This window comes from Astyanax mexicanus, chromosome 11 (genome assembly GCF_023375975.1).
Source record: "Astyanax mexicanus isolate ESR-SI-001 chromosome 11, AstMex3_surface, whole genome shotgun sequence".
NCBI lineage: Eukaryota > Metazoa > Chordata > Actinopteri > Characiformes > Acestrorhamphidae > Astyanax > Astyanax mexicanus.
The window spans coordinates 16307796-16379884 of record NC_064418.1 but is presented as its reverse complement, the minus strand read 5'-3'; the positions used below and the strand labels follow the sequence as shown (position 1 = coordinate 16379884).

Sequence of the window (72089 nt, the reverse complement as noted above, 5' to 3'; positions counted from 1 at the left end):
AATTCCTGGTACACATGTGACTTTGTGGTAAAAAATAATGTTATAATCCAAAACAACTTCAGAAATAGTTCCACATATCGGCACTATTAAGCCTCACTTCAACTCCTCCCATAATTCACCTCACCTTGCCATTAGCAGCTGGCCAGTGTTCAACCTCACTGGAACACCTTACTTTTTATATACAGGTTAGTGTGATTTCAAGCTAAGGACTTCTGGCTTGGCTAGCATAGATTTAATCATGTTTAGCTTCTCTTTCTTTTATTAATATCGTTTTAGTGGGTTGGGTGTAGGCAGATGTTGGTGTAAATAAAATAAGCTAAGTCTGTGATGTATCAATTTGGAGGTTTTGGAATTGGCTCATTTTTCAGCTGTTTTTATTAGACCATGACAGCCGTATTTACCTTTTGTGTTGGACACAGATGGACACTGCCTTTAAACTAGAAGTGTCAAACATAAAGCTGTTAGGCCAGAACCCACCTGATACAGATCTGGCACATAGATAAATATTACAATAACTACATATTCTCTCTCTTGACTTAGTTGTATTAACTTAAAACAGATTAACAGCCCACAAATACAGCTACCAACTACAAAAATATACAATAAACCCAACAATAAATGCTTAATTTGCCTACAAGAACAGCCTTTCAACAAAGATCACTCATTTGTATGTCTACAGTACAGCAGGGCAGCCAAAACATTAGGTACACACAAAAACTCACCAGTCAGGCGGCCTATTATTGTGAATTAGTTTCACATTAAAGGACAGCCTTTAAAAAGGCTTTTTAATATTGTCAGGTGGGGTGCAGGAAGGAAAAGGAGGCGGACGCAAACGCAAACTATACAAACATTTATTAACAAAAATGAACATAAAATAAACATGGAATAAACTTAACAAGGAAACCAGGACTGAGCATAACAGAAAAACATTCTACCACCACTAACAGACGTAAAAACGTACAAGGATCGACACGAGAGAAAGGAACACGGACTTTAAATAGTGGTGGACACACACGGGAAACAGGAAACACCTGGGACTAAGGGGCGGAGCTACAAATGAACACAGGTGAGTGGAAAACTACTAAGACAGGAGACACAGAGGAGCACAGGTCACGTGGGGATATAACACAGACATGATACAGGGCCAGAAAAGGTAAATAAACACAGAAACATGAGAACAGACAGGGACCACGTGAAAAATATGATGTGACACAATATTTGTCTCATTTCCAGTCGCAATTTCATTATAGTTAGCTAACTATATCCAGCATGAGCGCCGTTTATGACTAAGCAACGCGTAACACCTTCACCAGAGTGCTGAGAAGGGGTTAGACAATCATGGCCCCGCCCTCGTAGTGAAAATCATGAATCTGATTGGTTAGACTTGCTTCAGTTTTGCTAATAGATTCATTACTACACCCTTCTCAAAATCAGGAGAAGGGTCACGCAGTCACGCGGGGACAGAAGCCACTTTAAAAAGCTTTGATTAGTTAAAACCGCTGTCAGTCAGATAAGAGTCCTGTAGCAACTGAAAAACACAGACTAATGCTTTAAATTTGTTGCTGTTTTTTTATTTTAGTTAATTTATAAAATAAATTCTTACACTTACAATAGCTATGATATATATTTCCTGCATAAAAATTATGAATTTATTTATATGCATTTATTGTCACCCCTTCTCTCAAGGGTTAGAAGGGCCTCATTGCACACCACTGAACACCACTGTTCAATGTGTTTCTTTGTTTATTAGGTTCTTTGTTTGCTTATTTATGTTTTCTTTGATAAAAGTACTACTTCTTGGTAAAAGTCCACATCCTCTCCCTGCTCCTGCACTACCTGACATCAATACAATCCCAACAGTGAAACATGGTGGTGGCAGCATCATGCTATGGGGGTGTTTTTGTAGCTGCAGGGACAGAAAGACTGTGTTCTTAATTTTATCTTCTTCTCTGCTAAAAAAAGATGTTTGAAATGAAAGTTACACACCTCACAGCCCTGGGAAATCACCTCAATTTCATTTACATTTTTTTTATTTTTTTAAAGACGGTGGTATGGTAATGGAGACTTGAATGACCTGAGGTATCTGGGCCATGCAAAATGAAACTTAACGCCTCCTAAAGCTCATACGTATTTCAGAAAGCCACAAAATGATAGTCTTATTTTCCACAGTGTTTGACTGACTACAGATGATCCACCCACAGTGGACCATGCAGTAAGTGGTAGTGATGGTGACCAGCAGTGTCTGGCTAGAACTGTTCATTTGAATAGACAAGCGATTTTGACAGAAATGTCATCTATATTCAATGGAGGAAACCCCACAAACACACTCCACAGATGCAGTGCAGCGTTCTTTAGCTTGTATGGGACATGGCAAAAGTCATGGGACATCATACAATAATGTACTAAACTCTTATGTATTATGTGTTATGTACATAACGCTCATTTTACAGCTCACCTGAAGTAACGAACAGCTGCATGGCGATGGAAACATGCCGGCTAATTCTTTCTATAGCACACCAGTACCATCCGTTATCTCCTGGCTTGGCATTCTTCATGCGAACGGTGAAATAACCTTCATTTTTATAGTCCACTATGTCCAGCGCTCCGTCAGCGCGTGTTGGTTTATCTGTTCTTATGAGGGTGGAGCAGGAATAAAAGCTGTAGCCCCTGCACCAGTATTTCACATAGTCCCGATAAAACGAGTGATACCGACAGCTCACTTGGATGGTTTGTCCAGAGCACTGCTTCACCACTTTGGGGCCAGTGAGAACCTGACCTCCTGCAACTGAACACAAACACACAAACAAACAATTGTTCAGCACCTCTAGGAACTCCTTTAAGGTGCTAAGAAAACTATTCCAAGTGACTCTCCCTCATAAAGACACTGAGATTAAAATAAGTGTGCAGATATGCCATCTAAGCTAATTGTGGCTAATTAGAAGAATCTAAAGTATAAAACACATTCTAGTTTGTTTAACACTTTCTTTTTGTTTACTAAAACATGTGTTCCTGTATAGCTTTAATATAGTCTTCAATATTAAATTCACAATGTAAAAAATCATAAAAAAGAAAGAAACCCCCAATGAAAAACACGTATTTTTGTAGATTTTTAGATTCTGTGTATTTTTTTATAAATTTTCTTCTCAAAATGACCAGAAATAAACCGTTTTTACATTGACTTCCACTAAAAGTTAAGAAGCTTTTATCTTTCTCCCGTAAAGTTGGAGATACTTGTTTTTTTTTTATTGGACATCAAACACATGAGAAGAGGTTTCTCCAAACGTTTGTCTAGTAATGTGTGTTATTTTGATAAATTAAGCATTTCTATTATTCATTTAACTATTTTAATCTAAAAATATCAAGTTTTTTCAATGTGTCCTAGAATTCCCTGTCTACCCTGTCATCTTGGAGTAACTCCGCCCCTTTAAAATAAACCAAAAATGTTATTTACCCACAAGATTTATTTTTAATTTAACCAGGCAGCACTGCAGAAATTGGCAAAAAAAAAAGAAAAATACTATAAAGTGAAAGTTAACGTTCCTCTATATGTGTAATACAATATGAAATTCAAACAACTTTGCCTATTGACAAATAAGGTCTGGCTTACCTCTGTCAAACAGTAACAAAAAGAATATGAGTGTCATCTTTTTAATCACCTGCTCATCTCCACCTGCGATGCAGATGAATAAGATAAAGAACTGAAGCTTTTGCTGACTTCCTGTCATCCACCAGTGAGGTCATCAACAGCATCCTGTGGCTAGAGGCCTTAAATTCACACAGGAAACACGCTATGTCTCACTGCACGCCAGCATACAGCTTACAGGGCATATATGATCTAACACAGACCACTCAAAAGATACCTTTCTATTTGTGGCCTTCTTACTGTAACAAGTTAATGAGTTACTAAAAAAAAAAATGCGGATTAATCTGTGAGTCATTATTTTTATTATTATTAAAAATGTTCTGAATTGTAGATTAATATAAAGTCATCCAAACTATGAACAAAAACATATGGAATTATTTAATAGAGAAAGTGAAAAGTGTTAAACAATACAGATATAAAGTGGTAGAGTTGGTATACAGTGAATAGCCCTATACCTCTATATCTCACTTGAGCGGGGCGTGGCAAACCCCCTCTTTCACACTTTCTCTGTTTGCGGACCTCGGGGGCGTTACTCACGGCTTTAAAAGACAGTCTGGTGGCGCTGATTTCCTAAATAAGACAAGGGCACACTAGCAGGGCTAGCAGGAACTTCAAGCTACACCAGACTGCTCTTTTACTTTTTTTACTTTACTTTCACTTCTGAAACGCTGTAGCAGCAACAGCAAACGCGCTTTTCAGCGCGCTTTTTCGGACAAGGTTGGGCGATTCTCACTTGAGCGGGGCGTGGCAAACCCCCTCTTTCACACTTTCTCTGTTTGCGAACCTCGGGGGCGTTACTCACGGCTTTAAAAGACAGTCTGGTGGCGCGGATTTCCTATATCGCCCGCAGCTGTGCGCAATCTAGAATCCTATTTCGTCACTCACACTCGCCGAGGCGTCAGCTGTTGTGTGAAGACCCTCTCGTGTGAAGACCAACGCGGGTAAAGACCTGCGAGTCTACCTGCGCGAGTCCACCGAGCAAGGACACTGACAAGGCAGCCCGTCCTACTGCCTCCTAAAATGTGCTCCCAACACATCTCAGTTATCTCCGGCACGCACAGAAGGCGTAAAAACACAAACAGGCGCCAGGATCATACTAACCTGCGTCCACTAAAACAAACCACGCCCACTACTACCTCATTCTCTGTTGGGCTATGGAACTGCCAGTCGGCTGTTAATAAAGCAGACTTTATCGCCTCTTATGCGAATCATCAGTCATTACAACTGCTGGCACTGACTGAAACTTGGATCAAACCTGAAAATACTGCTACACCGGCGGCTCTTTCCAATTATTATTCCTTCTCCCACACTTCTCGTCTCTCTGGACGAGGAGGTGGAACGGGCCTATTAATCGCTAATGGCTTAAAACATACTCCACTATTACCGGCAAACACATTCAATACATTTGAGTATCATGCCACACTGGTTAATACTCCAGCAAAACTTGCCATTATTGTTCTCTATCGTCCTCCTGGACAAATGGGCGAATTCACGCATGAACTTGACATGCTACTGTCTTCTATCCCTGAGCAAGATTGTCCCATGCTCATTCTAGGGGATATGAACATCCACCATGACAGTACCAGCTTCACAGACTTCCTATCCCTCATGCAGTCTTTCGAACTGGAGCAGGTCCCCAGCCCTCCAACACATAAAGCTGGCAAACATCTAGACCTGATCTTCACTCGTAACTGTGACACCGACTCTTTAACTGTCACTCCTTTGCACGTCTCAGATCACTACTTTATGAAACTCAATGTTCATATTTCAAATAAACCCACAGCTACTCCTACTATGGTCTTGTTCCGCCGAAATCTTCGAGATCTCTCAGCAGACCAGTACTCCTCGCTGGTGACTGACAATATGCCTCCACCAGGCTCATTTTCATCACTCAATGTAAATTATGCCACTGACACTCTCTGCTCCACACTAAGCTCCTGTTTGGACAACCTCTGTCCTCTTACATTTCGAGCCATTAGCTCAAACAAACCGCAGCCATGGCTTAAAAATGACACACTCAGGGAACTATGCTCCAAACTCCGAGCTCCCGAAAGAAAATGGCAAAAAAACAAAAAACAAGCAGACCTGCTTCAGATCTGCTTCCTGGCTTCTTTTTCAGCCAACCTTGCTTTCTCCTCGTTCACTCCTCTCACTGAGAACGAGACACTGGCTCTCCTAACACGTAGCCGTCCTACTACGTGTCCGCTTGACCCAATTCCTTCAAACCTACTGCAAACTATCGCACCTGCAATCATTCCGGCTATCACTCACACGATCAATGCCTCTTTAACTTCTGGTGTATTCCCGACTGCTTTCAAACAAGCACATGTGACACCACTGCTTAAAAAGCCTTCTCTCAACCCCGCCCAGGTTGACAACTACAGACCGGTCTCACTGCTACCCTTTCTCTCTAAAACACTAGAAAGAGCAGTTCTAAATCAGGTCTCTGGCTTCCTCTCCCAGAATGACCTTCTGGACCAGAACCAATCTGGGTTCAAAAAAGGACACTCTACCGAGACGGCTCTGTTATCTGTGACTGAAGCATTGAAAACTGCCAGAGCTGCAGGTCAGTCCTCAGTGCTCATTCTGCTGGACCTCTCGGCCGCATTTGACACAGTCAACCATGACTTTCTCCTAACTATACTCTCAAACATGGGGATCGCAGACAATGTGCTGTCATGGTTCAGATCGTACCTCACTGGGCGCTCGTTCAAGGTGTCGTGGCAAGGACAGCTGTCCTCAGCCCGCTCCTTATCCACTGGGGTTCCCCAAGGTTTGGTACTGGGACCCCTTCTCTTCTCCATATACACCACCTCTCTTGGTCAGGTTGTCCGCTCACACAGATTTTCCTACCATTGCTTTGCTGATGACACCCAGCTATACCTGTCGTTCTCACCTGAAGATCACTCAATCTCTGCATGGATTTCGCAGTGTCTCTCTGACATATCCTCATGGATGAAGGAGCATCACCTTCAATTAAATCTCTCAAAGACTGAACTTCTGGTTATACCAGCAAAACCATCTTTTCAACACAACTTCTCTATAAGTATCGACTCTCTCTCTCTCACCGACAAAGGTTGCTAGGAACCTGGGTGTTCTGGTTGATGACCAACTCTCCTTCACGCACCATGTGGCCTCAGTTGCTCGGTCCTGCCGCTTTGCGCTCTATAACATCCAAAAAATTAGACCGTTCTTGACGCAACAGGCCACCCAACTCCTGGTGCAAGCGGTCGTCATCTCACGCCTCGACTACTGCAATGCCCTGCTAACTGGCCTCCCGGCCTGTGTAGTAAGACCACTCCAGATGATCCAGAACGCAGCAGCACGTCTGGTTTTCAACCAGCCAAAACGGGCACATGTCACCCCGCTGCTCATTGAGCTCCATTGGCTACCAGTTGATGCTCGCATCAAATTCAAAGCTCTTACTATCGCCTACAAGGTGATGACAGAACAGGCTCCTTCCTACCTGCACTCACTCCTGAAGGCTTACGCTACCTCCCGGCTACTCCAATGAACGTCGCCTCGCTTTGCCAAACATTCACACAAAGCAATCCAGACTGTTCTCATACAGAGTTCCCCAATGGTGGAACAAACTACCTTCCACTACCAGATCAGGAGAATCTCTCGCTATCTTTAAGAAACTCCTGAAGACAGAGCTCTTCAAAGAGCACTTACTCTCTTAACACCTCTAACACACTAACTACTTCTAACCTCATTTCCTCCTTCCCCTCCTTCACTCCTCTATCCTATTATTCCCCTTTGACCTCCTTTTATCCCTATCCAAAGATGTTTTACCTTTAAACTTATTTTACATTGTACTTGACTATTGTAAGTCGCTTTGGACAAAAGCGTCTGCCAAATGTAATGTAATGTAATGTAATGTAATATTTAAGTATTCTTAAGTATGTTCTAATCCACATATAGAAAAATAAATACTTTAAGAAATGAAGGTCAGTCAATCTGAAACATTTCAAGAACTTTCCTCAAGTGCAGTTGCAAAGACCATCAAAACATTATGATGAAACTGGCTCTCATCAGGACCGAACCAGGAAAGGAAGAGCAAGAATTACCTCTGTTGCCCAGGATAAGTTCCTCAGAGTTACCAGCCTCAGAAACCACAAGTTAACAGCATCCAAGATAAGATCCACCTAAATTCTATTTTGGTATTTTGGTTTGTCTAACGCAATTTTAAATTACTACATGATTCCTTATGTGTTCCTTGATAGTCTGGATGACTAAAAACATTGAAGCATTGGATGAGAAGGTGACTGGTACCATATACAGGCCAAGCTGCTGATTTGTTCAGCTGATAAATGTGAAGTCAATAATGTTTAAGACAACATGTATAAAGAACACACACAATAGAGACAATAGAAAACGCATGAAGTCCATTTTAATGAGAGCTAAGGGGTTAAAAATGAGGCGGTGTAACCTAGCTAAACGAAACTATTGAACATAAAACAGCGTGTGTTATGTTGTTAGGGCAGGTATTGTGGTCACCAGCAGTGGAAAGTAACCCAGTGGAAAAAACCCACCTGAATGCATGACTGCATGGCTAGACTAGGCGAGCAGCTAAACCAGCACCGAACTAGTATAATCCAGTTTAGATATGGTGAGCACACTGGTGAGATGTTGTGGCTGTGAAGCTTTAAATAGGCCAAATTTCTAATGTGTGTGTGTGTGTGTGTATATATATATATATATATATATATATATATATATATATATATATATATATACAGATCTGGAAAAACGTAAAAATTTCTTTGATTTTATCAAATTGAAAACCTCTGGAATATAATCAAGAACAACTTTTTAGGAGGCAAGAAATTCAAGTAATTTACTCTTGATAAGTTCAGCACAGCTGTTAACTGAAAGCCTGAATTCCAGGTGACTCTACCTCATAAAACTGACTGAGAAAATCCAGTCAAGATGTGTAAAACTGTCATCCAAACATAAGGTTGCTACTTTATTTGTTTTTTGAATATTTCCATGTTTTTTTTTTTGGTTTTTTTTTTTTGGATGACTTTAGTATTAATCTGCAATGCAGAAAACATACATTTTAATGTAATGAAATTTGAGGTGTGTCCAAACGTTTGAGTGCTACTGTATATAGTCTATCCCTAGGCTATCCTAGTGTATCCCTGTATATATAGCCCTGGAAAAAAATAATAGACCACTTTAAAATGATGAGAAAACCTCTGTAATATAATCAGGAAGAAGATGGATGATCACAAGCCATCAATCCAAGCTGAACTGCTTGAATTTTTGCACCAGGTGCTGCATAAAGTTATCCAAAAGCAGTGTGTAAGACTGGTGGAGGAGAATATGCCAAGATGCATGAAAACCACTTTAGGAATATGAACTTGTTTTCTTTGCATTATTTGAGGTCTGAAAGCTCTGCATCTTTTTTGTTATTTCAGCCATTTCACATTTTCTGCAAATAAATGCTCTAAAAGACAATATATTTAATATTTGAAATCTGGAAGAAATGTTGTCCATAGTTTATAGAATAAAACAGCAATGTTCATTTTACTCAAACATATATCTATAAATAACAAAATCAGAGAAACTGATTTCAAAAACGAAGTGGTCTCTTAATTTTTTTCCAGAGCTGTAAATGCGGTGTAGAAACAGACTCCAGTCAGCTCATGCTGTGAAGCTAATTCTGAAAGAGGAGGACCACCGTCATTTCCAGGTGATAATGATGGACATGTCCAGACTTTACCTGTTGTTGTTCCTCATTCCTGTCTATCAGCTTCACACCTCACCATGTGTCACATCCTGAATATCACTATTACACAGCTCAGCGTGTCTGTACCAGTGCTGTACCTGCAGGACGGCACCAGTCAGTTTCACAGAGAATCATTTCAGAGCTATTTCTCACCTGAAGCTGTAATATATTCCTCATCTTAAAGAGTAAAATGTAACAGCTCACAGCTCAGATAGTAAATTGATGTGTTTTCTTGATCACAGTCACACATGAAAAGTGAACTGGCTATGGTAAATTGCCCATAGGTACAGTGTCTTGCGAAAGAATTCATGCCCCTTAAACCATTTTTACATTTTGTCACCTTATAACCACAAACTCAAATGTATTTTATAGAGATTTTAAGTGATAAACCAACACAAATTAGCACATAATTGTGAAGGGGTACGAAAATGATACATGGTTGTAAACATTTTAATCAAATAAAAATCTGAAAAGTGTGAAGTGTAAAAGCATTCACCCCCCTTTACTCTAAAACCCCTTAAATAAAATATAGTGCAATCAGCTGCCTTCAGAAGTCTCTTAATTGGTTAATAGAGAGACACACTGTTCTGTAAAGACCTCAGTGGGTTGTTAGAGAACACTAGTGAACAAACAGCATCACAAAGACCAAGGAACTCACCAGACAGGTCAGAGATAAAGTTGAGGAAAAGTTTTTAAAGCAGGATTAGGTTATAAAAACATATCCCAAGCTTTGAGCATCCCAATGATCACTGTCAAATCCATCATCCAAAAATAGGAAAGTATTCTACACCTGCAAACCTACTAAGACATGGCCATCCACCCAAACTGACAGATCAAGCAAGGAGAGCACTGCTCAGAGAAGCAGCCAAGAGGTCCATGGTCACTCTGAAGGAGCTGAAGGAGCTGCAGAAATCCACAGCTCAGGTGGGGGAATCTGTCGACAGGACAAATATAAGTTGTGCACTCCACAAATCTGGCCTTTATGGAAGAGTGGCAAGAAGAAAACCATTGTTGAAAGAAAGGCATATGAAGTGTTGTTTGCAGTTTGTGGAACGCGCGGAACAAAGTGCTGTCGTCAGATGAGACCAAAATTTATCTTTATGGCCCAAATGCAAATCGCTATGCGTGTCTCCACTGTGAAACATGGTGGGGGCAGCCTCATGCTGTGTGGATGCTTCTCTGTAGCAGGGACAGGAAAGCTGGTCGGAGTTGATGGGAAGATGGATGGGGCTAAATACAGGACAATCCTGGAAGAAGACCTGTTAGAGGCTGCAAAAGATATGATACTGGGAAGGAGATTCACCTTCCAGCAAGACAATGACCCTAAACATACAGCCAGAGCTTCAGTAGAATGATTTAAATTAAAGAATATTCATGTGTTTGAATGACCCAGTTCAAGTCCTGACCTAAATCTCATTGAACATCTGTGGCAAGACTTGAAAATTGCTGTTCACAGATGCTCACCTTCCAACCTGACTGAGCTTAAGCTGTTTTATAAATAATATTGGGGGAAAAAATCTCTAAAATGTATCTAGAGGTGCAAAGTTGGCAGAGACATACCCCAAAAGTGAAAGATGGCTTGATTGATATAAGGGGGATGAAAACTTATGCAAATCACACAATTTTCAGATTTTTACTTTATTACATTTTTTAAAACAATGGATCATTTTCCACTTTCACTTCACAATTATGTGCTACTTGTCTATCACTTAAAATCTCAATACAATATTTAAAATTTTTTGCTTGTAAGGTGAAAAAATGTGAAAAAGGGGCATTAATAATTTTGCGAGACACTGTATACATATAAATAGTGAAATTATCATTTTTAAACAGGTCTTAATTATTTCTGGAGCTGTAAAGTACTGAATAAAGAGGGCTTTCACGTGTAATGACATATATTTATAATCATCAAAAAATTATGAATACAATTTATACCAGGGGTCTCAAACGACGATAGTTTGTGGCCCTGCCTTAATATGAAAGTTTAATGTTAGCGCGGCCCGCGAGTTTGAATTTGTCATTATATGCACGCGGCGCATGCGCAATTCCCGCGGCTGCTCCCGCTTCACGCGCTGTCTGAACCCGGAAGTTGCTGTTCCACAGGACAGAAAAAGAAGCAGAAAAGACTCATCGGCTCAACTTCAACGCAACAGCGACACCAAGTGGAATTATATATATTATACAGCCCCAAACATGTCTTTTTCAAAGCCTGCAGTGAAGAGAAAGATTTGTGATGAGCACAGACAATTTCAGGAATCAATTTCATTTGAATCTGAATAATAATAATTACATTTCTCTAGTCAGCAACTATATGTGGTTTCTTCAGTGTTATTCTTATTATTCTTCTTATTATTATTATAATTATTATTATAATTATTATTTTCATTTAATTTATTTTTTACTGATTTTTATTTTTTTCTTATGAATTGTTAATTAATTTATTTTTTCATCTTATTTTGTGTTAAAAAATAAAGACATTTGATAACACTGGAATGTTTTTGTAAGAGCTTTTCTTGTGGAAAACCTGATGCGGCCCAGCCTCACCCAGACTCTACCTCCAGCGGCCCCCGGGTAAATTGAGTTTGAGACCCCTGATTTATACCAATACAGAGATCTCTTTTACCAGACAAAGGACCATTTAAGCATTAACTATTTATGTATTTATTTATTGGATTATTTATTTAACGATCAATTTATTTGTTTGTGTTTAAATGGTTCTATGGAGGTTCTATCTTTTTAAAGAACCCTTTAAGATCATGATATAAAAGAAAAGTGATTTTTAAGGGATTGCTGTTATTTTGTATAACATCCAGCAGAGGGCAGCACATACCAACCAGTGATTAAACAAGCACGTGAGATTTCACCAGTTAAGCATGAAATGCTGGAATTAGACAGGAATGAGAAAAAAACGTCCCTCAGTGAAAAAGAACAATTCCTTCAATCAATCAATCAATCAACCTTTAGTTTGTTTTAGTGCAGCCGAGCATTTACAATAACATGGATTGATGAAAAATTTAAAAACAAAATGTAATCGTCTTCCGTAAAAAAAAAAAAAACAGAGGAAAAGCAGCTAATTAACATTAAAAGAAAATACACAAAAAATGCAAAAAATAAATAAATGCATCACACTTTTTCTTTATCTTAAGACTAAGCTTTGACTAATAGATATTTAAATGTAAATATAAGAATCAGTGTTACATTGACAAAATTAAATTATTAGTCAACAACAATACAACAATTAAAATCACAATAGATCTTTTTTTATTGTATTAAAATATCCCACGGTAGTTTTGATGCTTTTTAAACTAGAATATGTAAATGTACTGAGTTTAACAGAGCGCTTTAATTGAGGAAATGAATGCTAGTGTAGCTCCATATTCCACACTCAACCTGGAAAGAGGAAACATCAGCTGTGTGTATGTGTAAGTGTTGCTGTGTTATTTAAGCAATAGAACACGAGAGGGAGTGTGTTATTGCAGAAGGCGAGTGCCGTAGATCATCACGGCTGTGATGTTTTTTGCGATAACACACGACCTCGAGTGTTCTATTGCTTTTATACAACAGTTTCTTTTTTTTACTAAATAAATCAAGAAAATAAATGAAAGAACTTTAAGAAATTCAGTTTGAATATGCTTTAATATGGACTGAGCCTTCCGCCAAAAAGTAATTCCACCACACTTAACAACATACAGTGTATGGTTCAGGCAAACTAACACCACGAAAGTTAGCTTGCAAGCAAAATTGGGAATAGTGAAGATGGTAACGTTAGGAGCATGAAATAACGCTAATACTCTCCTCTCTTGCTCCGTGGAGTCGTCTTCAGGTGAAAGCTGCGCATTTTAGCATTTCTGCTTATTTTCCTGGGTGGTGTTGGTTTTAGCTAGCTGGCTGGACTGTGTTTAGGTTAGCATAGCTTGCTTTAGCTCAGCATTAACTTAGCTTAGCCTAGCCTGGCTGGTTAGCGTTCTGGCTGTAAGACGATTTTCGTTTCCTTTTTTCCACGAAAGACGAGCGTGCGCTGCGGGCGAGCGTGCTGCGGCTGAGCGCTAGTCTGTGCTAAGCTAACGCTGCTGCGGGTGTCCTGTGTGTATAGGCCGTTACTCGGCAACGCGTCGGCGGAGTGATACAAGTTTAGTGTGAGAAGGCCGTGATGTTATCACGAAATATCATCACGGCTAGATCACTTCTCAACCAATCAGATTGTGAGGTCGGAACTAACTGTTGTATAAATTGCTATAACACTGCTAATGCATCACCAGGCTCTGTAATCTTTATCACTTGATGAAATTGCTTTAAAAAATACATGTTAAAGTTTCTAGATTGATCGCATGTGTTGACAGCCCTAATTTAATTTTTTTGTCATGCATGACAATATTTGTGAAAATGATGTAAATGTGGTTGCCCTGAAGGTTTTGGATAGCTCAGCTAAGTATGGAGACAATATGATAAATATTAGGTAAAAATATTATCACTAATCGCTGAAGATGCAGCAGCTAGTGTCTTCAGTCACTTGAAAATAACACAATATGAAGGTTGTGATTTCACTGATGTTAAATGTTACTTTCTTAAAGGAGCACAGTTACCCCACAGTTACAGTTATGATCACAAGGTGGACAGGAAATTATTTGACACATTAAAATAGATTAATATATTTATTTTTTTTATAAAAATACCAAAATGTATAATTGAAATGCCAAAATAAAAAATAAAAAACCTTCAAAGCCTTAACCCTTTCAGATCTGATTTATCTCCAGTGATGGGAAAAATGTAAAAAGAAGACTCTAATATTCTACTATAAAATCTGTAAAGCAAATAAATCAAATAAAAAAAAAATTATATAAATATTTTCATTGCATTGGACGCCTGTGTGTAATATTTTATATTTCAAATTTACCTTTTTTTATTTTATAAACCATTAGCAAAAAAAGTGTTCTAAATTACATTAAATTAGTTTAAAATTGGCTGTTACTTTCCCTCAATAGCTCTAATACTACTATTTTTCCTGTGAAGTGGGCAGGGCCAAGTTACTGTTCCACTGGTTTATAAACTTGTTCATTGGCTGGTTCATAGTTCATGGTTTATTCTGATGAACAACAGCTCTCAAATAGTGTTTATATTCAACAAAACATTTAAGATAAAGAAAATACATGATGTCCATAAGTAATAGATGCAGGGTCTGAAAGGATTAATCTTTTAAGTTATTATTATTTAACCACTTAAAAAAAATTATTCAACCAGTTAACAATGTGGACACGGCAACTAACACTGTATTTTTCAGTTCTGCTTAGATGTTTGCTGCATTTCATTGGCTTTGTACCTGTACTCTGCACTGTGACAATAAGGCTGAATCTAATCTAACGTCTGATCTGATGTGTGTGTTCAGTGCACCGATGGGTTAAAGACAGAGGCCACATTCCATCTGTGTGTTCAAGCACAAGTGTGGTGAATATGGTTGTTTTGTCTTGTCTGTTGTACTTCAAATAAACTTTTTAACAAAGAAACTTTTAATAGACTAAAATCTGACACCCTCTTACATCTGAAGACAAGTCACAGACTTTTTTAGTCACAGATTTTTTAGTCACAGTCTAAATTTTGCAAAGACTGTGGATCTTGCAGGGTCACTATATGAAAGACTTTACCTAGATTCTTTCTGATATTGTTTATAAATAAAATTTTATTTATTTCATTTATTTATAAAAGATTAATATCTTTTCTACTCTGTCGTGGAATAAATGGGTAGACAGGTTCCACCAATTTCTCCTCCTTTTGTAGACTCCAGGAGGACTAAACCAAGTTTTTTTTAAAGGTTTGAAAAAAGTTCCCAAACAGAAAAAAAACAGAAAATGTCAGAAAATGTCCTTGTAATGTAACTTCCTTGGGGCCAGTAGACAAATATTTTAACTCTTTCTCTGCCAGGTAAAATTCCTTATAGTAACAGGGTAACTGTAACATGCAATAACATGTAGACCAAAGAAGTTGTTTTCATAAGTAAAAGAGATGCATATCAACAATATACAAGAGGAAGTAATTTATTTAGAGCTTATTTTAACTGTTAAATTTGCCAAAGGAGTAGGTCACCCAATGTGTGGAACAAGAGAAAATGGCCATTTTTTGAGGTGGTCCAAAGGTATTCAGTCTTTTGAATAATATCTAAGGAGCTTATTTTTCCACCATATTTTACAGTTTGTCTTTTAACAAGTACATTTTTCACAAAAAAAATAGTCATTTAGATATTTTGGATATGTACATTTGAAATTTAAGTGGTGGGACAGAAAATGTACCAAAATCCTGGAATGTACCTCAAAGCTAAAGAATCTACAATATAAAATATATTCTGCTTTGTTTAACATTTTTTGTTTGTTAAATAATTGTAAATGTGTTTCTTTATAGTTTAGATGAGTTTAGTATTGATCTACAATGGAGAACGTTGTAAAATAATGAAAAAACACTGTGTTTAAGGTGTGTATTAAAGTGTGTGTGTGTTGAGCTCGTGCGGGTAAACCCCGCCCCCAGGCGTGTCGTCACCGCTGTGCTCTCGGTCAGTGTGTGTCTCTGTGCTGCTGCTGTTTCTCTCTGTGTTTCAGTAGCGGCGCTCTGTGCTCTCTGCACTTCTCTCAGGTTTACGGGGATTCCTCTGTGTTAAAGTGAGTATAATAATCTTTCTGAGGTTTTTATATCTTTATTCTCAGTATTTAACTCTGAGTATGCTGTGTTCGCTCGGCTCTGTGGGGTTTTGTAGAACTTGGTAAACTGTTGATGCTGTAACGGGCTGTTTAACACAGGCTGCGGGTTTTAACTGCGCTTAACTGCACTGTAAATCTGTGTTAAAATGTGTTTAAAAGGCTGTAAAAAGCGATTTCTGAAGGTAAAATCTACCAAATGTTTCTTTCAGTTGGTCTGCTGCTGTGTGGTGGAGTATCTCCACCTGTATCTGCTTTATTACTGTAGATTATTAACATTATTCAGGTGATAGTTTCTATAAACAAACCATATTTTGGATATTACACCACACCATACCTTACCTTACTTTACAGTGTATTTATTTATTTTATTTTATTTTTAATATGCAGCTCCGGATAAAAAAATAAGAGGTCACTTCAGTTTCTGAATCAGTTTCTCTGATTTTGCTATTCATAGGTATAACTTATGTTTGTGTAAAATGAACATTGTTGTTTTATTCTATAAACTACAGACAACATTTCTCCCAAATTCCAAATAAAAATATTGTCATTACAGCAAACAAGAGAAATGGCTGAAAAAAAAACAAAAAGATGCAGAGCTTTCAGACCTTTAATAATGCAAAGAATACAAGTTTATATTCATAAAGTTTTAAGAGTTCAGAAATCAATATTTGCTGGAATAACCCTGATTTTTAATCACAGTTTCCATGCATCTTGGCATGTTCTCCTCCACCAGTCTTTCACACTGTTTTTAAATATCTTTATGCCACTAATGCCACTGGGGCTAATATTCAAGCAGTTCAGCTTGGTTTGTTGGCTTGTGATCATCCATCTTCCTCTTGATTATATTCCAGAGGTTTTCAGTTTGGTAAAACCAAAGGAAATCATCATTTTTAAGTGGTCTCTTATGTTTTTTCCAGAGCTGTAATATTACAAGGCATATCTACTTCCATTACAATGAAGCTTACAAGTGGATCATAAATAGTAAAACTATGTAGTTATATGTGCAAGAATGTGTACATTTATATATTTGGCTGTTTATATTCATACTGTATTCTTGCGTTCCTGTTGTAAATCTACTAAACCAAGTTTTTTTTAAAGGTTTGAAAAATTCCTTTTGTTTGTTATATATAGTTAAACACTGACATTAAATAGACATTCATTTTTATAAAACAAAAATGTCATTATATGTCAAAATGTCAGTATATAAACCAATGCTGGGCAGGCATTAAAGTTTTGATTTGAAACAAAAACACCTCACAACTAAATGTCCATTTTCATAATTTATAAAGGATCACACAGATATTTTTGGAACAGTATTATTTGTCACAAAATGGCAAAAAAAGTGAGAAAAACAGTTTTGGTGTGTGACTGAAGAAGTGAAAAGACCAAACAAAAACAAATAGTAACCCTTATTCTCTACAAGCAAGAGAAAAATACATTTAATACTATTTTATTTAGCTGGTGAAAAAAGTGGTACAGTTAATGAAAACCTGCAAAATTGTCACTTTCAGTGTTCATAATTTGCCTTGATTGCCCCGATAGCAAAGAATATGAAATAGACTTTAATGTTTGCAATGCAAAAAAAAAAAAAATCAATGGTTGGACGTCAGAGTTGCTTAAAACCAATCTTGTACAAATGTTGAATTTTGGTAAAAAAACAAAAATGGGTTAACTCACATTGAAACACAACAGATGAATTTGGGACCAAAATCATTTATTTGTCAAAACACATTATTAAACATTAAACTCCAATGTTTGAGAGAAAATATTGTTGTATTATTTTAGGGACATATCGCCTATCCCTAGTTCAGTAATCCTCTTTGACCAAAAGTTGTTTTTTTTTTGGTTTTGGCCACAAATATTAATTTTGGTGTATTCCTAACATCAATATAATGTTGGCATTAGTCAAAATGGTGTTCAGAAGTTATTATGATGAACCTGATAAAATCGACATTGGCGTGAAGACCTGAACGTTTATGCCGTGTGATGCAACAACTAAGCAAGTAAGTGAGTTATGCCTGTTCTGTACGCTGTGGTAAAATAGTAAATATATATACACAGATGAAACCTAACATTATGACCACCTTCATTCTCAGCACTGCAGTGATTAGCACAGATTAGCATGGTGGTGGTGTATAAGATGTTAGTGTGTGTTGTGCTGATGGTATAAGTGGATCAGGTACAGCAGTGCTGCTGGCGTTTTTAAACACCTCAGTGTCACTGATGGACCATGCCAGTACAGTCACTGTAGTGCTGAGAATAATGACCCACCACCCAAATAATAATATCTGCTCTGTGGTGGTTTTCTTTCTTGTGGGGTCCTGATCAGTGAAGAACAGGGTGAAAAGAGGATTATAATAAAATATGCAGAGAAACAGATACAAAACTACAGTCTGTAATTATTATAGAACTACAAAGTGTCATATATGATCAGTAGATCTAAAGTAATGGATAATTGGTGCAAAAACAAGAAGGTGGTCATAATGATATTCTTGATTGGTGTATCTTAGATGTATCTTTTTCACACTGTGGCAATACTTTAACACTATGCATGCATTGTATTTAAATTACCATTTGATGTAAACAGCTCATGAACGGCTCTAACAACCTCAACCTCAAATGCCACTCAAAGACTGTGTTTAAATGCAGAACCTGACACTGAAACCATCAGCCATTAATACCCATCACTGTGTATTGCCCTCTGGAGGGGTTAAACTGTTTCATGGGTCAAAGCTGTTCACCCTGAGTTACTGGACAGTGTTAAGAGAGGACAGTTTCAGGAACTCCTGGCAGCTCCTCATCACAAAGGCATTTCCTCCTGGGTTTCCTGCCGGGCATTTAGATGCCACTGTCCAAGTCCTTGTTTCCTTTCGCAGCAAGAATGTCTGTAGCAGATTCAGTTAGATTCTTCTGTTGTAAAATAAACTTTTAACAACCAAAACGGCATGAGAAATAGTCTTTGCTATCGTAACCACAGGAAAAGTACACCTTCTATGTCTTGAAATGCTCGAAAGTCACTGACTAATTCTCTTAAATAATCATGGGTGGTTTCAGCATGTCACTTGTTATTTCCTTTAAGAGCCATGTGAGCTTTGACTTTGGCGTTCATTCTGTGTATCGTTGATGTAAAAATCTGAATGGGCATGCACCTGTGTTGACAATTCAATGCCAAGATAGCAATGTACATCTGAGTTTTTACATCTGTCTAGGATGTTTTCAGTCAGTGGTGTACCTGAGTTTACCATTACTGGCAATACGCCAGAAATTTACCTGAACACCATGCCCCCATCGGTGTAGATATATTCACAAGCGCCTTTTTTGTTATTTAAATGATGCTGGGGGAAGGAAGGCATAAAAAAAAGACTGTTGTCGGGGTGTAACATAGCAATGAGCATCGGGGCGCACCTTATGCAGGGTGTAAGATAGGGCCCTGTATCTCCAATATGGTAAACATCTTAACTTCCACTATAATTCAATATAGAAGGATCTATTCAAAGCCATTTTCAGCATTTTTATTGCCCCATTTAAGATTAATTTTGCATTAAAAAGTACATAATAATGCAAAAATGAAGATATAGCAATGATTTGCAAGCTACACTTCTTTCATTTCATGGATGTATGCTAATATTTACCCTTTGATAAGGCAGTTTTACACATAAAAGTATGAACAGAGGTTGACGTGTTTGTTACACTGTATGTGTTTAGTTCAGTTAGTTTTAGTTTCACACTGCAGTTTAGTTAACACCCTTGCCCTGTCTTGTCCTGTCATCTTCACCTGTGTGAGCTGCATCTCCCTGTACTTTACATTGTTTGGTTTGTAGAAAGGCGTGCATTGGACGTTGGTGTGTTGGTGTGTAATACAGCAAGTTGCTTCTTCAGCTGTTGTTTTGTTGGATATTTCTGTTTGTAAATAAGGATTAATCTACAGTTACAGTACATACAGGAATCACCAATGTACTCATACTGATGTGTGACCATCACACAGGAATTCTCATTTCATCACAACACCAGTTCTTTTTTTGCTTTTATTGTTTAATAAGAACAATAATCTACAGAAATTTACTGTAATTCAAACCGGACCATGGTTCAGCTGATCTGGACCTCCCCAGCTAGCAATTTTTGGTCCAAACTAAAAACTCCACAGTAGCCAGCTAGCAATAGTCTTCTGTGTTTATATCTTATCCTTCTTTTTGATTTCCGTGTACTATGTATACCTGCTATTGGATGTCTAGAATTTCCCTCTGAGATTAATACAGTATCTATAATTCTGTCCATCCATCAGTCTATCCATTAATCCATACATTTATCCAAACTGTCTGTTTACAAAAGTTGTTTCCAGCAACTCACTTGAAAATTACTATACTCTGAATGTAACTACCACTGCATATAAGGTCGAATGAGAATTTTGTTAAATGCAAGTGAGATATAAATTTACTTAGAATGAGATATGTCTTGTTTAACTACTCTAGCAGGCCCAAGTAACACAAATACCTCTTTACCATCAACAAACCTCTGGTTCCTGCAAATCTGCGAACCTTTTAGGAACCAGCCTGTGTTTTCACTGCTTTAAGGAGTCACTTAATATGTATGTGAAAGTGGGCGTGTTCCACAAATCGGAAACAGAAGTCGGGGGACAATTTTTGTCATTTTTGTGACACTTGAACACCACACACTTTGGCCTCTCCAGATCAGCAAGATTGTCTGATCTTTCTGGCTGAGAACCTATGATTTTGCAGTGGAAAAGCACAGAACCATTCAGGAACTTGGCATCAACACCAGCACCATGCAGGTGGAAAAATGCCCTAAGTGAGAGAAAACATTAAACTTGTTGCTAACGTTAGCTTGACTAAAACTACATCTGTCACCTGTTTTCGCATGTGTTTATAAACAGTATTGATACATTTTGAATGATCATATGAACTGAACTGCACATCGCAGTGTTTGGGACTTTTTGCCTGTTTATAGAAAGTGAACAGTCTTAGTAAAGGCCTTTTTGCAGAGTGTTGCACAAACAGGCCGTCAGATTGCTAAACTCTGAACAGGAGCCAGTCTGAAGGAAGGTCTTTGTGAAATCCGTTACACAGGCAACAGCAGGAGCCTGGCTGGGTAATGTCGCTTAGTGACAGTGATTAAACTTTCAGTGGCTCTCATTAATTTACAATATTTAACTACAACTGGAGCATGAGGTCATCTTACCCTGCACTCTTCAGGAGAAAGTCTTCTTTTTTAAATGCGCGGGTATGTCAAGAATTCTCAGACACAGATTTTGTGTTTTTAAATCAATTTATACACAAAATATTACCCAAACAACTTCCAGCCAACACCTCATTGACTGTATGAGTGTCCTGATTCGATGATGATGATGATGATGATGATGATAATAATTATGATTGTCAAACTAGCTTTTTTTTTACAACAAATTTACAAACATTGCACAAATCATATTTGGACTTGAGCAATGAGAAAAAAAAATTGTGCACAGAAAGGGAGTGAATTAACTTTTGCTCAGTGCATTATTTGTATTATTTTATAGTAAAACAAATCATAACATTTCATAAACAGTGTATTAGTATGTTCATAGTAACCAGCCTTATAAATAATATGCATGACTTGTTTTAGTAAGAGCACTATTGTTCTGCTGTTTTATAAGTAGAACCCCACACTTCCGCACAATATGATACATAAGGAAGTATAAGTGAACAATAAATTATATAAGATCCTTACAATTTCTGATATCACTAGAATTACACAGGACTGCTATTGACCTTATGTTTTTTTCCTTTTATATTTATAATATGATTTTTATGATCAATAACAACACCTAAGTAATGTTTATCAAACACATATTTTTTATTTCCTCATCCTTTTTTTTTTACTTTTTTAAAAAAACTTACATTTTGTTTTTTTGTTTTTTATATTCAAGGTGACAACCAATTGACATCAAAGTTTTAAGGATTTGATTTCTAATTCCCTTTCAATAGATGACAAAAAATCCTTTATATATATTTTTTATATGTAACTTAAATTTTACATCAAATAATTACATTTTCCCTTCTTTGTTTTTACTTGTTTTTATTTTCTGTAGAATTGGTAAATTTAGTAATAAAAAATGTATGTTATGTCTGTCACAATGTTATATTCATATTACCTGCAGTTTAATGATGCTTTCACAATTACCAGGAACAAAATTTGTCCAAAACCAAAAGAGGATGTCTCAGTCTGGATCGACTCGTTTACAGTGTGAAAAGTGTAAAGCAGTGTAAAGCAGTTACCGGAAAATAAGGAAAGCTATCGTTATGCATTGCAGTACATGCTGTATATGTTGCAGTAATCAGTGACCAGTAATAATTCACGTAAGGTAACAATAAATAAACAGCAAACAAACAATAAATTAATTAATTAAATGTTGAATAAGTAAGGTGGAGTTAGCTTAAATGGGTTCACTTTGGTAAATGACCTATAAGACAATTAATAAAGCTTTGTATGAGATCTAATGATATTTTTATAAATTGGCATGGGTCTCTTCAATAATTATTTCATAGTTAGATTATCAGTAGGTTCCCTTCTGAGCTAAGACACAATGTTCAGCTGAAATGGGCCTGTACCTAAAATTACATTTTCTTTCTTTTTAATTTTTTAATGCAGATTTTATTTGAAAGATCAGGTCAAAACATTGTTTGGGAACATTCTGCTATGTTGGTGAGCTTATTTATAATTGCTATATTACTCATATTAGTGATGACTGAAATTTGCCATATTGTCCTAACTTACCGTATAATTTCTCAAAAGTTTGGACACACCTTAAATTCAGTGTTTTTTATTCTTTTAAATTGTTTCGCATTGTATATTAATAGTAAATCATCCAAACTTGGCTGGAATTTCTCAGTCAGTTTTATGAGTCACCTGGAATTCCGTCTTTTAGTTAACAGCTGTGCTGAACTTATCAAGAGTTAATTACATTCATTTTTGCTCTCTTAATGCGTTTGAGAGCATCAGTTGTAAAGTTGTGAAGAGGTAGAGTTACAGGTATACAGTGAATAGCTCTATTTGAGTAATGTTCTAATCCATATTATGCAGGAACTACTCAACTAATAAAAGAAAAGAAAAAATACTTGAAGAAATGAAGGTTAGCCAATCTGAAACATTTCAAAAGCTTTGAAAGTATCCTTAAGTGCAGCTGCAAAGACCATCAAAAACATTATGATGGAACTGCCTCTTTCCAGCCTCAGAAACCACAAGCTAACAGCCCCCAGATAAGAGCATGCAAATGCTTCACAGAGTCTTTTGGCTTGTATAACACTTTTAAGTTACTGCATGATTCCTTTTGTCTTCCTTCATAGTCTGAATGACTTTAGTATTCAGTTTTATAGAGCTATGATGCTAAGATCTTCCATTTTACATGATGTTTCATTTTAGCTGATTTTCACACTACTAGTTATGAGTATATGTAATAAGCAGTAATTAAACTGTAAAGATTTAGCGTGTAATTATCATGTTTTTAAAATACATTGTTATTTCACATTTTCTTGGTGGATTTACAGGGGTTGGACAATGAAACTGTAACACCTGTCATTTTAGTGTGGGAGGTTTTATGGCTAAATTGGAGCAGCCTGGTGGCCAATCTTCATTAATTGCACATTGCACCAGTAAGAGAAGAGTGTGAAGGTTCAATTAGCAGGGTAAGAGCACAGTTTTACTCAAAATATTGCAATGCACACAACTTTATGGGTGACATACCAGAGTTCAAAAGAGGACAAATTGTTGGTGCACATCTTGCTGGTGCATCTGTGACCAAGACAGCAAGTCTTTGTGATGTATTAAGAGCCACAGTATCCAGGGTAATGTCCGCATACCACATCTAACAGGATTAACTGTGTACGCAAGAGGAAGCTGTCTGAAAGGGATGTTCGGGTGCTAACTCGGATTGTATCCAAAAAACATAAAACACGGCTGCCCAAATCACGGCAGGATTCAATGTGCACCTCGACTCTTCTGTTTCTACCAGAACTGTCCGTCTAGACAATAAATTATTGTGGTCTAAAAGCAGGTGTTTCAGTTTTATAGTCCAACCCCTGAACTAAGCTGTATAAAGTTTTAATATGAGCATGTCTCTACAATCTATACAAACTATACACACTGATTTCTGGAGAGATGCTCAGGCTGTTGAGCTGTGAGAGGCGTGATCTGCTGTTGTGTGCTGCCTGTGTGAGATGGTGTTTACATTTAGAATGGGTAAAGAAAGACAGCGTTAGGTTTGTGTGAGACCTTGACTGAGGAACGCTCGGCTATTTGTCTGAAGATACTCTTGTGTAAATGCCATTCCACTCCAAGGTGGTACCCATGGAAACCAGAGATGTGTTCTTCTGAAGAGCTTTCTCTGTCTGAGATCAGACTAAAGAGGACGCAAGGTCGTCCCTCAGTATCACTGCGTCTGATCGCTGGAGGCAGAGTCTGAATTATGAGGACTGTCAGTGTGTCGATGAAGCCCTGCACTGACGTATTTGACAAAAAGCCCTGCAGAGTGTAAAATAAGCAAGCGTGGAGTTTAGAACTGTGGAATTTTCTTATTTTCAGATATGTGTTAATAGATTTTCATGAAGAACTGAAATATATACAGAAAAACATACAGTTCATTATGTTTTACTGCATAAATTAAGGTCATTAAAAAACTATTGTCCTATTGAATGTTGTTGTTACAGTGCGTTATAGTAAATTCTTGGTGCAACCCCCTTAAGTTTAAGTCAGTGTAATGTAGGGATGCACAATGGTATCAGAATAATATATTTCTAGACACACTGGCTGATTTGGCCAATATTTTAAACCCTGCTGATATTTATTATATGCGAAAAAAGGGCCAAACAACGCTGTCCGTTAGGGGTGGCCCTAATATAGTATCACAATATTTCATGATATATTTGCAATAACAATACTCTTGGCGATATGACAAAACACTGAATAAAATGGAAAAAATATTTGTATAATACACTACTGCAACAAAATCAAAATATATAAAAATACTTTTTTTAATTACATCATCAAACAAACTCATGCAAAAATGATATTGAATACAGAATACTCAGAAAACTTAGAAACAATACTAATAATAATTAAATAAATATATAAATCTCATTGTAGACTTATCAGCATGCAATCACAATTATTGACCAACTGATGATAGGGTGACCAAACTTGATTAAATAAATAAAGGTGTAATATACAAACAATGAATTATTCTGAGCTGAACAGCTTGAGTTTATTGCAAACCAATATTTTTCTAGCATGGTCCCAGACCTCATCCTCATCCCATTTATCATCAAGTATAACAACTGACAGCTCTTTCTCCCAGGTCTGCTTGGTTTTAGAAGTTCATTTATTCGTTTAAAAGTTCTAAAGTTATTCCAGAGTGTCTACTCTCTCTCTGTAAGTTATAAATGTGTATATTGGCATCAGGTTTCCCGCAAAAAAACACTTAGTCAAGGCGTAGCCGTTGTAAATATAAATCAGAAATCTGTAGAAGAATCTCAAAGTAGACATATCTGCATACAATCTCAATTATCAACAAAGTTTTATTTGATTAAATAAATCTGTTGATTAATATAACATACAATTCAGAGACTCCATTCGTATACACTCTCTTACAATTGTATGCCAGAGGGAAGCTTATCGCTTATTCAAGACAATAAGAAAGTCTTCCTTGCTACATAGGTCTAAATACTATACAGTCTTTAATCATTTTTATTTTTTTAGTTTTATATTTGGAATTTCCAAAATTAATTAAAAAGGATTGAGGTCTAGATTGAATCCGAAAATGTTTTCCATTATACATACAATCGAGGCCCAGTACTGATGTATTTAAAAAAAAAAAAAAAGAACATTACCAAATACAATGGGTGTACCCCCATTACATTCTTACACTTTGGGCAGTAAGCAGAGCATTTTGGGAGAAACATATTTTTTACATAAGGTATATAATTCAAACGATGAATTACTCTGAGCTGAACAGCTTGAGTTTTATTGCAAACTCATTTTTTTCTTGTTTGGTCCCAGACCTCATCATCCAGTATAACAACTGACAGCTCTTTCTCCCAGGTCTACTTAATCTGTATAGATTTTAGAAGTTAATTTATTTTGTTTTAAAGTTCTGAATACCAAGATGTCTCTCCGTAAGTTATAAAAGTGTAGATTGGCATCAGAGTTTTGAGAGTGGTGTTGGGTGGGGTCGGTGGTTTGGCGGTGCTGGCGATTCACTGTTTCTTGTTAGTTATCTGGGGGGGTGGGGGGAGGGGGCTGTTGGTGGTGCTTGGGATTGACTGTCGGATAATTTGTGTGTTCCTGATGGCGCAGTAACATATTACACCAACAGATGGCGCATATTCTCATCGCGATGTGGAATGACGTAGCTAAGGCTGAGGGCGTTTGTTTTTATGGTAGCCACCCTAATTATAAAGCACTGCAGGAAACCCTGGGTATTGACATACCCCTAGTGCATTTTAGGTAGGGCTGCACGATATGTAAAAAATTTTACATTGCTACTATATATATTTTTTTTGACGATATATATCGCGATATTTAACAATGCAGGGCACATGACGTGACACGCCTGGACTGTAATCAGCCCTTTAATCAGGCATTTAAATGGTTTTTAAAAGGTAAATGTGATCATTTTTATAAGATTAAAAGCATGAATTCAGCTGTAACTGGAAATATCTGCACAAAACTGTGCTGGACTGAGGTGCACAGCTTTCCACACTTGCCCATGTTTACAAGCACGTGCCCAACCATGTAGATGGAGGCCGTGCGATTACCTCGTTTTACTCCTGCCCCTGAACATTAGAGTCACACGCTGTCTTCAAACGCAGAGTAAAGACCCATTTATTCATAGAGTTCCTAAATTAGCATTTACCTTCTAGATATCAATACTGAATGTATTTATCAGCATCTAGTTTTATACAACTTTTGACTCTACAGACTAAGGATATTTTCAAAGTGAACAACAAAGTACTTTTGTAAGTTGCTCTGGATAACGGCTTCTGATAAATGCCTTAAATGTAAATGTTTTGTTTCACACGAGAAAAACCACATCAAACCACATAATCACATTCTCTTTGCTTATTGGTCAGAGCTGTATGGTATGAAGCAAAAAAAGGAAATACAGAAAGAAAGTTCTGTGTTCTGGATTTGCATGCATTTTAGTGTAATTTTAAACAAATCAACAGCAGATATAGCATTAGTTAATAACTGTAGGGTAATAAATCAGATGAAACTGTACCTGAACAGCTGTTTAGCAGAGGAGTTTGAGGGTTAGAGTTAGTTATGGGATTTAATCCATATATGAGCATAAGTAAAAAGGTATCTACCTTCTTTTCAGTAGTAGCAATGCCATGTACTGCTAAAAACACTTATACCCTCTAATATATCAACAGGCTCTGTAACACAAGTGAATTATGGCTGGATGTTGTTAATTTCTATTTTAAATAATAACGGCTTAAAGTTTTCAGATGAATCACTCATGTAAATGTGCTAATGTTGGCAGCACTACTTTATATACTGCACATTGAGGCTTAAATGTCTGTCTTTATAAGAGTTCAGGGTCATATTTAACCTGCATGTCGTCTCCTCCTGGAAGCTTCCAAAATGTGCTTTCTGTACAAACCTGGGAAATAACAGAAATATGATGAAATTGTAGAAACTGAAACAGGTTATCTCTCTGAAGCTGGAAGTTTTGATTCATGCTCCAGTGTACAGCAGGAGTTCAGGAGGGAGCAGGGAAACCTGTCCAGACAGGGAGACACATTTTTCCTTTTGAGTTTCTCCCAGCGACGTGTCACGACAGAGTGTGTACTTTCTGTATGTATGGTGTGGCACGTTATGTAATAATAATGGAACTAATTTGGAACCTGGTTTCACTGTTAGGATTGCTGTTGGGTAATCTGTGAAACTGACAGTGCAATTACTAAAACAGAGGCAGGTATCTAAAGAGGAAAACTAAAAATTATACAGCATATACATATACAGTATATATATCTGTGTTAAAGCTATACAGGAATGAATGCAGAATTATTCTGTAAACAAAACGTGTTAAAAAAAGCAGAATATGTTTTATATTTTAGATTCTTCTAAGTATCACATTTATCTTTGAGGACAGATCTGCACACTCTTGATATTTTAATCTCAGTGTCTTCATGATGGAGAGTCACCTGCAATAATTTTCTCAGCATCCTAAAGGAGTTCCTGGAGGTGCTGAACAATAATTGGTCTTCATGATGCTGTTTGTTCACTAGTGTTCTGTAACAAACCACTGAGGCCTTTACAGAACAGCTGTATTTATACTGAGACTAAATCACACACAATTGGACTCTATTAACTAAATAAGTGACATCTGAAGGCAGTTAATTTCACTAGATTTTAATTAGGGGTATCAGTGTACAGGAGTCTGAATACCACATCATTACTTTTGGGATTTTTATATGATTAAATAAAAAAACTTATATTTTTCATTCAATTTTCACTTCACAATTATGTAGTACTTTGTGTTGGTCTTAAAATTTACATTTAATTTAAGGTTAATCTTCAATCTTCCGAAGTTCATTCATGTGACTCCTTTGCTGCGCTCCCTCCACTGGCTTCCTGTTGCCGCCCGCATCCGATTCAAACCCCTAATTCTGGCCTACAAGGCAAAAAACGGACCAGCTCCTTCATACTTGATGGCAATGGTCAAAGCCAGATCTGCACAAAGAGCTCTTAGAGCTTCCAGTATGGCTCGGCTCGAACCTCCATCCCTCAAAACCCATAGGAAACAGACATCTAGACTCTTCTCTGTGCTGGAGCACCAAGGTGGTGAAATGAACTTTCACTGGTTGTCAGAACAGCAGAGCAGAGTCACTCACAGTCTTCAAACACTGACTCAAGACTCATCTTTTTAAAGAGTTCCTAAACTAATCAAAAAAAAAAAAAAGGTTCCTAGGGTTCTAAACATGATCAAGCTCTGTGTATCTCTTGATCCTAGTCTTAAAACTAGCTTTGGACATTTAAAGTAACATCAAAGCACTGTTGTAAATCGCTCTGGATAAGGGCGTCTGCTAAATACCGTAAATGCAAATGTAAATGCAAACCTTAAATGTTGTAAGGTGACAAAATGTGAAAAGGTTCAAGGGGTATTAATAGTTTTGCAAGCCACTATATTATGTGTAATTATTAAATAAGTGTATGTTTATGCTAGAGGTTAACTCACTAATGTGTCTTAACTTTCTGAAGTTATTTTAAAATAATATATTTTATATTAGGGATATAATGGTTACTGCAACACAGCGCCCCCTAAGGTAAATAATAATAAAGTCTGTAATGTGTTAAATAAGCAGTAAATCCTTAACATTACCATGTTCAAAGTTTATGCAAACACACACACACACACAAAATACATATAAACTGTACTCGTCCAATCCACCATGATTTAAAGTAGAACTCTGGTGTAAAGTGGACTTTAGGTGTAAAAAAAACGTAATAAAGAGTACTAACCTTTGTTGAAGAGCACACCTTCCGCAGCTTTCCGAAACTAAGTAATTCTGTGGTTTTTGCACTCTGTACAACAGCCACTTTGGGGCATACACTGCAAAAAACGATTCTTGAGCCCAGTAAACTTTGCTCATTAATATGAGAAGATTTTACCTAAAATTATACTTTTTGAACTATGCTTAATTAAAACAGTATGTACAACCCAATATTTTGTGTGTTTATTTTGTTTAGAAATTTGGAGAAATATTGCATGAATATTTGAGTAAAATCAACATGATTTGAGCCCAGTGATGTTTGCTCATTATAATGAGAAGATTTTACCTAAAATTACACTTTTCGAACTTTGCTTAATTACAAAAATAAGTACAACCCAATAGTTTTAGTGTGTATTATGTTAAGATTTTGTTACGCCTAACTAAATATTTTAAGGCTGCTTGGGAGACCACGAGGCACTGATACAAGTACTTATCTCCACTGATGAAGAACTTTTGGAAGGCAGCGAGCATGGACTGCATGGGTAAGAGCACAGTGACTGATTATTTTTGAGATATTTACAGTTGTGAGTTATCTGTGTAGTTTAAGTTCGTTTTAGAAACACGGTGCTTCAGTGAACTATGTTGGCCTGCAGCTATAGGCAAGCATCAAACCGAAAGAAAGGGCAAATGTAGCTAGCTAGCACGTAGGCTAACCACCCGGGTGGCTAATCCGGCACTGGGCGCGTACAAACCGGGCTGGGCCGTCATGCTAACACCGCATTAGCGACCCCGGTGAGTAGACCAGAGTCGGTCTAGCTGGCTTAATCAACTTATTTTTAGCGTGCCGTAATGCTAACACCGCGTTAGCGTGCTATAATGCTAACACCACGTTAGCGTGCTGTAATGCTAACACAGCGTTAGCGTGCTATAATGCTTACACCGCGTTAGCGTGCACCGCATTAGAGACCCCGGTGAGTAACGCCAGATCAGAGTCGGTCTAGCTGGCTAATCAAAGTATTGTTCGCGTGCTATAAGGCTAACGCATGTTAGCTACAATGATTGGCCACTTCAACCCCTTTTTTACATTCTCCTTTTCACTGAGCAGCTTGGTGCACTTAGTTCTATAATTATCAGTGTTGGGAATAACAGCGTTATAAGTAACGGCGTTAGGTAACGACGTCATTTTGTCAGTAACGGGATAAAATAATTAATTACTTTTCCTGTCGTTACAACGCCGTTGACGTTACTGGTGATTAAAAGCAGTGCGTTACTATATAATGATATAATAACAGTAATTCGAGCGGACCCCTGCCCAGGCTAGTGAGTAGTAACAGGTGTTTCACCATGAACTGTGACCTATAGAGATCTGTGACTCCAGGTCTAAACAGGTGACAGTTCTCGGTGTAACACCTGTTGAACTTGACACGCTCTTAACACGCCCTGGCCCGACGGCGGGCCAGATAAATATAATAATTAATATCTGGCTGTGTTTATGAATAATTACAGGCTCAATATATCAATGACAGCCTGCTGACTCTCAGGATTACGGAGCTGCAAACCGTTTTACTGTCGGATGTACGGTTCCTGAATAAGAGTGCGTTAGACGGTTCGGTCTGTGAACACGCTCTTTGATCCGCCTGGGGTTACTACAGGACACCCCTCACACGCAAACAGAGAATATCAGCGCGTACCTCAGAGTCCGGGCGTCAGAACCCCTCCAAACATCACAACATCCATCAGTCCAGTCTCCAGTAATCCTCATATCCGAGCACTGCTTTTAGAAAAAAATATTATCAACTTTAACGGTTTATTTTAGGAGTTTCTCTTTGTTCTACAGCGATAAACTGCGCATGCGCGTTTCCATGGGCTTCAGCCTGAGAAAAAAAAGAGGTCTGGGCTCAGCCAATCAGGTGGCGAGTTATGCGGGACAGAGGTGGTAGCCAATCAGAGCCAGTGTTTTTACACGTGTGCCGAAGCACACCTGTGACACTCTCTGTAACTGTTTACTTTTTGCTTTTGCTTTTTTTTTATATAAAAAAATGTTTTTTTTAAAGGATTTTATTCTGCTCTATTCTGATGTGCAATAAATATAAAAAGTTATGTACAAACACCTTTCTGATCTACTTATTTCAACTGACTGTAAAAATGCTTTTTTTTCAGTAATTGGCCTGCAGGTTAGGGAGACAAAGGGATAAAATATTATTTTTGTTTCTACACTGTTTTACAGAGTTTTTGCAGATGAGCATAAAACACATGTATTTCTATAATTACAGACTGTTTGTTAAAAAAATAAATGGAGTTCATTTGAAATGGTCTAAGACTTTTTTTTAACTGCTTTTAAATATTTAATGTTCAGCTGCTCAACCTGCTGTCTTGCTCATGTTCATCTTACAATATTAAGTTAAGTTAATATTAAGTTTATTCACTGGACAAAGACATTTTTTTATGTGAAGGCGTAAAGTGATTTTTTTTGTACTGTCAGTATTAAGACTTTTTGAAAAAAGGACAAAAAAACTTTTCTTAGTTTTATTTAAGAATATGGTGCAACATTTTTGCAAACGTATTATTAAGTATTGCCAGTTTAAGATTTTTGTTAAAAATTAGTAAAAAAATATTTGTTGGTTCTACGTAAAAATATGGTGCAACATTTTTGCAACCTTATTATTAAGTAATGTCAGTTTAAGATTTTAGTTAAAAATGACTAAAAAATATTTGTTGGTTCTACGTAAAAATATGGTGCAACATTTTTGCAACCTTATTTTTAAGTAATTTCACTGTAATTTTTTTTGTAAAAATGACGAAAAATGTTTCTATGGGTTTACGTAAAAACATAGTGCAACATTTTTGCAAGCAAATTATTAAGTAATATCAGTTTAATATTTTAATTAAAAGTTATCAAAAAAGATTTGTGGGTAACACTTAAAAACAAGCTTGCAAAAACGTTGCACTATATTTTTAAGTAAAACCAGCACATCATTTTTTACAGTGTATCTTGCCACGATAAATTGCTTTTTACACTGTTATCCAGGCTCAAAATTACTGGATCTCAGAAAGCTGTGGGAGAGCAGAGTCAATTTTACACCAGAGTTCTTCTTTAATGAGTGTTAATAAGGTGTTTAGTCAAAGCCAGTCAAAGGAAAGGACAGTGAGACATAAAAAATAAATAGAGATGAAAAAAACGTGTGTATGGTGACTCTCGCTACAAGACTACAATGAACAAGATAATATCCCTAAACCACTACAGTTCCCACAATACCATGCAAGTCCACCATCCATACTGTATTTCAACATGGTGCCATCTGGTTCTAGACTCCTATTCTATAAATTAACATACCAGCTTATTCATGTTAATGGGTTCCATTGAACATTGGCAACATGTTCAATGTCAGCTAAATGCCATCTAAAATAATACACTTAGATTATGTGATAACATGGTGATGTATTTATTGTGACAGCCCTACTAACGGTACACTGTGCATTTCCAGTTTACTCAGTAATTAGTCAGTAAGTATCTTATCTTTTCTTCTGTTCTCAACAGGCTGTGTGGATGGCTGATAATTGCTGTTGTCATTGGAAGATAACCATGGGAGGAGCACCCTGACCGAGACGGGAAAGTGCATCAAGAACCGAAATCATGGCTGCCCATCGAATTCGCTCAGCAAATAACAATAATGCTCTTCCTCGCTGCAAGTCTGAGGGAGCACTTATTGATCTGAGTGAAGGAGTTTCAGAAGCCACCCTCACTGATGTTAAAGGTGTGTATCTTTGGGCTCTGCGTTTTTATGTGATAAATGTTGTGAATGTGAGCTGACAGTAGTGCTCAAAACATCTCAATTTAGAAAAAAATGTCCAAAACTAAAACCGTTTTTTGCAGGTTTTCATTTATTTTGCCACTTTTCACTTTTTATTACCCTAGGTGTATTTTTGTCTTGCTTATCAAAGAATTTCAAAACTATTTTTTATCCAACAAGACTTCGGACCACTTCTCTAAGCATGTTACCATAATGCATATTTTGTGGTCAAGCTGTAAAAAAATAAACCAGAAAAGAAGTTTGGACAATTTAAAACATTATATTATTAATATAAATAAATATATATAAAAAAAAAATGTATTATCCTAGCCCTGTATAGCTCATGTCTATAAGCTGGAAAACAGCCAGGTTGTGAAGAGGAATAATAAATAAATGAATACCACATGAGATAATGCTAAATACTTCAGTATTTTGTTTTCATTTTGTAATTAAATCGTAAAAATGAACTTAAATTTGCCTTTTTTTATTTTGGCTCTCCCTTGTCGCTACAGGTAGGGGGACCTGAGATGCTGTTTACAATAAAACCTAAAATTTGAGTACTGAAATGCTGTTATGTACTTCGGTATAAATTATTTGATATTTTCACTCCTTTTTAGTACTTTCCGCCAGTTTAAGCCACATATTTTTGCTTGCCGAACATTCAGTGCGTCCAGAGCTTAAAGATGTTTTATTGATTCCTTCAGTAGACAATTTTGATCTTAATACTGATAGTTTTCTCTTTTTGTCAGTGCCTACTCCTAGTGCCTTGCGGCTGGATACAACTGCCTCAATTGGTTCTGCAAGAGAAGTTATTGCCATTAAGGATTACTGTCCATCAAGCTTCACTACCTTAAAGTTTTCTAAAGGAGACTGTCTCTATGTTCTCGACACATCTGGTGGCGAGTGGTGGTACGCCCACAATAATACGGAGATGGGTTACATTCCAGCAGCCTACGTTCAGCCTATTAAACATCGAGACTCTTCGTTCTGCGACAGCGGCATGATCGACAGTATCGGAGATGTTTCTAAGGATGGGGCCAAAGAGGTGGAGCAGCGTGGGGAGTGGTCTGCATTCACACAACCTGCTCTTCCTCAAAACGGGAATCCTTTTGTGACGAGGCGGATGTCTACCAATCCTTTCCTTGATTGTTCCTTGCAAGGCACAGCTGATCAAAACCAGAGTGTCCAGAGTTCTACCGACCTCCACAGATTGGACTCTAAGGCCAGCAGCACTGTTAACATCAACGGTTTTGGGAGTGATATATTTGACAGAAACTTCTTGTCTCCGAACCTGGGGAAGAGTCAAGTTCTCCGAAGAGACAACCCATTCTACAGAAGCAAGCGCTGCTACAGCTTGTCAGAACTGTCTGTCTTGCAAGCCCAAGCAGACTCATCTGAAGAGTTTGTAAGCTTCTTTGGTGGTTTGAAAGCGCCTGCACCTGAAGAGTTTCAGAGCCGTGAAGACTTTAAAAGTGCCTGGTTAAGCCATAGAAAGCTGGCAAGGTCCTGCCACAACCTGGATTCCATTGGACAAAATCCTGGCTGGGGTCAAACGCAGCCCATCGAGACTAACATCGTATGCAAACTGGACAGTTCAGGTGGTGCTGTTCAATTACCCAACACTAGCATCAGCGTCCATGTTCCTGAGGGCCATGTCTCATCAGGGGACACTCAGCAAATATCTTTGAAAGCTTTACTAGATCCACCACTGGAGCTGAACAATGACAAATGCACTACTGTGAGCCCAGTGGTGGAGGTTAAACTCAGTAATATGGAGACTAAAACCACCATAACCTTAGAGATGAAAGTGTCTGTGGTGGTAAAGATGGAGAGTCGACAAAAGGCCGAAGTGATCTGCGTCAGGAGCGACTGCAAGGAGGGACCGTACATTCCAGTTCCTCATGCCTACATGTACGGAGATACTGTTCAAGTAGCCTTGGACAATTTAGAGCCGTGTATGTATGTGTCAGTTGTTGCTCAAGCCCAAGTCGTAGCCCCGTACGCTACGGTCTGGGAACATGTAGTGAAGAAGGTCACGCTTGGCGTATATGGCCCCAAACACATCCACCCATCCTTCAAATCAGTGGTCGCCATCTTTGGTCATGACTGCGCTCCAAAAACCTTACTAGTAAGCGAAGTTAAGAAGCAGTCACACTGCACCCCACCAGTGACCCTGCAGTTGTGGGGCAAGCACCAGTTTGTCCTCGCAAAGCCTCAAGACCTTCAAGTTGGGATGTACTCCAACATGTTAAACTTCGAAGTGAAGGCCAGTGAGCAGGAAAGGATAGTAAGAGGCTTCCAACTGAAACTCGGCAAAGTGTCCCGACTCATCTACATGATATCTGCCCGTGACCCAGCAAAAATCTCAGACTTCACTCTGCGGGTTCAGGTCAAAGACGACCACGATTGCAGCCTCGCCCAGTTCTGCGTCCAAACTCCCACGCCTCCCCCGAAGGCAGCCACCAGGGGCTCAGTGCAGAGACGCTTCCTGAAGAAGAAGGAAGTCAACAAAATCATCCTGTCTCCTCTTGTCTCAACCATAAAGTACCCTGTGTTCCAGGATAGACCCATCAAAAACCTCAAATTTGGAAAGCTGTTGAAAACCGTAATCAGACAGTCCAAGAACCAGTACCTGCTGGAGTATCTGAAAGGAGATGTGGTGGCACTTCTGAGCGAGGAAAAAGTCAAACTAAAGGGGCATCTCTGGACCAAAGAGTGGTATATCGGCTTCTGCCACAGCAGAATCGGGCTGGTACACGCAAAGAACGTTCTAATAATGGGGAAGGTCAAACCGCCTAATTATAAGGGGGCCGATTTGACGTCTTCTGTGCTCCTGGACCAAATTCTCCGGCCCTGCAAATGCCTCACGTACATCTACGCCTCAGTGAGGACTATACTGATGGAAAACGTGGGGAGCTGGAGAGCGTTCGCTGATGCCTTGGGCTATGTCAACCTTCCTCTGACACACTTTTGTCGAACAGAGCCAGACAGCGAGGCTGAGAAAGTGGCTTCTGTTCTGGAGAAGCTTAAGGAGGACTGCAATGCTGTGGAGGGAAAAGAAAGGAAGTCGTTCCAGAAGGAGCTCATGTCGGTATGTACCAATAAAGTATTTTATTTCAGGGTTTATTTACTGTGAAATCAGCCAATTACATTCTTTAAGGGAATGTTTAGAGTGGGACATTCTTACTGATAGTGATGGGAAAGTGATGCGAAAGAAGCCATTTCTGCAAGCACGCCACAGAGTCATCTATGCAAAGACACACCTCAGGCGACTCTGTTTGTGGCATTATTGCAGAAATGGCTTCTTTCGCATCACTCTCCCATACAGCTTCTCCTTGTGCAAAGTGCGATATTTTCTGATATTTTTCTTGGCCTGCCACTTCGGCTTAACAAGAACTGTCCCTGTGGTCTTCCATTTCCTTACTATGTTCCTCACAGTGGAAACTGACAGGTTAAATCTCTGAGACAACTTTTTGTATCTTTCCCCTGAACAACTATTTTGAACAATCTTTGTTTTTAGATCATTTGAGGGTTGTTTTGATGAGCCCATGATGCCACTCTTCAGATGAGATTCAAATAGGAGAACAACTTGCAATTGGCCACCTTAAATACCTTTTCTCATGATTGGATACACCTGGCTATGAAGTTCTAAGCTCAATGAGGTTACTAAACCAATTTTGTGCTTCAGTAAGTCAGTAAAAATAGTTAGGAGTATTCAAATAAATAAAATGATAAGGGTGCCCATACTTTTGCACCGGTCAAATTTTGGTTTAATGCATATTGCACATTTTCTGTTAGTACAATAAACCTCATTTCAATCCTGAAATATTACTGTGTCCATCAGTTATTAGATATATCAAACTGAAATGGCTGTTGCAAACACCCAAATATTTACAACTAAAATTATTAAGATTAATAGGGATGCCCAAACTTTTTCATATGACTGTATACACCCAGATCTTTACACAAAGGTGTGAAAAGTATTGACATCCATTACTTAGGTACAATTTTAGAAAGTAGGGTTTAAAATACTTCTGTAGAAGTTGAAGTATCAATTCAAGTGTTTTACTCAAGTAAAATAACTGATTTCAAAACTACACCACTAGTGCCTATAGTGCACTACGCACTAGCTGCTATGTTCTTGTTGAAGTGTGGGCGTGATGTTTGCAGGTGTGACGGATCATGTATATACCGATAGGGTGTCGGAATGGTATATGTTTATACTTCACATCCAACCACAATCAAATTCACTCAATTCTGCTGCATATATTTATTAAGATAGGGTTTTTTTTAATGATGAAAAGCCAGAATGAAAACAAGCTGAAATGAAATAGGAGTAACGAGGCTATTTTTAAATGTAAGGAGCAGAAGTAAAAAGTCGACTTGAAAGTAATTACTCCAGTAAAGTATAGATAACCAAAATTCTGCTTAAAAAGTAACTTAACAAAGTATTGTTATTAAAACAAACTAGATTAAGGCTACATTCACATTATCAGACTGAAGTGACTCAAATCTGATTTTCTGCTCAGTGTGGCTCAGATCTGATTTTTTCATGGCTGTGTGAATGTGCCAAATCTATTTTTTTTCTAATCAGATTTGAGTCACTTTCATATGTGGTATATGAATTGGATACATATCAATACGGTCAAAATCAGAATTCATATGTCTTTTTGCCTTTATACTTGCTTATCTCTCGTACCTACACATCTCTTGGTGCAGCTGTGCAGCTATAGCTGCAAAAACAGCAAAAGCAAACCACCTGGCCTTTTTTCACCTTCTCAACCTGAGCGTATTCTTCAGACCAGATGTTTACTTTCCACTCAAGAAAAAGATGCTTCACATTAGGGGTGGGCGATATAGCTCTAAAATATTATCACGATATTTCAGGGTATTTTTGCGATATACTTGGCGATATAGGAAAACAGAAAAATAATTAATTAATTTCAGGAATATAGTATAATAGTATAACAGAATAATCATAATGTGGCAAAATAAATAATATAGCATAAAATAATATAATGCAGCAAACATATTGCAGAATATTTAGTGCATGCACATAAACTGCAAACTAAAACAATTATACAATAAATACACCTAAAGCTTCACAGTAAATAATAGACTACTTTTAAGACAGAACAGCCCTATTATCACGATATGGATTTTAAAAATTACGATATTTCTGTGTCACGATATATTGTATACGATATAATATTGCACACCCCTACTTCACATTTGAGTTGCTAACGCATCCATTTCACCTTTATAAAGCTACGAGTTGTCTCACAAATATGAGTTTTTTTGTTGTTGGTGAAGAAGGCAGCGTTTATAGATGTATCCATGTGCGCATGTGAGACGTTTCAGGAACAGATTTGTTCACATTACACACAGATACAGGTCGCTTACATTTGTGAAAGTGAACCTTCAAGACAGCAAAATCCGATCTGAGCAAAAAAATCTGATTTGAGCAAAGTGGCTTGTAATGTGAACATAGCCTAAATGTACAGGCTACAATGTAATAAATACAGCAACCTTGGTGCAAAATCTTGACTGGACTTTTAGGTGTAAAAATGCCCAGGACTAGAAATTAACAGCTCTGTGCCAGGTTGTGTAGTGTTCTGTAGTAAACAGCACATATACACATGCCTACAGTATATAAACGCTTTTCACACAAGTGTCAACAAAGTTTAGTAGCGACCCATGATTCAACAGGAACCTAAAACAGGATGTTCACCAGGGGAAAGTGTGTTTTCGTGCTTGAGTGATTTAATATAACAATAGCAGTGTGGATAAGGTCTGTTCTTTCACACTTTAGAACACAGTAATCCTGTGGTTGCATGTATATCATCATGTTCAGCATAATCACAGGATTCAGACTGCGGGTATAACGGCTGTTTATGGCTGAGCATGTAGATTAAACACAACAAAAACAACAATTTGCATGCCATTCCGTGTGTGATAATGCTGCCTGTCTGCCCTACTGTTTTCAAAGGCTGAACAGAGATGGAGCGTTCTGTGTAAGAGAAATGTGAAATCCTGTTATCTATAGAGCTCCACAATAGAGAGGAACCAGGATAAGGCAGGTTTGTGTCCACAGTTCTGTTTGGAAACTGCTGGTTAAATGTTGGCCGTGACATTGCACATTGAAAAGCAAAGCACAGAGAATTCCTCTGAGCTGCTACGTGCCTTTAGGCTACCTGAAATAAAGAATGTCTCCATTTAAAAAGGTTTCCGAATGCAAGACCACGAGGCGCTGTGCCCTGCTGTACAGAGTCACAAACCGTCTTAACTTCACGTCTGTGAGCTTCTTAATATTAGAGTATCTGCAGGTATGGAGAAATTAAATCTAACCTTTAAATTATATACATTTATTTATCATTTGGAATTAGGACAATTACACAATCCCCGTTCATAAGAATTACTATTAATGCCTCCAAAAGCTTTGATACATCAGCTAACAGACACCTGTCATCACCAGCATTACACTAGTGTGCTCTCTTGGAAAGCAGTTAGATACTGTACACCAACTTGGTAAAATTCATGGGACAGCTGTATGTTATGGCAAGTATACACTATGAGATTTATGGGCCAATATAAGACAATTTTTCACTTGTGCAACTATTTTTGCGATTGAGTTTGAACGCTGTGAAGGTATCGCACTGTTAAAGCACTGCCACGAGTTGAATTGCCATTGTAGCGTGTTACTCACCTTCAAGGGCGTTGTGCTTTTTTTTTTTATTTTTTTTTTTTTAGTTTTTTAGTTCATGGAGTGAATTTTGTGCCAAACATTTTACACAACAAAGTAAAATCCACAGTCAAATAGGTAAGAATCAAAAGATGAAAGTCTATATTGCAAATTCAAAAGAGAATATATATATATATATATATATATATATATATATATATATATATATATATATATATATATATATATATATATATATGCATTTTTTTATATATTTGGTTACTTTATTATTCTTTGCAAATATTTAAAAATGATTTTACACATTAAGTATGAAAAAACTTGAGCTTTTTAATGGAGCGTGGTCAGTCTCAGATGAGGGTTTAGGGTACCCGTCAGTCCAAAATCAGCTGAGGGAAATGTCTTCTTCTAAGCCCCACCCACCTGTGAAAACTGTGCCAAAACGTTAATTGCAACATACACTTTTTCCTTTTGATTTTTACAATTTTGATTGCGGACTTAATTTTTTTGCATAAAAATTTTGGCACAAACTTCACTCTATGTAAGTTTGTCTCTGGAAGGCAAAAATGTTCGTATCTTAGAAAGTAGATCATTAAACAGAAACATAGTGTCTATGGTCATACTGTCTGAGCAGTCAGGTCACATCAGAGCATCATGCCACATCATGAGCTGTGAACTTTTAAACTCTGCAATTTAGTTGTATAGTTAGTTGTTTAGTTGTTAGTCGTATATTTTTAACTGGGGCTGAGCAAAACCACTAATTAATTGAGATCCATATGGGAGTAAGTTGGAGCCCATTTTGGAAGCTCAGCTGGATATCAATAACAACATATGCAGTACAAACACACTCAGAGTCAATAACCACCTGGAACCCCCCTAGCCTGCATTCCACTGATTTCTAAAGTGCATCTATTTATCATTCCTCCGTGCATAGTGTCATGTGTGTACTGGGAATACACTATAGAAGTCTAATATTACCACCCACAGTGGACTGTGGTAATGATGGTGACTGGTGGTGTCTGGCTAGAATTAGTTCAAGTAGTCCATGTGAAGACATAAACGACTCTGGCAGAAATACATTACAACAGACATAATTTAAATGCTTTTTTATTAACATGTTTTGTAGCAAATAACTCTTATTGAGATTTGTTGTCCATCAGAATAGTCCATGAAACAGCCAATGAAAAAATGTACAAGCCAACAAAGCGGTAGCTTAGCCCCATCCACTGCACTGAAAAAAACAGCAATTAGGGCAATTAGGGCATAGCAGTGCTAGAGTTAGTAAGGGCTTATTTGAAATAATTTTGTGTGATTTAGAACACTTTTTATCATGTTTATGTAACTGTTTAGAGATCAATAAGGTCAATATCAAATATAAAATAAAAAAATGCTACAAAATATTATTTTAGACTTTCAATGTAACAGACTTAAAAAAGGAATTAAAAAGTGTACTCAAGGGGGTGCCGAGTGGTCCAGCGGTCTAAAGCGCTGCCACTATTGATATTGACCTTATTGATCTCTAAACAGGTTTGAACCCCCGCTCATGCAGCTTTGCCATCAAGCTGCCGGCGCTCAGAGGGAGCAAAATTGGCCCTGTAGAAGCAGTGGCTGGCTTCACATGTATCGGAGGAAGGATGTGTTAGTCTTCATCCACCTGTTGTTGGGGAATCACTAGTGATAGGGGGAGTCCTAATGAGTGGGTTGGGTAATTGGCCATGTAAATTGGGAGAAAATTGAAAAAATTTGAAGAAAAAAAAAAAATTGTGTACATAATTGGATTTAATATTTATTTAGATTTTTGAGCATATTTGGCTATGTTCAAACAACTCTGTCTGAATGGCCTGATTGGAACTCATGCGGCTTTTATGTCTAACAGAAAGAAAAATGTTGATGACAAGAGCGGGAAGTGAGCATGAGTTAACAGAGAAAACTTGAGTGGTGAAAAAAAGCTCTGAAATATTTTGAATAATGTTTTGTTCATGGCAGATAATACGTCCTTTCCAACAAGCTGGAGTCATTTATATTATAGTATATTTTTCCATCACTGAAACAATTCAGGTCTGAAAGGATTCAAATGAAGTAAAGGCTATAGCTTTGGGGTATCTTCTTTAAACAAATGTATGAAGTTTCAATGAAGATAAAGTTAATGCAGTGTGTAGTGTATGGTCTGAGCACTGCAGGCTAATCTTCCAAATCTTCAAGCTCTGCAGCAATGCTGGCAGCGTTCATGCATCATGTTTTTTTTTTTATCACTAGAACATTCAGGTCTGAAAAGTTCGAAAGAGATGAAGGCTATAGTTTGTGACATTCTCCAGTTTCACTCTTGTTTTTATCTGGGATGAGTACATGGGTTTATGAGGACAGTGAGATCCATCAGTATAGGACCAGAACAGTGAAAAGTTATGAACTTTATACCACATCAAGAATCTGATGTACACTTTTTTAGGACTTTTCTCAAGAACTAATTTATGAAAAGTCTGATGCTGCTGCTGAATGAAGCCCAGTGTTGTCTTGCTTTAGATGTTGCAATAATTCTAAACTCATTATAAAGAAAAATGGTGGAACACATTAGAGTAAAGTTATTAACCTCACCTCCTTGCCTGAATAACTTTTTGAAGAAAGTCTTTTCAGTGCTTTCCCATGCATGGCTTTATAATCGGCATGAAGAAGAGCTAAAACGCCCTGAATTTCCAGCCCTGGCCAAAGGAGCATCTTGGAGTCTCATCTGTGTGACCAGGCCGGACTGGGCTGGTGATTAGTATTCTGTTCTGTATTGGCGGAAGATGGAAGAAGGCCAGAGGGTGTCTCTCTGCTGAGAATCTTAGCTCCGCAGATGTTTCCTCTTTCATTGTTTGCAACTAAACCAAGTAGCTGAAAGCAAAGCTGAAGGCACGCCCAACTCCAAGCTCACTCATGGTGGGAAATTAGCACCTGCCACTGTCCAAATGTGGGTAAATTTAGGTAAAAAAAAAATCAATCCACATGCCACAGTAGCAGGTTAGCAATGGGGCTGGGTAATATTGTAAAAAACACTGTTTCATTTATTGTACACAGATTCTTATTTAATTTATGCTGCATATCATCAAATTAAAAAGGATATTTTACATTCTGTGTAATAACATGTACAGTTGAGTTGGTCTTCTTTAAGTACTGATGAGTACTAAGTACTAATGATATCCCTGATATAATTATTGTCAATATGATAAATATCAATATATTGTCTAGCCCTAATAGTGATATACTCAAATATATTAACAATTCTCATTTTTTTAGTTCTTACATGAATGAAATTGTCAGATTTTTTTATTGTAGATGAGCTATCAAATTATTTTGTATTACATTTATTAAATGTATTTATCAAAACCGTGCAAACATAATAAAACATAATAAGTAAAAGCAACCTTACAGTCAGCTTTTATACTGAACAAGATACACATACTACCTTCTTGTATTTCAATATAATATTAATATTAACATTGGTTGTTCTGGGTTCTCTTGAGTCCTCATGGATGAGTTGACCAAGGCCTTTTGGAGTAATTTCAGTAGGCCTAGAAAAATTCACCAATGTTACGTGTTTTCTCCATTTCTGGGTAATAGCCTTAAAAATGACTTTGCAACCTTTTCCAGACTGATAGATGTCAATGAATTTTAGATTAGTATTCAAATGCATTCGGTTGTAACTATTGCTGTGTCTAGTCCTTGCCAATAGAATAGGACTGTCTCGAGCAGATGGACGTAAACCTATTGACAAAACCGAGGTATGCCTAAACCGAGGTATGGGCAATAGGAGGAGTATTGATAATCTGAAATCTTTTTTTTCTACATTATAAATGAATACTGAAGTCTTCCAGACTATGAAAAAACACATAAGGAATAATGTAGTGACTTAAAAGTGTTACACAAACCAAAATACTCTGTAAAGCATTTAGGTGCTCTTATCTAGAGTGCTGTTAACTTGCAGTTTCTGAGGCTGAAAACTCTGATGAACTTAACCTGTGCAACAGAGGAAACTCTTGGTCTTCCTTTACTGGAGCGGTCCTGATGAGAGCCACTTTCTTAAGGTTTTTATTTTCTGTGTGACTGCCCTTGAGGATACTATCAAAGATCTTAAAATAAAGGTCATTGTTTTTCATTATGTATGTCAATGTATACCAACTCTACCTCTTCACAACTTTACAACTGATGCTCTGAAACACAGAAAATTCAAGTAATTAACTCTTGATAAGTTCAGCACAGCTGTTAACTGAAAGCTCACATTCCAGGTGACTCTACCTCATAAAGCTGATCCAGCCAAGATGTTCAAAACTGTCATCCAAGCAAAAGTTTCTATTTTGAAGAATCTAAAACTTTATTTACTAATAATCACATAGCATTGTGCATTTTAGATGCAACAATGATGCATGAATGAGCAGTTCAGGGAAATTGAACACAATCTAAAGTAAACAATTCAAAAGTTCTATAATTAAAGAAAGTCATTCTGGCTGTCATGCAGTCAAAGTGTCTTTATATGTTTCCATTAACCCCAGCAAGCCTTCAAAGATGAGTTTGATCAGATGCTGCACTTTAGACTACAACAGTGTAGCTAATGTTGTTTCTTTAAACAGAAAACTTCTCACAGCCACTCTTTATAACAGGTGACAACTTCACTTTAGCTGCCTGTCTGAAACATTAAAAGGCTGTGAAATCTGGCACCTGGGTCAGCATGAAGCAGAGGGTCTTATCAGTGGGGGATTTGCTTATCTGGGCCTGAGTACTGACCTGTTTAGAACTTTCCATTTTAAAAGAGAATCTTCTAATTCCAACCTGCAGTTTTTAAACACTTTTGAAGTCTGAAGCAGCCATTCATGTTTTATGAGCAGTGAGCTAATCTCCGACACTTTGAAGGTACATGGAAAGTCAATGTACCTTCAAAAGTATCCAGACGCTTAGTTAAATCAGTGAGTTCAGCCAGTTTACAGTTCATTTAATACTGATAACAGAATTTAGTTTGATCCAAAACAAAATAGCAGGTGCCAAATGTGCTGCAAACCACCATCTGGACCAAAGGTACAACATTTATTCTAACAAGAAGTGATCCTTTTCTTATGGTTTGTATTTTCAGACCATTTACAGGAAGTTTAGGCAGGTATTTCCTCTGATAAACAATAGAAGAAAAAAAATGGCTACAACAGGTTACACTGGTGATTCCTGTATCTACTGTAACTGTAGATTTACCCTTATTTATAAAAAAAACGTAAAGGGAATCAGAAGCGAAGTCTTTCATTTGTATGCAAACGAATCAACTTCCTCTTCAAATATGACATTTTATTTAGCGATGTAAACAAAGCGTCACTACTGTTGGGTTAAAAAAAGGTAGATTACTTTTTATTTATGCTGAATTATGGATTAAATCTCATAACTAGCTCACACTCTCTTAACCCTTTCTGCTCCCAGTTTCTTTCTCTCTCTCTCTCTCATTCACTCTCTTTTCCTCTCTCTCTCTCTTTTTCTCTCTTTTTCTCTCTTACACACACACACTGTTGCTGCTTCTGTAAAGCATACGTATGTCATGTTTCGTCTCATATCTCTCCATCCCTTCAACTAGTTCAACTAGTTAACTGGTGCTTGAACAAAGTTTACAAAGGACAATTTAATTTCAAATTAAAGCAAACATATTTATATATAAATAAAATCTTACTGTGTGGACCTTACAATCATTCATATATTTTACATTTAAATATGCATTATTAAAAGTTTCAGTAAATGGGATTAATCACAAATAATCACAACAAATTGTGTGATTAATCATTTCTTTCTCCCTTTTACTTAGTCAACAGCCCTATCAATTTGACATTGCACATCCTGCAAAGTGACTTCTGCACATATAATGGTATTGTAATGATGATGCTAAAACGATATATTGTGCAGCACTAGCTGCTACTGCAGTAAAGTGACAGTAAACTCTTTTTTTTAAAACTTGTTTTTACCCTTGATTTAAAAAAGCATCTCTGGGGAAGATGGTGTCAACAAACTTTTGGACACATAGTTTAGCTTAACTTTTTAAAGCGTATTGTTTGAGAGCCCAGCACTCTACTGCCCTGCAGCATGTTAATTTATGCTCTTCTTTACTTTCAGATGTTTTATTTACTTTGATTCAGGTAGTTTTGTACATATTTAATGAGTAGCAGGCTGTGTCCCTGGGGTATCCCATTAAAATCGCATTTAAACACTGTGGGCAGGATTCCCAGACACGGGTTAGGCCTAGGCCTGCATGATGCTGCATTTTAAATGGGAATTTTCTATTGAATAAAAAATACATTGCCATGTTGAAAGTCATGTGTTGTGTAGTGCACTGCACTAACCTGCAGGATATGTGTGTTGGGGCCTGCTGCATTGGATGTGAATGTGTTTTTTCCAACGTCACATTTCACTAGTCATGTGACAATTCTAGCTACAGATGCCACCAGTCTGGATCATTACCATCCACAGTGGACAATGCAGTGGGTGGTTATAATCGTAATTACTAGCGTCTGGCTAGAACTATCAGTGCAAAAAGCGACTAGTCATATTTTTAATAATTGTGCTTTTGAAACTGTAAAAAAAAATATATATATTTTTTTCTTTTCTTTTTTTTTTTTGCTAAATTCTGTTTTATTTTTACACTATTAAAAGTAGCTCAAAGTAGCGCCACACTTCATTGGTAGAATTCTAAGGTGGCACCTGGAGAACTAACTGAAGATATTGTGTGTATAAACAGTGTTTTTTTATTACTCTATTAAACCTGTGCACTTTAAAAGTTGCCTCATTGCCTCGTTTTAAATGTCAGGGCTTTTAAAATTCTACAATTGAAGTGTGGAGCTACTTTGAGTTTGTTAATGAAGTAAAATTGCCATTTCTTTGCATGGGCAGTGCTATGTCCCTATCACTATAAGCCTGTTGGGAGCATCAGCTAAAAGCACTTTATTTCAAAATACTAGAGGTGGGCTATTCAACAAAAGTTTGTACTCGTTATCATGTTTCATTACACTCCATGTCAATTTCACACTGGATTTCTGTATTTTGTGTACATTTTTAAATGTTTGCAGTTTATATGCATATGTGTTTGGTTTAACCAGCCTGTTGTGCTCCCACCTCGTCCCCCTGGTGTGAATGACAGGGTTAATTAAGGTTCAGTGTGGGCTCTCTGCATGGGCTCAGTGGACTGTTCACTCAGGCTCAGTGAAATACCTGAAAAGTCCGACTCGAGTCACTGAAGTGAGTCTTTAAAGAAGAAGGAAGAGCTCTGGCTGGTGTTAGAGTGTGTAGACCAGACATCCCATCATTTACACACTTCCAGACCTTTTACAAATATTAACTGATCCAGAGTGTTTACACATGCTAACACACACACACACTCTAACACACGCTTATGCTCTCCCTGAGCACTCTCTATCTCTTATTGCACTTCCTTGGATTGGAATGCACGGTATGAAAGGAAATGAATGGGGAGGGGCAGGAGGAAGCTATGATATCCCAGCAGAAAGACTCAAGCAGGGGGCTGGACAAAAAGATCAGATACAGAAAGTTTATTTAGGAGTTCTGCTACTAAAGTGCTGCTGAAGACTACTGCTTTTTGTGCCTTTTACAAACATTTATAAAGAAGCCAGATTGGACCATATCAATACCCAAGGGCCGGTCTCTCGTTATTCAAAGTGCGTTTAAAATTTGAAAAAACAATTACTTACAGAACAATTAAGATTCATTTTAGCAGAATGATTGCAATCATTTTATAAAAACAAAATGATGTATTGCAGATTAGTCTGAACGTTTCTTTAAAACATTTATGCACAATGCTGTACAGGTGCATCTAAAAAAAAATCATTAATATCATTGAAAAGTTACTTTTTTTCAGTAATTCAGTTCAAAACGTGAAACTTATATATTATATAGATGTATTACACACACATTAATCTATTTTAAGCGTTTATTTTTTTTATTGTTGATGATTATGTCTTACAGCCAATGAAACCCCAAAAATCAGTATCAGTATCAGTATCATAATCTTAAAAGATTATATAAGACCATTTGGTACTTTTGGCAATGTGGGCAGTGTGCCAAGTCCTGCTTGAAAATGAAATCCGCATCTACATAAAAGTTGTCAGCAGAGGGAAGCATGAAGTGCTGTAAGATTTTGTGGGACTTGATAATAAAACACAGTGGACTAACACCATCAGATGACATGTCTAAAACATCACCGATTGTGGAAACTTAAGACTAGACCTCAAGCAGTCCTTTTATTTCCAAATAAAAATCTAAATTTACTGAGGGTAATGGGGCTGTGTTTTAAGTCCAAAGTCAGTGCAGTATTTTCCCAGAAAACCTTGCAGCACTTCATGCTTTCCTCTGCTGACAACTTTATAGAGATGTGGATTTCATTTTCCGGGGTGTGTCTGTGTGTCTATGCTATCATAATGACAGGAAAAGTACACCTTGCACGTCTTAAAGTGTGCAAAAGATATAATTCTCTTAATTCTCTTAATTAATCATGGATGTGTTTTGGGTGTAGCTTCCAGTAAACCAATCAGCTTGTCACTTGCCATTCCCTTGAAGAATCAGCTACGCTCTGACTTCGGCTGCTCATTTACGATGTGAGAAGGTGTGCAAGCAGATCATTTAAGTAATATAACAATGGCGTATTTTGTGTCGATGTAGAAAAATTCTATTTTATATTGTATTCTGTTTATTGTTGATGTAAAAGTTTGCTCAGCTGCCAACAGGCATGCGCCATGTGTACTGCTGTGTGTCCATGTGTGCATTACAAGTGGGGGTGTACCCTCATTGGGCACGTGTCTCTGTTGATAATTCGCTGCCAAGATAGCAATGAACATCTGACTGTTGTCGTCGTCAGCCTAGGTTGTGTTTAGTTATTTCGAGATCACCACGCCCATCGGTGTAGATATATTCACAAGCACTGTTGCTATTTAAACAATGCAGACAGAAGGTGTGGAAAAAAGTTGATTGGGTGTAAGATGGCAATGAGCATCGCAACATACCTTGAATGACTAGGCCTCTGCAGGTCCTTGTCCAAGAATACACACACTTATAAGTATAGTTGAGCATAGAATTAGTTCAAATTTTTTAAAGTCTGTGAACTCCACACAATTCATTTATTTAAAAAAGGCTTTAGTTTGTTTTTAAATGTCTTTATTTAACTTCCCAAAGATAATACGATTTTTTTATATTTTTGGGGATTTTCGTGCATTGCATTTTGCAATCTTCAAATCTGAGATACTGAGTTAGCTGAACCATGCCTTCCTCCTCTACAGACTCACTTCACTGACCTGAGTCAGTTTTTTCAGATATTTCACTGAGCCTTAAAGAACAGTCCACTGAGCCCATGCAGAGAGCCCACACTGAACCTTAATGAACCCTGTCATTCACACCGGGGAGGACGGGCGGGAACGCAACAGGCCGGTTTAACCCAACACACACCCCAGCCTTTTCCTACACACCAGCCGGATGTTCCTCCTTCCCGGCTCTTCCCGTCTGAATGCAGCGGCCTGGCCTCTGGTGAATTATGCTCGTAACAGCACGTACTTCCCTCTCTCCTGACTATCTGCGAATTCATCAAAGTGCACAGCATGTAAACTCAAGCCCCTGATTGATCTGTTTTTTTCAGCACGGTGCTTAGCAACCACATGGCAGTGTGCCTTAGAAATGGGCATTTTGGGCACATTGAGGAAAGCTGTAACACATACACACACACGCTCTGCAATAAAAACATGTATCTCCATTTTTGTAATTTTGTTTCTTTGTTACTACATCATTAACACAGAAGCTGATCTTCATACTGTGTTGAAACATCATAGAATATTTTTTTTTTCTTTTTTCTCTATTTTTGTAGTTCCTGTATCCTGTATTTTTTACAACAGCAACAATATATACTACTAAACAATATATATTTACACCAATCAAGAATAACATTATGACCACCTTTGTTTATACACCCAGTGTTGCTAGAGTTAATAGTCCCTCTTCAGAGGACTATTATTAATTTACTTTGAGGGTTCTCTACTGGTCTTTTGGAAAATAGCCTTTACACATACTTATGCATGCAAAGTAAATTTGAGGAACATGACAACTACATGTATACAGCTCTGGAAAAAAATTAAGAGACCACTTCAGTTTCTGAATCAGTTTCTCTGATTTTGCAATTTATAAGTTTGTGTTTGAGTAAAATGAACATTGTTGTTTTATTCTATAAACTACAGACAACATTTCTCCCAACTTTCAAATAAAAATATTGTCATTTAACATTCAGAAATCAATATTTGGTGGAATAACCCTGGTTTTAATCAGTTTTCATGCACTTTGGCATGTTCTCCTCCATTAGTCTTACACACTGCTTTTGGATAACTTTATGCCACTCCTGGTACTATTTATTTATGTTTTTTTATTTATGTGATTAACTGTAGTGTTTGAAGATGTGTCTAATCTGAGTCTGAATCTGTGTTTCTGATGGGTTCTGAGTTCTGAGAGTTTCTAGAGAGAGATAGGGTCCTATTTTACCGATTACTGGTGGGAAAAGTATGCCTTGCATGGCTCAAAAAGTGCAGATGCACAAATGCGTGAAAATAGACTCTTTGCAGGGTGTAAGAAGGCAATGATCATCGCAAAATGCTTTGTGCAGGGTGTAAAATAGTGCCAATAGTCTGCTAATAGATGTTTCCAGTAGTTTAAGTTAATGTAATTTTTTGTTTTCCAGTTCATGTGGATGATTGTCCTGCCGATGACTAACAACATCAAGAGTATTTTATTATTTTCTGTTGTTGTATGACTAGTTGATGTGTTTCCAAATAGGCGCTATAGGTAGGAGTGTCAGTGAGTGATTAAACACAGTGTTTAAAAACTCCAGCAGCTCTGCTGTATCTGATCCACTTGTACCAGCAGCACAACACACACTAACACCTCATATACCACCACCATGCTAAGAATAAAGCCGAGCATAATGATTCATCACCAAAATAATAATCATTGTAGAACAGGGTGAAAAGAGGAATTCAGAGAAACAGATACAGGAATAAAGTCTGTAATTATAGAACTACAAAGTTGTCCAAATCAGACCCCTGGGGACTGTGGTGTTCATTACAGTTTAAAATATGTTTCTCTAAATGAGAAGTGGACCCCTCTACAAAATACACAGCTTAAACCAGGTAAATTATTCAGTGTGTTGCTTGGTATTTTATTAAATTAGTCTTATAATAATTCAGATTGCAGTGCTGAACTCTTAAATGTGCATTTTTGTTTTAATGAGGGGTTTATGCTCTGTAGATTTACTGTAATATCCCTCTCTGCATAATTATGTATGGGATGTCTATGCTAACAGTCTGGTCATGTTCTGCACTGACATTCTCAATCACGCAATTAAGTCTGCTTTATTATCTTTAAACCTGTAAGTACGGTATGTTCATCATCATAACTTCATCTAGAAGGAATCCACTGTCAGGAATGAATCTTGGAGGCTAATGTTCTACGTTGGGCCATGAATGCAACCTAAGCAAGGCAGGGCTTTTTGCTGTACCTGTCTGATTATATAAGGTGGTGCTGCTGTGTTGACTTTATCATTTTCCAGTAAAGTAAAATGCACAGACAAGAATTATGGTAGGTGCTAGGTGATCATACCAATCACATGCAATACCATAGTAAGCACTGAGCAACACCATATCAGCCACCTGAGAAACAACCGCATCCACCTAGCAACACCATATCAACCACCTGAGAAACAACAGCATCCACCTAGCAACACCATATCAAACATCTGAGAAACAACAGCATATACCATATCAACCACCTGAGAAGCAACAACATCCAACTAGCAACGCCATATTAACCACCTGAGAAACAACAGCATCCACCTAGCAACACTATATCAGCCACCTGAGATACAACAGCATCCACCTAGCAACACCATATCAACCACCTGAGATACAGCAGCATCCACCTAGCAACACCACATCATCTACCTAAGGAACAACAGCATCCACACCTAGCAACACCATATCAACCACCTGAGAAACAACAGCATCCACATAGCAACACCATATCAACCACTTGAGAAAAAACAGCATCCACTTAGCAACACCATATCAACCACCTGAGAAGCAACAACATCCAACTAGCAATGCCATATTAACAACCTGAGACACAACAGCATCCACCTAGCAACACCATATCAACCACCTGAGAAAAAACAGCATCCACCTAGCAACACCATATCAAGCACCTGAGAAACAACAGCATCCACTTAGCAACACCATATCAACCACCTGAGAAACAAGAGCATCCACCTAGCAACACCATATCAACCACCTGAGAAGCAACAACATCCAACTAGCAATGCCATATTAACCACCTGAGAAACAACAGCATCCACCTAGCAACACTATATCATCTACCTAAGGAACATCAGCATCCACACCTAGCAACACCATATCAACCACCTGAGAAACAACAGCATCCACCTAGCAACACCATATCAACCACTTGAGAAAAAACAGCATCCACTTAGCAACTCCATATCAACCACCTGAGAAACAAGAGCATCCACCTAGCAACAACATATCAACCACCTGAGAAGCAACAACATTCTACTAGCAATGCCATATTAACGACCTGAGACACAACAGCATCCACCTAGCAACACCATGTCAACCACCTGAGAAAAAACAGCATCCACCTAGCAACACCATATCAAGCACCTGAGAAACAACAGCATCCACTTAGCAACACCATATCAACCACCTGAGAAACAAGAGCATCCACCTAGCAACACCATATCAACCACCTAAGGAACATCAGCATCCACACCTAGCAACACCATATCAACCACCTGAGGAACAACAGTATCCACCTAGCAACACCGTATCAACCACCTGAGAAACAACAGCATCCACCTAGCAACACCATATCAAGCACCTGAGACACAACAGCATCCACCTAGCAACACCATGTCAACCACCTGAGAAAAAACAGCATCCACCTAGCAACACCATATCAAGCACCTGAGAAACAACAGCATCCACCTAGCAACACCATATCAACCACCTAAGGAACATCAGCATCCACACCTAGCAACACCATATCAACCACCTGAGGAACAACAGTATCCACCTAGCAACACCGTATCAACCACCTGAGAAACAACAGCATCCACCTAGCAACACCATATCAACCACTTGAGAAAAAAACAGCATCCACCTAGCAACACCATATCATCTACCTGAGAAACAACAGCATCCACCTAGTAACAACATATCAACCACCTGAGAAACAACAGCATCCACCTAGCAACACCATATCAACCACCTGAGAAACAACAGCATCCACCTAGCAACACCATATCAACCACCTGAGAAACAACAGCATCCACCTAGCAACACCATATCAACCACCTGAGATACAACATCCACCTAGCAACACCATACCATCTACCTGAGAAACAACAGCATCCACCTAGCAACACCATATCATCTACCTGAGAAACAACAGCATCCACCTAGTAACAACATATCAACCACCTGAGAAACAACAGCATCCACCTAGCAACACCATATCAACCACCTGAGAAACAACAGCATCCACCTAGCAACACCATATCAACCACCTGAGAAACAACAGCATCCACCTAGTAACAACATATCAACCACCTGAGAAACAACATCCACCTAGCAACACCATATCAACCACCTGAGAAACAACAGCATCCACCTAGCAACACCATATCAACCACCTGAGAAACAACATCCACCTAGCAACACCATATCAACCACCTTGGAACACAGAAATAATAAACAAACACCATATTTACTCCTAATAACCATTAAGCAACACCATAGCAACCATATAGGATTCTATTGCAAGAACATCTAAAATCTGTGATCATTCAAAATTGCTTATTGTTCTGTTGTGAATATCAGATAAATTGTACTGTGATTTTCAGTCTTAAAGGTTCCACCTTACTGACTGTCATTAGTTTTCAGATGCATGTACATATTCAGATATATAAATATGCAGTTTATTAACGTTCTTTTTTAAACCTATTTGTTTGATAATATAAAAATATTACATTATATTGTGTATCTGAAGGTTTATGATTTGAATGGAATTCAGAAATTCTTCTGTGCTCTTCAGGCTCTGCTGAAGATGGACTGTCAGGGTCTGGTGGCTCGGCTGGTGAAGGACTTCGCTCTGTTGACCACAGCAGTGGAGGTGGCCGGCCGGTGGAGGGAACTGGCTGAAAAACTGGCCAAAGTATCTCGAAAGCAAATGGACGCTTACGAGGCTCCTCACAGAGACAGAGACGGCGTGGTGGACAGTGAGGTAAGATCCTGTTCAGACTGAGACTTTCATTCATATCTTATAAAAATACACTATACAGCACCAGTCCAAAGATTTGACATACCTGTTCTCATTTAATCTGTTAAACAAACTAGAATAATTATTTGTAGCCACATTTATCTTTGAGAACAGATCATGAGGGAGAGTCACCTGGAAAAGTTTTCTTAGCTTCTTGAAGGAGTTCCTGGAGGTGCTGAACAAAAGTTGCTGCTTTTCCTTCATTCATTTCCAATAGTTGCGTTTTGTCCTGCGGAAGACTTTTTTTTTTTTTTTTTAATGTTTACTACATAATTCCATATGTGTCCCTTAATTGTTTTTATGTATTTAATATTAATATTTAATGCAGAAAATAAATTAAATAAAGAAATAAAGAAAACATTGAATGAGAGGGTGTGTCCAAACTTTTGATAAGTAGTGTATATGCAGTAGCACTGGTCATATCTGATCGTATCAACCCTTCAAATTAATGCATTCAGCTCCTTTCAGATGCACCAATTGTCAACACACATGTGCAAATGCGCACACACACACTCACACACTGTCTAGTCCCTGTAGATAAGTACTGCCAGTACAATAAGACTCTGGACAAGATAAATAAACACAGACCTAATCCCATGCAATCAAGAAACTTGAATGAGCAGGTGTTCCAATACATACATTTTGTCCATATAGCGTATGCAGTTACTATTAACTAAAGTCAGAAACAGCTGTTAATACAAATGTAAGGGTCATGCAGGGTGGAAAATAAACACAGAGTTTGAACTATGAACTAGATCTCTGTAGATTTGAAGGATAGTCTATAAATACGCCACTTTAATATTGCATTAGCGTGCACTATTAGACAGCTAATGACAGATGAATTTTACATGTCAGACTACTTTGCTTCAGAGAGATATGGAAATATTGAAACATTTATTAAAAGACTGCAGCAGTGGTGTGTATGAGTCATAGGGCTCTATTTTAGTGATCTATAGTCGAACCGTGAATTGATTTAGAGCATGTCAGTGTGTCTTTGCTATCATAATGACAGGCAAAGTATTCTTTATTAAAAAATACATGCAGTAATTATTTTATTTAATTGTGGTTGTGTTTAGGGGGCGTACAATAAACTAATCAGCATTTCACTTGCCATTCCCTTTAAGAGCCAGGTGTGCTCTGACTTTGGCAGATTGCTATTTAAACGGTGCAGCTACCTTGACGTATCCAACACAATCACGCTGTGAAGGTGCGCTAGCAGGTCATTTACAGGAATAGCAGGAATCCAATAAAGATACCCGAGGTTAAGCAGGAGTGCAAGCAGCAAGCATCTTCTCATCTTCAAAGTTTGTCTGTGTTGACAATTTACTGCCAAGATAGCAATGAACATCTGATTGTTGACGTATGTCTAGCTTGTATTCAGTCAGTGGTGCACCTGTGGTTTCCGTTACTAAGATAGCAATATGCCAGAAATTTACCTGAACACACTTCATTTCCAGACGATTACGCCCATCAGCCTAGAGATATTTAGAAGCACCATTGCTATTTAAACAACGCTGGCTGAAGGCGTGAAGATCTGTTGGTGGAGTGTAAGATAGGGCCCATAATGTTGTATGTAATGCTATTGTTCTGCACAATAATCACTTATTTTACCCCAAAAAACAAACTTGTAACTAAATACAGTACCAAATAGAAACACATCTATTTTTCATTGTTTTTCTTTATTTTGATTATGAATTTATCCAGTAAACAAATACTCCTTGGAAGCTACTTTCCTATTGTTTACAAAATATTTAAATGTCATCAAATCTCTTTAAATATTGATTGCAGTTATTGGTCAGATCTAAGCTTGAATCTGAATTCTATAAAAAGAACATCCACAGAAATGGAAGCACTGATGGTCTGATATTATCGTATTTCCATAGTTTCTGTTTTGTGTTCTATTCTCTAACTTCCCCTCAACCTGACCCTCCTCCTCTATTGTCGTTTCCTCTCTCAGGCCATGTGGAAGCCAGCTTACGACTTCCTGGTGACGTGGGCAGCCCAGGTCGGGGATAGCTACCGGGACGTGCTGCAGGAACTTCACGCAGGCCTGGACAAAATGAAGAACCCCATCACCAAACGGTGGAGACACTTGACAGGAACCCTCATCCTGGTTAACTGTCTGGACCTCTTACGGAGCTCCGCCTTCAGTCTGGCCCCTCAGGACGACTGTGCTGTATAGTCAAGGTCAAAGGCTTTGGAGGTGAATTACATCATCAGTATGCTGAGGTTAAGTGGATCAGGGACAACAGCCTCAGCAAGATACCCTGAGGTCAACATGAACTTGTGGTCGATCCAAATGTGTTCAAAGTGTGGAAAACTTTTCAGAGAAAGAGCAGAGTTTCTTACATTTGAACATTTCAAATGGAAAAGAGATCAACTCTGAAACCAAACTACTGACTGAGGAAATAACCTCAAATAAGTGTATGGAGCAAAGTTATCAAACATGCATTATTTGTTTGTCTGAGAAACACTGTGTCGGCATGAGCTCAAAGCAAAGCTTGGATCAATGTAACACTGACTCTAATCCAACTTTAAAAGGATTCTTACCTTGTTTAACATTTGAGCCCTTTGAATAACTTTCTATGTCTAATTTCTAGGCACCTCAAACATTTTTATATGAACTTTGCAATTGATTTGTTGAAACTACTTCAAATAAGTCCTGGACTCCTAATGAACTCTATGAGCCCTACCTTACACCCTTTGCAAGTCACGTCTTGATGCTTATTGCTATTTTACACCTGAAAACTCTATTTTCAAGCTTTCCTTACACCTGCGTCATTTATATAGCAACGGTGCTTGTAAATATACCCTCACTGATGGGCGTGGTGGTCTGGAAATTACCTGTGTTCAGATACATTTCTGGTGTATTGCTATCTTGGCAACGGAAAATACAGGTGCACCACTGACTGAATACAACCTAGACAGACATCCACATCAGATATTCATGACGTAAATGACCTGCTGGCACACCTTCACAGTGTGAATGTCAGTTTCCTCTGCTGAGAAGCGTTGGAGACCTCCAGATAGCTTTCGCCCCTGAAATAGCAATTTGCCAAAGTCAGAGTGCACTTGGATCTTAAAGGGAATGGCACGTGAAATACTGATTGTTTTATTTCATGATCAACTAAGAGAATTAGTTCATTCCTTTTGCATGTTTTGAGCAGTGCAAGGTGTACTTTTCCCATCGTGACGATAGCAAAGACACATTTTTACACCCTAACTCAAGCAGCATGAATCATACCTTTCCTATAGCTTGCTAAAATAGAGCCCTAGAGTTATGCCTAGTTTACACTACATGACTTTTTGGGTGGTCAAGTGGTGGAGTCTTTCAGTTGTTGTGTTTTTTTTTCACTAAATGACTGATCAGCGACACAGGGTGACAAATTACCCACTCATCTGACTGCAGTGATTTGTGAGTGATCACTTTTGATGCCTCGGCAGTCGTCTTTCAGCAGATCACACTAGAGGACTGAGCGAAGACAGAGTAAAGAGAGTCTCCTAAAATCATGTAGTGTGAACTAGGCATTAGCGTTCTGAGTGTCTCAGCAGTCTAAGAAGTGGACATAAATGCCTGAGGATTGTGAATGCCTCACCATCAGCAGCCAGAGTCAGAGAGAGTACAATTGGCCATACTTCCTCTGATTGGTTTGGTGGCACACATCACTCCCATTGTAATGCTGGCAGTCACAAACGACTGTTAGCTGATGTATCAGAGCTGAGGATCTTAAAGTGGCAGTGTATAAAGGGGCGGAGTCTGACTTCACATGTATCGGAGGAGGCACATTCTGGTCCTCACCTTCCTGGTGTTAGAAGCATTGCAAGTGATGGCTGGATTCATGTTTAGATTGGCATAATTTTGACTGTCAAACAGTTTATCCAAGATTCATAAAGTTTGTAGTTTTCTATTAATAAATGTGCATGAGTTATGTCATGTTAACTTATCTTGAACATCCACATCTCACCAAAGTTTAGCATCACTTTGTTACCGATATAGACAATAGGGTAAAGACTTACTGTAGGGCAGGATTTATAAGGGTATAACTAGTGGTCAAAAGTTTTAGAACACCCTTATTTTTTTCTTTTATTTTTGCCATTTAAGCTATTCAGGTCCAGTCAGTAATCAGAAATGGTGCAAAATCCAGTGAACAAAATTTTGCAGGGCCTTTAATGAAAACAAATTAACTAAAAAATGAAAAAAGACCTTTAAGTATTGTTTAAAAAAAAACAAAGATTTGTATATTGTAAAAAAAGTATATTGTACAAAAAAATAAAAATCATATATTATTTTTAAAAAGGTGGTGATTTTTAGTTAATTGGTTAAGAGCTTACAGCTGGTAAGCAACAATGAAAAAAATACTTAGCTTTGGAAATGGATGCAATAAATGTAAATTTACAAAGCCTTTGTCTGTATTACAGCAGTAATGGAACAGATGGTGTTACTGCACTTTCTACTGCAGCATTTACACAACACACAGCACATTCACACTTTTATTATAATAACTAAAGACAGACACAGAAACACAGAGAACTCTGTAACTATTAAAAGTATAAGTCTTTACTTTATAGAAATTCCAGACTAAGACAGAGAGCATCCTGAGTACTGTTTCCTACACCTTCAATAGACTCTTAGAAACTGGAGTAAACTGCTACAGGAGTCACATTTGGCTCAACTCATTTTGATAACGCAGTTATCCATTATTCATGTAGAAAAGATACATTTTTAATTTAAATATGTTTTTATTCTCTTCAAGCTGATAAACTCAAATGGATATTACAGACATTGTTTTGTGAAAACTCATTTTTTAATTTTGCACATTCTTTAATTCTCATTTTAACCACTTTACTGAAGATGCATGTTGACTACTGCTTAAAATAGTTAAAAAAAAATACTTTTTAACATGAAATTTCCCAAACAGTATGACTTTACAGAATATGTACTACTTAACATTTTTGGATGTGTATATTTTTGCACCAAAGACAAAGATTTTTAAAATAGTTCTTATTTTCTTTGTAATTCACTGTTCACATGTTTTGTGATGTAAACCAGCAAATGTATGTTTAAAAGATTCCTTAAATCATTTTGTCTGTAACATACACTGATGTCTATTAATTCAGTTTGTGTTGTTATGCCTGCAAATTCATTTCTGAATTGTGATTGTGCCACAAAAATGCTACTTTTAATAATGTGCAATTGTGCAATTAAGGAAAACCACTCATGTGTTATTACACTTTTTCAAAGTTGCCAAAGAATGCATTTATTCATTATTTTTGCGTTGTTTTTTGATGTATAAAGTTTATAATTATGTAAGTATGTATGTGTATGTCTGTAACTTTAGTTCAGTTGACAAATTGTCATTTGAAAAGCCCATTTGCCATCCTGTTATTGTACCCCAGAATGCAACACACATACATACTCTTGTCCAGTCTTGGCCAGAAGTGTTGGCACACCTAGGTTTTTTCCAGATAATGAAGTATGTTCTCCTAGAAATGTATTGCAATTACACATTTTATAGACACATGTTTATTTCCTTTGTTTGTATTGGAACAACACAAAAAAAGAAAAAAGAAAAGCCAAAATTGGTATACAGTGGTATGAAAAATTTGGGCACCCCTAATAATTTTCATGATTTCCAAATCATTGGTTGTTTGGATCAGCAATTTCAGTTTATAAGATTTACAGAAAGTTTGCAATAATTTTAAACTAAATTAGGCAGGTGCATAAATTTAGGCACCCTTGGCGTTTTATTGATTAAAATACCTTTAGCACTCATTTTTGAAACACAAAAATTAGTTTGGTAAGCTCATTGACCCTTGACCTACATACACAGGTGAATCCAATTATGAGAAAGGGTTAAGGTGCCAACTGCAAGTTTTTCTCATCTTTGCATCTTCTCTGAAGAGTGGCAACATAGGAGTCTCAAAAAGCTATCTCAGAGATTTCAGGTGTCAGTTTCCACTGTGAGGAACAGATTGAGGAAATGGAACACCACAGGCACAGTTTTAGTTAAGACCCCAAGTGGCAGAACAAGAAAAATCTCAGGAAATCAGAGGTGAAGGTGATGAGAACAGTCATAGTCAACCCACAGACCAGCTCCAAACACCTACAACATCATCTTGCTACAGATGGAGTCACTGTGCATCGTTCAACTATTCAGCTCACTTTACACAAGGAGAGGCTGTATGGGAGAGTAATGCAGAAGAAGCCTTTTCTGAGCACACGCCACAAACAGAGTCGCTTGAGGTATGCTAAAGCGAAAGCACATTTGAACAAGCCTGCTTCATTTATGAACAAGGTGCTGTGAACTGATTAAACTAAAATTGAGTTATTTGGAGGGAGGTTATTTATGGATGGAGGAAAAAGAACACAGCGTTCCAAGATAAAGACTTTACTGCTCCCCACAGTAAAATTAGGTGATGGTTCATCATGCTGTGGGGCTGTGTGATCAGTGCAGGTACTGGGAATCTTGTTAAAGTTGAGAGTCACATGGATTTCAGTTAATATCAGCAGATTTTTTAGAACAATGTTCAAGAATCAGTGATAAAGTTGAAGTTGTGCCGGGGCTGGATACTTCAACAAGACAACGACCCTAAACACTAAACTCTGCTCAAAATCTACTAAAGCTTTCATGCAGAGGAACAAGTAAAACGTTCTGGAATGATCATCTCAGTCCCCAGACCTGAATATTATTGAAAATCTGTGTTGTGATTTAAAGCGGACGGTTTATACTCAGAAACCATCAAAGCTGACTGAACTGCAGATGTTTTATAAAGAAGAATGATCCAAAATACCTTCAACCAGAAGCCAGACTCTCATTGGAAGCTATATGAAGAGTTTAAAACAAAAAGTGGTCCATAATGTAATTAAAAATGTTAGATTTAGATTTATTACGTTCATTCTGTCATACAAACAACAAATATGTTTCACATGACTTAAAATATCGGCTTTGGGGCACTTTTACCTGTTGTGTGAACACAGCATCACAGGCCACCATCGATATGAACAGTGTCTCAGTGTATTTCTGAGCTTGATGAAAGAAACCAGGACCAGAACATCTTTAAAAATCTAAAGCGAGACAGAAAACAAACTGAGGTTAATTAGTCATGCTCGCAGCAACAGAGTGAGCTTAATGAGCTTTAGCTCCGAGCTATTCAAATGAGAAATGGGGCAGGGTTGCTCTTTCTATTTTCTACTGTGGCTGAGAATAACTTATTTTTTACACTTTTCCTTTTTCCTTTCTGCTTCAATTTAAATATATATATATATTAAATATAAAATATATATATTTTTATAAATATATATTTAATATATATTTATATAATAAATATATATTAAATATATATATCTTCTTTATATAAAAGAAGATAATGATTGTGTAAAATGATCTTCTGATTTGTACCTGTAGACCAAAATGCAGATCCATTCTTGATGATTATAGACCCAGTCTATTTTCAAAGATCTAAAGATCTGTGCTGTTCTTGTTTCCATACCTAGTGGTGGTTGTAGCTTGTTTAGCGCCCTGGGCAAACCTGCCTTTCATTGCCCCAATTTCTACATTCATAAAGAAGAGAATCTATTTGCAACCCCAAATCAGAAAGAATTCAACAGAATTTTAATTCATACATTTAATTTGACTTTTATTGCAGACAGTATTAACCCAAGATGTGTCATGTTTTATCTATTCAATTTTTTTTTTTTAATATACGTCCATTCCTGCATTTCATCCCTGCAACACATCATAGAAAAGGTGTAATAGGGGCAGCTTAGGGCTGGTAATGAGGTAAAACATAACTTTAAAATAATGTGATTTCAAACAGGTAATGCTAACAGGGGATTATAATCATGATTTGGTTGTCTTTAAGGATGAAAGATGGGCAAACACTCTCTAGTTTGTAAAAAAAAAAAAAAGAGTGCATTAATGTGTGTGGTGATCCTAAAATAAGGTGTGTTCAGGTACATTTCTGGTGTATTGCTATCTTAGCAACGTAAAACACAGGTGCGCCACTGACTGAATACAACCTAGACAGATGTCAACAGTCAGATGTTGTCCATTGCTATCTTGGCAACACCGGCATGCCACATGTGTCCAACAGGCGCACACCTGCGTTCGTTACACACACACACAAGGACGTGCAGCAGTGCACAAACCCAACTTTTGCATCAACAATAAACAGAATACAAAAAAAACATTGCTGTTCCTGTTAATGGCCGGCTCGGACAACATCACCCTCAGTTTCCTCTGTTGAGAAGTGTTGGACACGTCCAGGTAGCTGCACCATTATGCCCAAACCACAATTAGAACTAGATTCTGCTATTTTTTTTATATAAATAAAAAATACTGGTATGTCACAGAATTATAAGTTTTGATGCTTTTTTAAATGAGAATATTTTAATGTGTTGAGATACTGAGTTTAGCGGAGAGCTTTAATGGGGGAAATAAACACAAGTGTAGCTCCATATTCCACACTTAACAGCCTGGAATGTGTGCGAGTGTAAAGAGATAGAGAGAGAGAGTGAGCTCTAATTAAAGAGAGAGAGGGAAAAAGAGTTTATATTAAACAGAGAGATAGAGAGAGAGCTTATATCTCAGCATAAATTAGTGAAAAGTAATCTACTTTCTGATCTTTACAGTTAGCAAGGCTGTGTTATATTGCTAAATAAAATCACTAATGTATCACCAGTATCATCTGTAAACATTGTAGCATGATTATCTCACTTTTAAAAAGACACGAAGGTGCTAAAGTTTTAAGATTATTTAAATGTGTTCATGATGACTACCCTTCTCAAAACATATACCTCAAAAGATCTCAAACTCAACACCTATCTCTGCAGATCTGCAGTCTACATCCTCTCTTTTGTTGAAAGTCCGCTATGTTTGGGGTAACTTATCCTTTTCTTCAATTTATAGAGTTTTTTCCCGGCTGCCGTACAACACCTGACGAACACAAGCCACAGTCTGGCAGATCAAAAGAACAAAGAGCGCATTGTTCTGTGTGTTTGTGATGAAAGGAGGGGTAACCGGGGAAAGGGGTGGGAGGGTGTGGTGGGGGTCAGATCGAAACTTGGCAGTAGAAGCCTCTCTCGTATACACAAGACACATGGTGGTCCAATCCCCACCACCACCACCCCCCACTCATCTCCTGCTTAATATCTAGAAGACCTGCTGCATAACCTCGCTCCCAAAACCTTCCCAGAACTCCCCAGAGCCTGTCAGCTACAGAGCTCTAGGAGTAATTCTCAGAGTTCCTGTTTTTACAGTTCCAGCCATGTTTTTAGCATCATTTTAGCTTCAGTCATCTCCAGCTCCAAACGTCCTGTCATTTCTGAAGTTTTCATTCGGGATCAATAACATTGTATACATCTCTCCATCTCTAAAATATTTACATCTATTAATATTTTATCAGTGGCAGAGCGTTCAAGCTTTTAGATATTAGTTTCTAATCAAAGCCTGAGAAATTCCTTCAGAGCAATATTTACACCAATAGGCTGTGCACTTAAAATGCATGAAACATGATGACAAATTAAAAGATGTCATTATGAAACCAAAGCATAAACACAGAGAAAAAAAACAGAGACTCGAGACTTTCTAGGTTTGAAGCTTAAACCTGGATAAGGTTTCACCTAACTATACTGCTATACGGCTATAATGACTGTATGTTTTATTTCCTTCTGTTTTATCCACCTTAATAAACATACTGACAAGAAGATAAGATAAGATAATTCTTTATTAATCACACAATTTACAATGGTACAGCAGCACAGAGGAAAGGACAGAAAAACAGGTCAGGAAAAACTATAAATATATAAACAAATAATAATAAAAACTATGTATGTGACGTAGGGAGCAGACGGGAGGCGAACTTAAAAGCGAATAAGACCAACAAATTTATTAAATAATAGATAAACAAAGAAACAAATAAAAAAACGAGGAAAATATAAATACATAAACAAACAGGGAAAATAACAAAAAGCAAAGCTAGACAGATAATAACTAAACAGGACTGGGGAAATAAACAAGGAAACAAACATAAATATAAACAAGAAATAAACAAGGAAACAAACTAGAGAAAGAAACAGAGAATAACTGATAAACAAAGAACTATGGGACGTGGAAATAAACTACTATAAACGTGGCAAAACAAACGACAGAGGAAGGTGCAAAGACCGACAGCAAACATAGACTAAAAGGTACTATTTATACAAACATGAAACAATGAACATCTGGGGAAAGGGCGGAGCTACAAATTACAAACACGTGACGGAAAAATACTGAGGAAACACACTAGGAAACGGGGAAAACACAGGGAAACAGAGCAAGAGCGTGACAATGTACACAAAAAATTTAAGGAAATATATAAAGATACCAAAAAATATATACATCTAGTGCCGCTAAAATAAGGTCAGAGAATATATGATTATGATAGGGTGTGACCAGTATTATTGCACAACATGTAAGAGTATATAAATATCAAATAAAAAGTAGATGAAAAGGTGAGAAAAATATTGCACGTTAAACAAGAAGCGGCCATGTTTAAAGGTATGCAACATTTCAAGGCACCCCAGTTTATGGGCTCTGAGTGGTCCAGTGGGCTAAGCATTTCTACTATGTTTGGGAAATCACTGGTTCGAATCTCGTTCATGTAGCTTGCCATCAGCTACTGGAGCCCTGAGAGAGCACAATTGGTCTTGCTCTCTCTGGTTGGGTAGATGGTGCTCTCTCCCCACATCACTTCAAAGAGTGATGTCGATCAGCACAAAGCATCTGTGAGCTGATGTATTGGAACCGAGTCGCTGCGCTTTCCTCCGAGCGCACTGTGATGCTATTTGGCAACCCTGCATAAACAGCAGTTTGAAACGAGGCAGTGGTTGACTTTACATGTATCGGAGGAGGCATTGGCAAGTTTGCACTAATATGTCGTTAAAACATAAAAGTAAAAGTAGCAGAAATGCAGTGGGACAACTTGAAACTTGCAAAAGCCATCGTAGCTACGTAGGACGCTACATTCGTTAATGCATCTATTGACTGAGCCCTTGAAAGTATCCTTCTCCTGAATTGGGACATACCCCTAGTGACAAGCTGACTCTTATTAAGGAAAGGGGCATAAGAGACACATTTTAATGATTTATAAGGCAGCTAATGAGCTGCATCTTTTGCTCTTCTACATGTTTTGTTTTTATGTCAAGAACAACAGCATATTTTTTGTGTGTTTTGCTTTAACATTGAACAACAATCGGGAGCAGAGTAATTATATTGCAATGAGTTCTATTTCTCAGGTTCATAAAATATAAAACACACATACACTTCACAAAGTAAATAAGTTAATATCCCAAACTTTGTTTATAGGGAGAAACATTTCATTATTATCCTGAAATGGCTATAAATAAGAGCCCTTTCATAAAAGTTTAAAAAAAAGCTGCCACAAGCTACTGTAAAGTGTCAGCATGCACCAGTGACGAATTCACACAGAGCTCAAAATTGATGGATGCAGTTTTTCAATTTGAGCCTTTCTGGCTAATCAGAGTTTTCTTGTCATGGCTGCAGCCCAAAATATTAAGCATTTGATCTTTTTCAGTGCCGAACATAACAGCTTATAAACTTGTATTTTGACAGTGTTAAGAGTTTAAAATATACTGTTAGTGTTAAATTGAAGTTACACTTATATAGCACCTTTCTAGGAACCCAAGGACACTTTACAATTTACACGCTTTACACACCATTTACACAAACCATTCATACTCAGCAGTCATCAACACACCGGTGTGAAGTGGCAGCCAATAGCGTACAGCGTACTCTCAACCGGAAACGATCGTCCACCTGGAGGACTGCGTCGGGCACAGCTGGGCACAGTACACTTACATACAGTACAGTACATACATTTTATACACGCACAATAATATACAATATACATACCTATACATAAACTTACACATCAATTTAGAGTATCCAATTCACCTGATCTTCATGTTTTTGGACAGTGGGAGAAAATGGTCCACCGTGCCGCCAAGTGAACACTTAACCTTGAACACAAGGTGTTGATATAACACTGGCAAAAATGCTATGTACAAGATTTAACAGTTTGACTATAAAAATACAGAGTGAACAGAAAATATACATTACCATTAAAACGTTTGGACACACCTTCTCATTTAATTTGTTTATTTTTTTCCTGCATTGTAAATAATTCCTGAAGTCATGTAGACTAAAAAGGAACATATAGGGGAGACCGGGTATGGTTGTAACACATTTGCTTTAGCACCTGTAACTCATTGAATTTACTACACACACATGTTTTCTATAAACAGCCCCAATTCAAATCTCTCTGTGATTAGCATAGACCTCGTGAGTTGATGTCAAATACATGGTGTTACTTTGTTACAACCTACCCCACTACCAGGGTAGGTTGTAACACATGCTGGAACACATGCAAAACCAGAGGCCAACTCATGAAATATGGCTGCGGTGCTGCTTCATAAAGAATGTGAACCAGTCAGGCCCTGCCATCTGCTTCTCATCCCATGTTTGTGTGTGTTTAATGATATGTACTACTGCCAGTTGATATGCAAACTTTCTGACCTAAAATAAGTGGAATAGAAAATCTCAGTTAATAGACACAAAAAATGGTTTAATTTGTCTGACACCTACATTAGTATTCAGTTATTCTCTGCTCTCCAGTGCCTAACCTGTCATATGCTTACATCCCATGGAGTGAGTCCATAAGACAGGTCTGCTGCCTGAGTCAAATAGTTGTTGCTGCTCCTGATACACAGGGAAGATCATTGGACCCCTGGTCTCTCAGCTTTTGCAGTGATTTGCAGTATCTGTTACATGGCATACTGATATGACTGACTTGCCCCTTTGTCTTTCTTTTCTACTGCCTAGGTATTCTACAGTCATATGTAATGTATGTAATGTAAGAAGAGGAAGCTGTATGGGAGAGTGATGCGAAAGAAGCCATTTCTGCAAGCACGCCACAAGGTGTGCTTTTGCACACCTCAGGCGACTCTGTTTGTGGCGTGCTTGCAGAAATAGCTTCTTTCACATCACTCTCCCATACAGCTTCTCCTTGTGCAAAGTGCGCTGTATTGTTGACCGATGCACAGTGACACCATCAGCAGCAAGATGATGCTGCAGCTCTTTGGAGGTGGTCTGTGGATTGTCCTTGACTGTTCTCACCATTCTTCTTCTCTGCCTTTCTGATATTTTTCTTGGCCTGCCACTTCTGGGCTTAACAAGAACTGTCCCTGTGCTCTTCCATTTCCTTACTATGTTCCTCACAGTGGAAACTGACAGGTTAAATCTCTGAGACAACTTTTTGTATCCTTCCCCTGAACAACTATGTTGAACAATCTTTGTTTTTAGATCATTTGAGAGTTGTTTTGATGAGCCCATGATGCCACTCTTCAGAGGAGATTCAAATAGGAGAACAACTTGCAATTGGCCACCTTAAATACCTTTTCTCATGATTGGATACACCTGGCTGTGAAGTTCAATGCTCAATGAGGTTACCAAACCAATTTTGTGCTTCAGTAAGTCAGTAAAAAGTAGTTAGGAGTATTCAAATCAATAAAATGATAAGGGTGCCCATACTTTGCACCAGTCAAATTTTGGTTTAATGCATATTGCACATTTTCTGTTAGTACAATAAACCTCATTTCAATCCTGAAATATTACTGTGTCCATCAGATATATCAAACTGAAATGTCTGTTGCAAACACCCAAATATTTAGAACTTAAAATTATTAAGATTATTAGGGGTGTCCAAACTTTTACATATGACTGTATATTAGCACAATGGTTTGAAATTAGCAGGGGAAAAATGCATCACATTTTGACTGAAAAAAACTACAATTTGATGTAATATAATTCACATAGTCTTGGTTCAAAAATGTACTTTCTTACCTCAAAATCAGTGTTTTCTTTATAGTCTACATGTGCCACTTTCCAGCTTTAAAATAGGTAAACACTGGAATGATCATTTGACTTCTATCTCATCCCTGATTGGTGGAACTGGTGGTGTTACAACTCTCCCCATGTTACAACCATACCCCGTCTCCCGGGTATGGTTGTAACTTAAAAGTGTTAAACTTAAAAGTAATTCACATTTTTACACCCTAAATTCCAATGTTCAAGTGTTTGTTACAGGGTATACATTTGGTCTGGTTAGTATTTATTTCCTATTGCATTGTGGGATAATAGTGTCCTTTGTAACCACACTGAGAACATGATAGACATTTAAGTGTAGTTAACTTTTACACGTATATCTATGCTGCACACTTCATACTTAAAAACTAGTGGTCTTTGCTATCTTACACCCCGTCACCAGTCTATTTTCACTTTTTTAAATACATAACTACATATGTGTTCTGTTAAAGTGTCATATTAATTAATAATAATCTACAATTTGGTAAATAATGCAAACAAAGAACCACGCTGGAATTCACAAAGCCCCTGAGAGCGACCCATTCTTTGTTTGTAAAAGCAGTCTGTATGATTAGGTGCTTGGTTTCTTTTACACCTGTGTCCATTAAAGTAATTGGAACCTATGGGTGAGTGAATATTTATTTATTTATAATTTTAATGACACATAAACATGACACATTTATTGGTAACACTTTACTTGGATGGTCCATTTTATGGCCTTGTTGATGCTCAACTGACATTCAGCTAACACTGAATTAAATGTCCATTAAATTTAACTTAACCCTATGTTGAATGTAAATTATTCAAAATAGAGCCTAACCGTACACCTAACCTTAACCTTAACCCTTAATCAAGCCTAAAATCTAACCCTACACCTAACCCTAACCTAAACTTAATGAGAACGAGCCATTAAAGGGCTCTGTCACTTTTTTAAAAATAATTTTATTTCTACTTTTTCCTATTTTCTCTCCAATTTACATGGCCAATTACCCAACCCACTCATTAGGACTCCTCCTATCACCAGTGATGCCCCAAAACACCAGGAGAGTGAAGACTAACACATGCTTCCTCCGATACATGTGAAATCAGCCACCGCTTCTTTTCGAGCGCCCCCAGGGTCTGTTACTTTTATGTAAATAAGCACTTGTTGGCTATGGTATGTATCTGTTGAGTGTTAAGCACATGTTAGTGTTAGCTTGTGCTAAAACACAAACAATCTAGTTCATGATTAACTGCAATAGAAGCACCAAACTCATTATTTGAAAGTACTTACATCTCTCTCATCTGCTGACTTGCCATGGACAGTGGGTATAGATCCCTGCTTCAGACAAAGTCTGCTGGCTAATCCTGCTGTGTAGAGTCTAAGGTTCTCAACCAGGAGACCGTAATGGCATTTCTTTAACTGATCTAGTGGGTGAGGCTATGGTGGGGGTTGAAGGGTGCGGGCTGGGGCCAGGGTGGTTTTATGCAGGTTCCCTGGAGCCATCTAAACGGCTTAAATAAGCATATTTAGTAATTCCTTACATCAGACTCTTTCTGATTCACAGAAAATGGATAGACAAAGGTTTTGCATAATAAATTCAATTCAAAAAGAAGTTCTCTATAAAAGCCACTACAGGGAGCTAAATAAACATTTCATAGCTCCTCTCCTCCATCTTCCCTCCATCCTATTGTTTTCTCAAAGGTACTCTCCTCTTCCTGCAAAGCAGACGCCCTCCGGTGCCTCAGTCTGCATTAGGCATGCACTGTTTAGTGCTGGAGATGGGCTGATTGCATTAATGCTGGGGTTCATCCCATTTCCTTCAAGCTCCAAGGACAGATTCTTTCTACCCATCATGCTTTGCAGTAGGTCACATCATGCCACAAAGAATTTGGGTGCAACCTCTTCATGACCGTGTTACATTCCTGCTAAACATGAAATATTAACCCATCTAGCATGTAGAGAACCAGGCCAGAGTCCATGAAAGACTTCCCTGTGTCTCCCCTGAATGTCTTACTATGAATTTGATATGAATCATATTTCACAAATATGAGATTGCATTTGATTATACAGTTTCATAAAAACTGCAGATCAAAGACTGGAACACAACTGTAACACTACACTAAACTAGTCCAAATGTTTGTTGTGCCTAATGAATCTAATGAGTGAATTTAAGTACAGTACCAGTCGAAATGTGGACACACCTTCTTATTCAATATGTTTATTTCTTTTTTTTTTCTATATTGTATATTGGTATTTAAGTCACCCAGACTATGACAGATAACAAGGAATCATGTAGTACCACACAAAAACCTTTACAGTCATAAATCATATATTAACCAGCAAAATCCACAGTTAATCCTGCAAAAACACACACAATGCTATTGCCTGCTATCTTTCATCAGCTTTCTCACCATTACATTTTTATTTATATACTACAGGGTCTCTCCAACGGGATTCATTTGTTATTTATTTCTAAATAAATAGAAAGTAACAATGTAAATGAAAATCCCTGTAGATAAGACTTTTGTCTCATATCCTCCACATATTTTGACACTGTAACTTCAATATTAAATGTTAAGGGAAGATGTAGGAATGCATTTATATAGTTTGGCTAATGCCTTTTAAAAAGCTTGGCTATTGTTATTTTTTTTTAAGTAGCCTAATAAAAAGATTGAAACTAAGTCTTACCTTAAACAATTGTAATACACCTGTTTACTGTAAAACTACTCATCTGAGTAACTAAGTACACGTACTTCTGTAGCTTGAGCAGCGTGTGTACCTTAACTTAGACACAAACTGCCTGACCAATAATGAGGCAGCAGCAGGTAAATGAGAGGAATGCTTATTAACATGGAATGGTTTGAAATCGTATCACAATATTCTTCCAGTCATATATACTGCATTGTTTTTGTAGTATTTAACATTATATGTAAGAAGTATATTTAAATGTTTTGACCCACCCAAACTATTAACTATTGTTTTTAGAGGGGGTTGAAGTCTAAATTGGGGGAGTCTGACAACCTAAAATTCGCACCCTGCTGGTATCTATACTTCTACCTACAGAGTAATGAATGCCAATACTTTTGACACCTTTGGTCACTTCCTGTGGAAATAAAAACTCTTATGCGTCTGAAAACTGCACGACAGGATGGATATTTTTAGTAAAAATTGCCTTTTGATTTAAATCTGGTCACTGCTGTCAAAGATTACTTGCTTAAAGGGGTGGGGTTATCCCAAAGTGACAGGGTGGACAGGGAATTCTTGGACACATTTCCTGTAAGTAGCTTACTATATTTTAATGAAAATAGCTGAACGAATAACTGAAATGCATTAATAATTCAGCTTAAAGAGGCAGCAATGCAATTATGGCAAAAACCACCCTCACATTAAAGAAAACTGGATGAAATATAGAAGTTCTTCAAATAAAGGGTAATATTTCTTTATATGTGTAATAATGTGTTCAGAAGCAGTCTTGAAAAATTAACTATAAACAGTGTTTGTATGAAATTTAAATAACTATGCTAAACAAGTCAAATCCTTACATACTTCCAGCAGCAGGTTCTGCCTGTCAGTCTGTACTGGAGGGAAGATTTAACAGGCTGATGTTCAAGCAATTTGTGTAAATTCCTTCCTTATCATTCCAGCTTCACCCTTTCTCCTGCTGGACGACCTCTCTGAACTAAAATCATCACTAATCTAAACACAGTACACACTTATCTTCACTGCCCACCATAATCCCAAAACCTCCAGAACTGACCTCTCAACTGTGCATT

General features: G+C 37.6%; 2 protein-coding genes and 1 long non-coding RNA gene across 7 annotated transcripts in view; 1 reads left to right on the top strand and 2 right to left on the bottom strand.

Moving 5' to 3' along the window:
- The window catches only part of LOC103026020 (CMRF35-like molecule 3), a 4885-nt gene extending 1202 nt beyond the window's left edge, over positions 1-3683 (bottom strand). Inside the window, exons 1-2 of the mRNA XM_049484749.1 lie at positions 3608-3683; positions 2456-2785 (exon numbers count right to left, since the gene is read on the bottom strand). Coding sequence (XP_049340706.1) covers positions 2456-2785; positions 3608-3644 — 367 coding nt within the window. The 5' untranslated portion in view covers positions 3645-3683. The remainder of the gene's footprint in view (positions 1-2455; positions 2786-3607) is intronic.
- A 12156-nt stretch (positions 3684-15839) lies between these two features.
- sh3bp4 (SH3-domain binding protein 4) lies at positions 15840-59930 on the top strand. 2 transcript variants are annotated; one of them, XM_015601072.3, is made up of 5 exons: positions 15840-16021; positions 33086-33302; positions 34088-36429; positions 54187-54375; positions 56369-59930. In XM_015601072.3, the coding sequence occupies exons 2-5, from the start codon at positions 33182-33184 to the stop codon at positions 56591-56593; spliced, it is 2877 nt and encodes a 958-aa protein (XP_015456558.3). In that variant the 5' UTR covers positions 15840-16021; positions 33086-33181; the 3' UTR covers positions 56594-59930. The 2 variants fall into 2 exon arrangements, with proteins under 2 accessions (XP_015456558.3, XP_022535214.2); XM_022679493.2 differs by lacking the exon at positions 15840-16021 and adding an exon at positions 17992-18063.
- Positions 50823-54192, bottom strand: LOC125804914 (uncharacterized). 4 transcript variants are annotated; one of them, XR_007441138.1, is made up of 3 exons: positions 52452-54192; positions 51998-52019; positions 50823-51954 (listed from the first exon to the last, which is right to left on the bottom strand). It is a non-coding gene; the product is annotated as an uncharacterized LOC125804914 (long non-coding RNA). The 4 variants fall into 4 exon arrangements; XR_007441139.1 differs by having other exon boundaries at positions 52841-54192; XR_007441136.1 differs by having other exon boundaries at positions 50823-52019; positions 52452-53253; positions 53340-54192.
- Positions 59931-72089: the final 12159 nt, after the last annotated feature.

Coding starts and splice junctions, on each gene's coding strand:
- sh3bp4 (XM_015601072.3), top strand. CDS start 33,182: ATGGCTGCCCATCGAATTCGCTCAGCAAATAACAATAATGCTCTTCCT. Junction 33,303..34,087: donor CACCCTCACTGATGTTAAAG/GTGTGTATCTTT, acceptor TCTTTTTGTCAG/TGCCTACTCCTAGTGCCTTG. Junction 54,376..56,368: donor ACGGCGTGGTGGACAGTGAG/GTAAGATCCTGT, acceptor TTCCTCTCTCAG/GCCATGTGGAAGCCAGCTTA.